General features: G+C 42.5%; 1 protein-coding gene across 2 annotated transcripts; it reads right to left on the bottom strand.

Annotated features, from left to right (window-relative positions):
* Positions 1–31,969: 31,969 nt before the first annotated feature.
* On the bottom strand, positions 31,970–63,414 carry LOC115152301 (ankyrin repeat domain-containing protein SOWAHC-like). 2 transcript variants are annotated; one of them, XM_029697053.1, is made up of 5 exons: positions 63,213–63,414; positions 58,925–58,927; positions 46,761–46,833; positions 32,545–32,640; positions 31,970–32,252 (listed from the first exon to the last, which is right to left on the bottom strand). In XM_029697053.1, the coding sequence occupies exons 1-5, from the start codon at positions 63,360–63,362 to the stop codon at positions 32,047–32,049; spliced, it is 528 nt and encodes a 175-aa protein (XP_029552913.1). In that variant the 5' UTR covers positions 63,363–63,414; the 3' UTR covers positions 31,970–32,046. The 2 variants fall into 2 exon arrangements, with proteins under 2 accessions (XP_029552913.1, XP_029552912.1); XM_029697052.1 differs by lacking the exon at positions 58,925–58,927 and adding an exon at positions 55,796–55,800 and having other exon boundaries at positions 46,761–46,834.
* Positions 63,415–72,089: the final 8,675 nt, after the last annotated feature.

The raw sequence follows: 72,089 nt of genomic DNA, 5'->3' as shown, positions 1-72,089 counted from the left end.
TATAATGATAGTTGTCAAAGTTCTACAGCATAACAGGTCTCCAGGATCACAGCTCCAGCTGTATATCATATATAAACAGGTCTCCAGGATCACAGCTCCAGCTGTATATCATATATAAACAGGTCTCTCCAGGATCACAGCACCAGCTGTATATAATATATAAACATCATACATAAACAGGTCTCTCCAGGATCACAGCTCCAGCTGTATATCATATATAAACAGCAAAAAGGCAGTAACTGCTCATTTGGTCAAAAATGAGTTAAATATAATGTTTTGCTATGTTAAATACATGCTTAATCATGTGGACAAGTATCCTGCCTCTATTGTATTGTGCTTTGGAGAAAATGGGAGTCATGTTAGCAGTAACTGCATAAAGTTACCGTGAAACCAAGGTAAATAAAAGCCATATTTCTCAGTTCCACGCTATGAGCAGTTACTGCCTTTTTGCTTGTCTGTAGACCATCATGTTGAGGAACACAATGCAGCTCTTGTCCTGTCCTTAAGCTTCATCACAGTTGAGACAGGGAATTCACATTGTCCAACAACTCAACAAAAACACTATTGGAGGCGATGTGAACATCAACGTCTCTATACCAGCTCTGAAGAAAGGTGAGTACATTATTGTGGCTGTACTGATCCCAGGAATCAATCAATTCACCTTCAGCACTAAGTGAAACTATCATGTAGACCCTGTAGGCTTACAATATTGTACAGCAAGCATCACTGTCTATCTTTCGCTTTCAAGAGGACACATCCTAGGCCCCAGAAAGCAGTACCATACAAGGCTAAGGTGCCAGACGTTATTCCTATGGCAGGAAAAATCTTAACAGAATCCCAAGATCTTAGACCTTATGAAGAGTAATACATGTTCATGTGTCCTTTAAAGCTGGAATCCTTAGTTGCGACATTCATTTTCGGACTTGTAAATTAATTGTTTAGATATTCTTGAAAAGCATAACTCATAAATGCCTCATGAGCTTAGTTCGACTGTCGTGTCCGTTCATAACCCCAAATATAAGCTTGTTTTACTCCAATGTTTGTAAACAATTGAACAATAAACACTTTAGGCCTATAGCCTCAAAATATGGCTACAGCTATAATTTAGAAATCATTGACCCCAATCAATCCTTGCATCTAAAGCTCTATGAATTTTTAAAGTGGTGACATTTTTCCATGCCCATCCCTCAGCTTTTTACGAAAACAGAGTCGGAGTGACCGCTTTGTTATTATTTCAACTAAGGATTCTAGCTTTAAGCAGTCAGGTTTACATCTCCAGAGATTATAAGTGAAATATCATTCTAAATGATTTGTTTGCTATCTTGTTGTTGTCAAACTTCTAATGTCTGTCTCTCACTCAGTTCAAATTCAATTCAAGGGGCTTTATTGGCATGGGAAACATATGTTTACATTGCCAAAGCAAGTGAAATAGATAATAAACAAAAGTGAAATAAACAATACAAAATTAACAGTTAGCATTACACTCACAAAATTTCCAAAATAATAAAGATATTTCAAATGTCATTATGTACAGTGTTGTAATGATGTGCAAATAGTTAAAGTACAAAAGGGAAAATAAATAAGCATAAATATAGGTTATATTTACCATTGTGTTTGTTCACTGGTTGCCCTTTTCTTGTGGCAACAGGTCACAAATCTTGCTGCTGTGATTGCACACTGTGGTATTTCACCCAATAGAGTCGTTTTCAAATTCTTTGTGGGTCTGTGTAATGTGAGGGAAAAATATCTCTCTAATATGGTCATACATTTGGTCATACATTTGGCAGGAGGTTAGGAAGTCTCTCTCTCTATGCAGTGGGTGGAGGGGTAGGGTGTGCAGCATGCTTGCATGAACCAAGGGACCCTGTCTCTGTCACCTTTGACCACACAGAGTCTGTAGACAATGCCTGCCTATAGTGTCGAGCCAAAAAGCCAGACTCCCTGGGTTATTTGTTCAAATATTTTAGCTGGGCTTGATTGAGTTTGCCTGGTGCAATTAAACAAAAGGAATAATTCCAAATGTTCAAAGTATTTGAAATAAATAATACTTTGAAATACTATGTTGAGGAAAATATATTTCATTTGAACTTACATTTGCTTGATTTACATTTCATCCTGTAATGTAACTAAGTTGTGTTTTGGTTGCACTCTATCCTTTGCAGTGCATGATGTCATACAGAGAGTTAAAGAGGAACATAAATCTCGTCTGAAGGAGTAGTTTGGATATGAAGGCACATCAACAAGAGTTCTACATTACAAAGGGAGAGAGTAATGGGCTTAATAAAGAACATGAGGTGTGACAGATCGAGGATAAATCCAGAAGAAAAACATCACCAGACACCCCAATCAACTGCAATGACATCTTCAAATACGGAGAAGGAAACACATTAGAACTGTAATAACAGTTATGAAGGGCATCACTGGCATTGGGAAAACATTTTCAGTGCAAAAAGTTCATTCTCGACTGAGCCGAAGAAAAAGCCAACAAGGATTTTGTCGATTTCATATTTGTGCTGAATTTGATCGAAGTTAAGTCTTTCTGAACTTCTTTCACCCTGCACCTGAATGGATAGGAGATTTACAGAAATGTAATGTTCTCTTCATCTTATCGAGGAAATCAGATTTCCTCCGTGTAACGTCTGCTTCCAACTCACACCCTCAAACACGTATATGCCCTGAACACAGCTCACTTTCCAGCCCACTTTCCAGCTCACACTCTCAAACACCTAGATCCCCTGAACGCAGCTCACTTTCCAGATCCCAATCACCTGAATTCTAATCACCTGTTCACACACCTGTATGTCATCATCACACACTGTTTAGTTCAGTTCTTTGCACCCCATCACTGTGAGGTATTGTTTGTTTTCTGACACATGCCTTTCAGAGCGCTGTTGCTCCCGTGATTTACGCCTCCCGTGTATGATAGTTTTTGCCTGCCTCAATAACGACGCATTTTTGCCTATTCCCTGCCTGTACTTCAGCCTATTGGATTTCCTGATATCCACCTATTGCCTGATCTCCCAGACTACGTTACTAGCCTTTTTGAACCCCCTGTGTATGACCTTCTGCCCGCCCCTGGACCCATCTACCTGCCTCCTCCTGTGGTCCTTTACAATAAACACCTGCTGTGCCCTGCGCTTGAAACCAGCTCTCCCTCGTGTTCATTACACTCTGCTTATGTCTGGGTAACATCCCTTTCGGCTGCTGCCAATCGTATCCCACGTACATTGTATTTGGAAAGTATTCAGATCGCTTGACCTTTCCCACATTTTGAAGTTACAGCCTTATTCTAAAATAGATTAAGTAAAAAAAATCCTCATCAATCTACACACAATACCCCATAATAACAAAGTGAAAACAGGTTTTTAGATTTTTTTTTTATATGTATAAAAACAGAAATACCTTATTTACATAAGTATTCAGACCCTTCGCTATGAGACTCAAAATTGAGCTCAGGTGCATCCTGTTTCCATTGATCATACCTGAGATGTTTCTACAACTTGATTGTGGTAAATTCAATTGATTGGACATGATTTGGAAAGGCACCTGTCTATATAAGGTCCCACAGTTGACAGTGCATGTCAGAGCAAAAACCAAGCCATGAGGTCTAAGGAATTGTCTGTAGAGCTCCAAGACACTATTGTGTTGGCACAGATCTGGGGAAGGGTACAAAAACATTTCTGCAGCATTGGTCTGATGAAACCAAGATTGAAATCTTTGGCCTGAATGCCAAGTTTCACGTCTGGAGGAAACCTGGCACCATCCATACAGGGAAGCATGGTGGTGGCAGCATCATGCTGTGGGGATGTTTTTCAGTGGCATGGACTGGGAGACTAGTCAGGATTGAGGGAAAGATGAACAGAGCATAGTACAGAGAGATCCTTGATGAAAACCGTCTCCACAGTGCTCAGGACCTCAGACTGGGGCGAAGTTTCCCCTTCCAACAGGACAACGACCCTAAGTACACAGCCAAGACAATGCAGGAGTGGCTTCGGGACAAGTCTCTGAATGTCCTTGAGTGACCCAACCAGAGCCAGGACTTGAACCAGATCGAACATCTCTGGAGAGACCTGAAAATAGCTGTGCAGCAACGCTCCCTATTCAACCTGACAGAGCTTGACCTCTTTTCTGCAGAGAAGAATGGGAGAAACTCCCCAAATACAGGGGTGCCAATCTTGTAGCGTCAGACCAAAGAAGACTCGAGGCTGTAATCGCTGCGAAAGGTGCTTCAACAAAGTACTGAGAAAAGGGTCTGAGTACTTATGTAAATATGATATTTCAGTTGTAGTTAAAACATTTTTAAATAAATTAGCAAACATTTCTAAAAACCTGTTTTTGCTTTATCATTATGGGGTACTGGGTGTAGATTAATGAGAAAAAAAATATTCAGCAGTTTTATATTAAGGCTGTAAAGTAACAAAAATTGAAAAAGTCAAGGGTCTGAATGCGCTGTAAATGCATCAACCAAATCACAGCTCTACTTTTGTTATAGTTATATACAAATATTTCTATTTCATTTTTATATTTTTTTGTTTTAGTATTCGGGGGAGAAAGCATGAGTGGGAGGATAGGAGCAATTTGTGTTGTATAGTTTTTTGGGGTGTTAATTGGAAACTTTCTCACCCATGTTTACACCAGTCTTTTTAAGTTTAGTGCAGGGTTCCAAAGGGGTTCTTTTCGGAAGGATAGATTTGTACCAAGAACTGTTATGATCAGAAGAACCCTTTTTTGAAGACAAGGGTTCTACATAGAACCATATCTAATATTTCCCAGCATGCTCTATTGCAAGGAGATTTTCAGAATTGTTTATTTTACTGTAATTTCTGTGTTTTTGCATGTACACTGCTTGTTTGATTAATTGTATGCTACACAAAGATAAATAAAAACCGTTTTCGAAACGGTTGAATTTATTGCACCAATTACTGCGATGGTTGTTCCAGTTTAGATGATTGAGGTAGTCTCACTATTCAATCTTCCCTACACTGGCAGTAATTCTGAATGCGGGTTGCAGGTGAATAGCAATTCCACTTGTTGGATATCATAACTCTGGCTAGATTCCAATAGGAAATACACATCACCTTGCAAGACAGCATTATGTGACTTACAGGCCTTATGTGGCCTATAAACCATATTAGCAATGACATTTTATGTTGACCAAATTCGACACTTGCCTCCATACAAAATATCCCCACTCCCTTTGCTTCTCGCTGTATTTTCGCTCAGACAGATTTTTATGCGGAGTCAAGCCTCTCGCTTCGCCTCTTCCTCTTGGTAGTAATTCACCAGCTAAAAAAATGCTGGCCGCATTTACCCACCAGCTTTAGTTGCTTGAAAACTCCCCAAAAGCTTGAAAACCTCATTCGGTTGCCCAAAGCTGAGAAAAAAAAAACTAAAACTGAACATAATTCATGATGGTTTTATTTTATTTTAGTTAGTTTTGGAGTCAAATATATTAGTTTCAGTATAGTTTTCCTTTTTCCAAATGGGTTTGTTCATATTTTTTTCACGATTAGTTTTTATTTTACTGCCAGTTTTTGTTTACTATAATAACCTTGGTGCACAGAAATCTTCAAAGCAGAATCTTTGTATAAAAAGGTGCTTTTTGCATCTGACCATTCAAGATTTTTTTTGCTTTCCTTCACGTGATTCACTATCCTTGAAGAAGAGCCTATCGATCTTCCCTTGCATGAGTTGATGGAGATTAATATGTATGACTCTGTGGAGAGAAAGAATGGACAGTTCGACCTGTTCCTCTGGATCCTTGTTGGCATCTCATTGGAGCCTTTTCAGATACTTCTAATAGGCCTACTGCCACAGACAGAGGATAGCTCAGAGACTGTAGAGGAAATCAAAACATACCTTAACGAGATGGATTTAATAGACGTCTCCCCTGAAAGGAGCCTCAATCTTTTCCTCTGCTTGACTGAAGTGAAAGACGATTCCCTACATGAAGACATTCTGAGGTGCCCGAGGTCAGAAAATCGCTGGCCTATGTGCTACTAATGTCAGACAAGGTGCTTGGTGAGTTCTACCTGATAAGATACAAAACATCAAGAAAGGGGATTTTTTGGACATATTCCAGCTGTGAGGAACTGCAGAAAGGCAATGTATTAATGTGAAATTCACAATGCAAAATAACAACTGTTTGAATCGTGTCCAATTTTGCTTCTACCGAATGTTAATGTAGGTGATTTTCTTAGATATGTTTAATGCCCCTCCATGACCTTGAGGGTAGCTGTGTGTCCACACTTTACCCCGCTATCCCCACACTTTACCCCGCTATCCCCACACTTTACCCCGCTATCCCCACACTTTACCCCGCTATCCCCACACTTTACCCCGCTATCCCCACACTTTACCCCGCTATCCCCACACTTTACCCCGCTATCCCCACACTTTACCCCGCTATCCCCACACTTTACCCCGCTATCCCCACACTTTACCCCGCTATCCCCACACTTTACCCCGCTATCCCCACCCTTTACCCCACTATCCCCACACTTTACCCACACTCTGAACCTGTCTGACAAAATCAAATCAAAAAGTGTGTGGGTGTTTACATGTAAACCTAATCCTCGCGTGGATCGTATTTCCAATACTTCTACAGAGTCGCTGGTGTTTGTCATGGCAATTGGATTGGTGAAACTGTGGCCTCAGCTCTCCACTTACGGAACTCTCCCCTGAGAGAGCTTGAGCTTAGAAACAAAGACCTGGTGGATTCCGGATGGAAGCTACACTGATGGACTGTTGAGGCCACACTGTAAACTGGAGGCTCTGAGGTCAGTACATTCACATAACAGATAAAAACAAATGTTATGTCAACAGGAGGGCCTTCAGTGGGTCATCAAATGATGAAGAGCACATTATTGAGATAAAGCTCACCCTTCTGCTGATATACTTTCATTTTTTTACTACCATGGTCGTTACATAACAATTTATATGCTAATTCTGCCTACATAGAATTGGCATACACATGACTTTGCATTTGGATTGATGGTAACCATGTATTTTGTAACCATTGATATTCAAATGATTTTCTCTACCTTTATAGTCATTCTGGTGATGGACTCTCAGCTGATGGACATGCATCTCTGGCCTCTGCTCTCAAATCAGTGAGCCCCCACCTGAGAGAGCTGGACCTGAGTGGCAATGCACTGCAGGATTCTTTGAAAGAAGTACTCTCTGCAAGACTGGGGAGTCCACACTGTAAACTAGAGAAACTGAGGTCGGTGTTTTTGCTCTCACTTTTGTGTGTACAGTAATGACATAAACCATGTATTCACTCTTATAATACTTACATATTAAAACGTGGTCAAAATGACAAATAAATGAAGTGTTTAATGTTTTTAATGGATTATTTGCATATTTGTCCCCCCCACCCCCATTTTTACGCTGCTGTTTATTATCTATGCATAGTCACTTTACCTCTACCTACATGTATAGTACATATTACCTCAATTACCTAGACTAACCTAAATTACCTAGACTAGCCTCGCTACTGTTATTTTGTTGCTCTTTAACTATTTTCTTCTTTTTATTTTTATTTATAATTTTTTTACTTCAGTTTATTTTAGTAAATACTTTAACACTTATTTTTCTTAAAACTGCTTTGTTGGTTAAGGGCTTGTAAATAAGCATTTCACTGTAAGGGCTACACCTGTTGTATTCGGCGCATGTGATGAATACGATTTGATTTGAACTGTGAAGTGCTAGGCTCAACTCTTAACTTGAACTCCAAGAGAGCTGAACCTGAGTTACAGTTACCTGAAGGATTCAGGAGTGGAGTTACTTTGTGCTGGACTGAAAAGCCCACACTGTAAATTGGATACATTTAGGTCAGTAATGGATTTTTGTTCAAAATGTTGAATTTAATAACTAGGTCTGTAAAAATTTTACGCGTTAAAAACACATTAACTCATGACATGTTCATCGCTGTTTCTTCACCCCACGGAACCTTTTAAGCACACGGGTTTCCTCACGGACCCTTTTAAGTGAAGAACACAATAATTAAAACAACTACAGTCAATGCTTACGCCTTTACATCGCTGAAGACCGTGTGCCTTTAGCCAAAATCTTGTAAAGTTATGCTCAATCAGTGGTGGTGGGTGACGTTTAAGGTGAGGGAGGACGATATTTTTTTCTATTACAGCATATTGGATGACTGTCATTCATATTCCATTTACCCAGCTCAATGTAACATCAATAGGTTTAAGCTACTACATGATACTGACATTTTTGCTACACCCATCATGAGGTTACTACAACCTAGCCTACGAATGAAAGTTTACAACGTAGGTGCACAGGTCAAGAGAAAATATTTGAGTAATCAAGGTGACAGACATTGACATATTCAATACTGCCCTGCACACTCTTGCCTGCATTTAGCTAATCTAGGGTGTAATCATTAGTCTAACAGTTGCAAACAAGTATTTCTATTGGACAAATTGAGGTATGTTTTTCCCCGTTCAATTTGCTTCCGTTTAAGAAAAGTTTTTCAACAGAATCGGCAGAATGAATATACTCCTGATCACACGCAAACACAGTTCACTTTCCTAGCAGCCACATACAAACAGCATGATCACTTTGCTCATTGTATAATTCCTTCTCACATCTACCCGCTCTCCTCCTCTCACCATTTCCCTCCGCTTGTGGACTTCAGTGCACAACACATCAGCTGTCTGTGACCAGGCGAAAAAACCTTTCCAAGCCAAACCTTCATATCATAACCGCTAACCACTGCACGGAGCCTACAGCATTGTCACCATTATTAGTTAACGCCATAGTCAACAAAGCTACTAGAACTAACGCGTTAGTAAACCTACTACAATCATGCAGTACAGTGTACAGTCACCAAGCAGTTTAGCAGTTACACTGGTGTGTGTGTGTGTGTGAGTGTGTGTGTGTGTGTGTGTGTGTGTGTGTGCGTGCGTGCGTGCGTGCGTGCGTGCGTGCGTGTGTGCTGTGCTGTGCACAAGTGTTGAACTTCAAGAACATTGATAAGACGGAGTAGGCCTAATTAAACATTGGGAGCATTAATAGCTGTATGTAACAGTGACTGTTGTGCTGTTTATGGTGAAAATGCTATTAAAACATTCTGATGTAGATTATTGTGTTCCCATCCCTTACAATCAAAGCATAGTATGACTTTAACTCAATGCACTGCTTTTTAAATGGACAAATCTTTATTTGGGGCCAGTTTTTTGCAAATTCCAAAATGTTGATAAATTGCGATTAATCGTGATTAACTAATGCCATTAACTCTTCATTATTTTAATTGTTTGACAGCCCTAGTAATGACCTGAATTATCTATATTACCTTATCTATTTTGATATGTTTATTTCTCATTTAGGCTATATCAGAGGTAATTGCTTCAGCTCTCTGGTCAAACTCATCCTGCCTAAAAGAACTGGACCTGAGTAACAATGACTTACAAGATTCTGGAGTGAAGCTGCTCTCTGCTGGACTGAAGAATACACGCTGTACACTTGAGAACCTAAAGTCAGTATTGATACAGATGCTCATGCTGTAAGTGACTGAAGCAAGAGTTTTGCCAAATAATCCCATCCCATGACCTTTCTGCACAGTCTGTCATTCTGTAGGATCACAGAGGAAGGCTGTATTTATCTGGCTTCAGCTTTTATGTTACACTCATCCCATCTGAAAGAGCTAGACCTGAGCTATAATCACCCAGGAGACAAAGGAGTGAAGCTGCTGTCTTCTAAACCTTGAGAAACTGAAGTAGGTGTAGTTGATGGGAAAATATATGCAGTACATTATGACGTTGGGGTTCACGTCTCCCTCTGTCTGGATCATAATGAAGAGTGCTGGGTGAAGTTGGAGCTACTGAGGAAGTGTAAGGATATCTGTCTTTTAAATTTTGAGCTGTCACATCAAGAATAGCCTATGAGTAGCCGTGGAGCTGTGAATTTAATGTTGCTGGTTGTGGCTGTGGATTTGACTTGTTTGATGACTGAAGTTTGCAATGGACCTCTGTCAAATTGGACATTTTGTGTTTTTCCTACCCCGTCCCCTACGGTGGTGTAGTGGAGGATAAACGCAAGTAAACACAATTTACCCACCTTTTGTGGGAAAAATGCATTAAAAGTAAAGGGAGTGTTACTTTTTTCACCGCGACCGGTGATCAGAGTTTAACTATCATTTTGCTCCCCAACCTTTGTTAATGGTCCCAAATAAATACTTGAAGGGAATTTCTTGTGTGATTGATATCACACTTCCAGATGAACTTTACTCACATCCTCGTCTTAACTGGAGATCCCTTGACTCTTGTGTAAATCATGCATTGGGAGAAATGTGCAAAAACTCTGGTAGTCCACAGGCTTTACTCACATGTAAGCCTACAAACCGACAAAGTAGCAATGCATGTAAATCGAATTCTCAACTCTACAGCACGAATGCTGAACACTAGCCTCAAGCCAAGTACACGGAGTGCACAGTAGGACACTGATGACAACTTTATTGAATCTCAGCCTTCCTCAATACAGCTAATTGTCAGTCTAATTCTTCACACAGACCATAAATCCATGTGGTTATTGGGGTTCGTGAGTGGATTAGTATTGAAACCTGCCCCTGTTTTTGTAACTAATTCTTCACTAATGGACACACACACACACTTATATGAACCCCTGTGTTGAACAAGCCAGTGATCCACACTGACTCTACACCAGGATGCCTACGGTATAACCCTGCCAAGTTGCCGACGGCTACAAATAGATTGAGACCCCTGGTGAAGGCATTGTTTTGGGACCTCTGCTGTTCCTGGAGGAGGGGTGAGTGAGGACAGAGAGCAGCTTGGAGGGAGATATCGGTGTCATGCATACTCACTCTATACCCGCTATTGAAACTGCAATCTTTCCACAACTTTCATTTGAACCAAAATGTGACAATATGGATGAAAGTGTGAATATGTATTTGATTGTTATAATAGTATAGATAAGGAGGATAGTGGGAGGCTGCTGCATTGCAGGAGAGAGACCAGACGAGCACAGTGGCTGCTATGTCATTGTGGATTTGCTGTGGTGATCTGCGGGGCCCTATCATTTGCGTGCGATTTGTCACTCTCAACGGTGAAGTGTTATCCATATGAAAATGTCAAAGATTTACATAGCAGCACTGAGGAGCTCACTCACACAGAGATACATTAAGTCACCAGTCTCCATCAGCGTGCATCTAATGCAATAGAACTGCGATGACAAACCATGGGAGGATTTGAATAATAACAAAGAGGAGAAGACTGTCACACGGCCGGGAGTGTCAAACCAATAACAAGGTCACACCACCAAGAGAAGGCTCTCAAGTCTTTCCTGTATCAGTGTTCCAATTCAAATTAACATACAAGTCAAGCCACATCCAATACATATGATAATGGAAGCATACATTTGAGGTCACCAGCAAAATTATTGAGGGGCTTCTACTGTTCAAGTGCAGTATGTTACAGCAAACACATTTAGTGATTTCCTTTGACATTCAGTGGTCTTGTGTATTGTCTTCAGAACATTATGATTTAGAAAAAGAAATACCAAGATCAAAAGTTAGCTATTTAGTAGAAGAAAATATCAAACTACTCAGTCCATTTGTGCTGAATATTAATGTGTCAAAACATGCTCTCCATAAAATCGTTATCTGTTATTTTGGCCCATTGAAAACTGACAGGACCCACACATACATACACACACACCTTGACAATAGATGCATTCATTGCAATGCCCATGCAAAGACTAACACATCAGTGGACTCTTTGATGTGGCTTTTCAGCTCATTAGGCTCCATTTCCCATTGACTGGAAGCCACTGTGACAGCCATTTTGTGCCGAACAAAGGCCAGTGATGAGTTAACGCCTCTGTTTTCATTATCAGGCTTTAAACACTCTGTCCTCAATGGCCCGTAGACAGACCCTTACTGGCTGCCCTGTTAATGGTCATTGTAACTAGTGACAGCTGTGGGAAAACACTAGGGTCAGAGTGCAGCCATGCAGTGAGGGAGTTCAGAGGTCACAGTGGCATTGTTGTAGCGCCACGGAGGAGTGCATTGAAGAGCCCATAAACATTACTCATCTCATTGGCTTCTACAGCTGCCTCCGTCGCCCCTTTGTGCTGCGACATAGACGCTACCAATTCCTATTCGGCTTCTGAATGGGGTCGATTTCTATCTGTTTTTGCACTAAATGGTCCTTGATTGGCTAAGGTCACAGAATTTATGATCAATGAGGACTGTCAATTGTTTTTTAGGACTGGGAAATGGGTTTGTAAATGCAGACAAATGTAAACTGTGTATGACACAGCCATTGAAAGGATATTTGGCTGGGAACCTTGGTACGGAGGTCATGACCAATGGAATTAAGTGTTGTGATGGACATTTACACAAACATGAACTTTTTATATGAGCAGGCATATAAAAGACACATCTGCAGCTGCAATGGTAATGGCTGAAGTCTAACTGACATTTAATTTAGAGGGTTGAAGACACCTTTTGAGGCATCGTGCACTCAGTTACTCTCCATCGCTGGTTTTAGATGGCTTGAGAGACCGAGCACTAGCTAACTTTTTTAACGAGCTAAGTGACAGCTCCTTCAACTGTATAACCAAAGAGCAACCAGGTCTGATAAAGTTCTGACCATAAGAAAAGGGCAACAATTGAGATAAGTCTGCCGAAGTTTAGACCAAATAGCAACAACTGAAATGGGTAGGGTTGACAAAGTTCTGACAAAACTCAAAGACAGCCACTAATCACTCCCTATGATCTAGTGGACCTATGGCCCTCTCCTCTGTGGCACTCTCTCCTCTCTTCAATCTTAATTGAATCAGTCTGATAGAAGACTTGACACTGAGAGATGGCCTTAATCTAGGAGGCCCAGTCTAGCTAGAGAGAGAAAATGAGAGAAACAGTCTTCACGCCTCCATTCACCTGTCTGCTGACTCCCACCCACAGATTCCCTCGTTATTCACTGTCTGTCACAGATAACATCACAGTGACAATCAGATAGCAGAGAACGTGGAAGACCACTCAGATCTCCTATATATGCACTGGAGCATTATGTTGTGCCAATAGGATTTAGCGGCTGTGGAGGACCGATTTAATTGCTTGTTGGCTGCGGAAGGGCCAATTGGATCTCCTGTATATACGGTGTCTTATGTTGTCAAGGGTCAATCAGAATTTACTCGGTCATACAAGATTTTAAGGCCCCGACAGTTTTCGAGCACTCTCACTTTACATAACCGATTTCCTTATGGTGTCTTGAATTCATGAAACAAATCCTTAATAAGATGAAACACTTACAGAACTTACAGAATCATGTAAAAATCCTGTAGGGTCCATACTAGTTGTAGTCTATCGCATGAATGTGATTATGAACAAGGGTCAGGATGTGACCCTAAGCCATTTAGTTACAATTAATCAATAACTGCAAGAAGACGTTTTGCATGAACTGGCTGATGGTTTCGGTCTAGTTTTCTAGCATCTAATCAATCGGGCCATAGATATCTGCTCATCATTAATCTTGGGCTTTCTTATCAGCTGTGTCTACCTGAATGGGTATCTGATCTATTCCACTGATAAAACTCTGCCCCATCAGATAATAGAATGCAGTGGAAATAGACATTATCCTATAGGCCTATGTTTTTATTCCCCTGAATTGCAGATGAAGTACATATTTAATGTGTTGGATGATTTTCTTATTGTCCATCAAGATTGTACATTTAGCCTGCATAGGGATATGTTAAGAAGGTCCTTGGTTGTCTCTGAACCTTGATTGTCATATTAGTCAAAATCCATCTTCTTACCAGACAGTATGACCTGGCTTCTGTTCCACCCCCAGTGACATTACACTATAGAACTATGATCAATGGCGCCGGAGGGAATGGCTGCCGTTTTACAGGCTCCTAACTAACTGCTATTTTGTGTGGTTTTTTTCGCATTGTTTGTAACAAATGTTGTACATAACGTTGCTGCTACTGTCTCTTATGACCGAAAAGAGCTTCTGGATATCAGAACAGTGATTTCTCACCTCGAACTGGACAAAGATTTTTTTTGTTAATGAGTCCGACGTGAAGGAAATACTGCTTCTCTGAGACCGGGCCCTAATCCCTGTCATTCACGTGAAGAAAATATGGAAATACAGGGAGCGGAGATCAGGGTGCCTTGTTAGAAATCGTTGGCAAGTGGGTAACCCGCCTCTACCATCCGTTCTATTGGCCAACGTACAATCACTGGAAAATAAACTGGATGATCTCCATTCGAGACTATCCTACCAACGGGACATTTAAAACTGTAAAATCTTATGTTTCACCGAGTTGTGGCTGAAAGACGACACGGATAATATACATTTGGCTGGGTTTTCCGTGCATCGGCAGGACAGAACAGCTACGTCTGGTAAGACGAGGGTTGGGGGTGTGTGGCTATTTGTCATTAACAGCTGGTGCACGATGTCTAATATTAAGGAAGTCTCAAGGCCTCATGATAAACTGTAGACCACACTATCTACCAAGAAAGTTTTAATCTATATTTTTTTGTAGCCGTCTATTTACTACCACAAACCGATGCTGGCACTAAGACCGTACTCAACGGGCTGAATAAGGCCATAAGTAAACAAAAAAAGACTCATCCAGAAGTGGTGCTCCGAGCGGCCAGGGACTTTAATGCAGGCAAATTTGAATCCGTTTGACCTTATTTCTACCAGCATGTCAAATGTGCAACTAAAGGGGAAAAAAACTCTAGACCACCTTTACTCAACACACACAGACGCGTACAAAGCTCTCCTTCGCCCACCATTTGGCAAATCTAACCATAATTCTAACCTCCTGATTCCTGCTTACAAGCAAAAACTAAAGCAGGAAGTACTAGTGACTCGGAAGTGGTCAGATGAAGTGGATGCTAAACTACAGGACTGTTTTGCTAGCACAGACTGGAATATGTTCCGGGATTCATCCAATGGCATTCAGGAGTATACCACCTCAGTCACCGGCTTCATCAATAAGTGCATCGAAGATGTCGTCCCCACAGTAACCGTACGTACATATCCCAACCAGAAGCCATGGATTACAGGCAACATCCGCACCGAGCTAAAGGCTAGAGCTGCCCCCTTCAAGGAGCGGGACACCAATCCAGACGCTTCTAAGAAATCCCGCTATGCCCTCAGATGAACCATCAAACAGGCAAAGCATCAATACAGGACTAAGATTGAATCCTACCACACCGGCTCTGACACTCGTCGGATGTGGCAGGGCTTGCAAACTAGTAGGGACTACAAAGGGAAACCCAGCCATGAGCTACCCAGTGACGCGAGCCTACCAGACGAGCGAAATGCCCTTTATGCTCACTTTGAGGCAAGCAACACTGAAGCATGCATGAGAGCACCAGCTGTTCCAGACGACTGTGTGATCACGCTCTCCATAGCCGATGTGAGCAAGACCTTTAACCTGTTGAGGACAGACGTTCCGTTAGCGGAACGCCGTTCCGCCTGCGGAACCCCTAGCCAACAGCCAATGGCATCGCATGGCGCGAAATACAAAACCAACTAAAATACCACAATTCAATTTTCTCAAACAATCAATTATTTTACCCCATGTTAAAGACAAGACTCTCGTTAATCTAACCACATTGTCCGATTTCAAAAAGGCTTTACAGCGAAAGCAAAACATTAGATTATGTCAGGAAAGTACCCTGCCAAAAATAATCACACAGCCATTTTCAAAGCAAGCATATATGTCACAAAAACCAAAACCACAGCTAAATGCAGCACTAACCTTTGATGATCTTCATCAGATGACACTCCTAGGACATTATGTTATACAATACATGCATGTTTTATTCAATCAAGTTCATATTTATATCAAAAACCAGCTTTTTACATTAGCATGTGATGTTCAGAACTAGCATACCCACCGCAAACTTCCGGTGAATTTACTAAATTACTCACGATTAACGTTCACAAAATACATAACAATTATTTTAAGAATTATAGATACAGAACTCCTTTATGCAATCGCGGTGTCAGATTTTAAAATAGCTTTTCGGCGAAAGCACATTTTGCAATATTCTGAGTATATAGCCCGGCCATCACGGCTAGCTAATTTGACACCCACCAAGTTTGGCCCTCACCAAACTCAGATTTAATATAAGAAAAATTGGATTACCTTTGCTGTTCTTCGTCAGAATGCACTCCCAGGACTTCTACTTCAACAACAAATGTTGTTTTGGTTCCAAATAATCCATAGTTATATTCAAATACCTCCGTTTTGTTCGTGCGTTCAGGTCACAATCCGAAGGGTGACGCACGAGCGCATTTTGTGACAATAAATTTCAAAATATTCCATTACCGTACTTCGAAGCATGTCAAACGCTGTTTAAAATCAATTTTTATGCTATTTTTCTCGTAAAATAGCGATAATATTCCAACCGGGCGACGTTGTATTCATTCAAAGGCTGAAAGAAAAAAATGGAGTCATCTCGTGAACGCGCATCTCCAGTGTCACTGTTCTCAGCCTGACCACTCACAAAAACTCCTGCTGTTTTTCGCCCAGAGACTGCAGACACCCCATTACACTTTCTGGCGCCTTCTGAGAGCCAATGGAAGCCTTAGAAAATGTCACGTTACAGCACAGATGCTGTATTTTTGATAGAGATGCCACAGAAGGAGAACAAATTGTCAGACAGGGCACTTCCTGTATGGAATCTTCTCAGGTTTTGGCCTGCCATATGAGGTCTGTTATACTCACAGACACCTTTCAAACAGTTTTAGAAACTTTAGAGTGTTTTCTATCCAATGTATTCTACTAATTATATGCATATTCTAGTTTCTGGGCAGGAGTAGTAACCAGATTAAATTGGGTACGTTTTTATCCGGCCGTGAAAATACGGCCCCCTATCCCAAACAGGTTAAACAGGTCAACATTCACATTCTGTAATACCTACATGTTTCAAGGAGACCACCATAGTCCCTGTGCGAAAGAAAGCGAAGGTAACCTGCCTAAATGACTACTGACCCGTAGCACTTATGTCGGTAGCCATGAAGTGTTTTGAAAGGCTGGTCATGGCTCACATCAACACCATCATCTCAGAAACCCTAGACCCACTCCAATTCGCATACCGCCCTAACAAATCCACAGATGACACAATCTCAATCGCATTCCACACTGCTCTTTCCCACCTGGACAAAACAAACACCTATGTGAGAATGTTGTTCATTGACTATAGCTCAGCGTTCAACACCATAGTGCTAAACACCTCCCGCTGCAACTGGATCCCGGACTTCCTGACGGGCAACAACACATTTGCCAATCTGATCCTCAACACGGGGGCCCCTCAGGGGTGCGTACTTAGTCCCCTCCTGTACTCCCTGTTCACCCACGACTGTGTGGCCAAGCATGACTTCAACACCATCATTACGTTTGCTGATGACACAACAGTGGTAGACCTGATCACCGACAATGATGAGACAGCCTATAGGGAGACCTGGCAGTATGGTGCCAGGACAACAACCTCTCCCCTCAATGTGAGCAAGACAAAGGAGCTGATCGTGGACTGCAGGAAAAGGAGGGCCGAACACATTCCCCATTCACACCGTCAGGGCTGTAGTCCACGAGTTCCTTGTTGTCCTCATCACCAACAACCTATCATGGTCCAAACACACCAAGACAGTCTTGGGCACGACAACACCTTTTCCCCCTCAGGAGACTGAAAAGATTTGGCATGCGTGCAAAGACCCTCAAAGAGTTCTATAGCTGCACCATCGAGAGTATTCTGACTGGTTGGATCACCGCCTGGTATGGCAACTGTTATGCATCCTACCGAATGGCGCTACAGAGGGTAGTGCGTACAGTCCAGTATCTCACTGGGGCCAAGCTTCCTGCCATCCAGGACCTATATTCCAGGCAGAGGAAGGCCTAAAATTCATAGACTGTTCTCTCTGCTACTGCACGGCAAGCGTTACCGGAGCGCCATGTCTAGGTCCAAAAGGCTTCTTAACAGCTTCTACCCCCAAGCCATAAGACTCCTGAACAATGAAACAAATGGCCACCCGGACTGTTTACACTGCTACTACTCGCTGTTTATTATCTTTATTATCTAAATTACCTCGACTAACCTGTACCCCCGCACATTGACTCGGTACCGGTACCCCCTCGCTATTGTTATTTTATTGTGTTACTTTTTTATTACATTTTTTTTGTTTATTTAGTAAATATTTTCTCAACTCTATTTCTTGAACTGCATTGTTGGTTAAGGGCTTGAAAGTAAGCATTTCACGGTAAGGTCTGCACCTGTTGTTATCGGCACATGTGACAAATAACATTTGATTTATAAATGTACCTTCTTATGTATCATAACAGGGTTGTCAGTTTGTTGTCAGAGGTTTGTTATAAAATGCCATGACATATGTCAGACATTATGTCATGGTTATAACGGTGTTATGTCATGCAATTTTAAGTGAAGACTTCACAGCATATGCAATTCGTAAATGATGATAACGTTACACTCTGATGGATGTACATTAATGCTTTATGGGAATCTTAACACTACTTCGAGTCAGTCAGTGTTCATTAGCAGTGCTCAGTGTCTCTAGCCACTGGTCGTTTCATTTCCCACTTATCGTTTACGCAAATGGTTTTGGCATACCTTATTAAACCACATAATGACCTTAATGCTATAAGGCAACCAATGAATTGAAACCAAATTGAGACTTTTAAGATATTTTGTGGAGGGGGATACATGAAACGTGCTTCTCTATTTCAAACACAGCATTTTAGTTCTCAGTGGAAAGCTATAACACATCATGTTAATGCTTAATGCGTTTACATGTAAATTGATTATCAGGAACACTGAAACAAGATGTCCAAGTCCAGCTTTGAAATGTAATTTTCCAAATAACAAATCAGGAGAAGTTAGACTCTATATACTAAGGAGTTTTTCAGCAGCGGGTGTGTTCAGTCAAAGACCTAACTGAAGACCTTCAACAAAATACACAGCTTGTTCAACTGGATCACACACACACACACACACACACACACACACACACACACACACACACACACACACACACACACACACACACACACACACACACACACGCACACACACAATCAAACAGTCCGTAATTAGCAGTGCCATTTATGATCATGAGAACAGATGAAAACAAAGCGTGTTTTATTCTATAAATGAAAGCAAAACACATAGCTACATAGGCATCCCAGGAGCATGGTTTCCATTTAAATTTCTACATCACAGAGCAGTTACAGTCACAGAGGAGCCCAACCCAGCAGTGGGGAACCGTGAGGGTAGTTTTCAAATATATATTTAGGTTTAATTTCTATTTAATCTCTTCACTAATATTTCAATGGTATTCTAATTATATAATTATTTTCAATTATATTTTGATTGAATCTCTTCAGTATGTATTGGAAAGGAAAGCGGTAACGCTGAAGAGAAAAAAGATCCAATCAGGATTTTTCTTTGGCGGTCTCTGGGTTAATCTAGCTAGCTAAGTCAGCCATTGGCTAGGCCCTCAAAAGCTAGATAGAAGGCATCTGCCGGTCAACTGCATTAGGGCAGAATTTTGGAGTGACAGTGGAATCAACCAATCATACATTGACTTGAAATGTGTGGGACCGTTTTTACAAAAACTTATGGAAACTTCTGCCTTCTCGAAGGTTGACCGGTGACTGTGCCACAGCCAACAGTAGTTTTGTCATGGTCTAGCTAGCTGTGTGTAACGGACGGAAAGAGGCAAGAAAACTGTCGTAACTGAAAAATACTGTTGGCAGCAACTGTGTTAATCACGGTTAAAACAGTGCACAGTAAGTGGGTATTTAGCATTTGTGAAATTATTCTGATGTGATATAAAATTAAAGGGCTTTATATTTCTATAATCGCAATTGAGTCTCCCTCTAAACATAACATATAAGGTCAATGGACGTTAAGGAGCATCGGTAGGCTCGCCTACACTACTTAACAGCGCATTTGCGGGGTAGGTGTTATTGTGATAGTCATGGTGTTAGGCTACCATACAGGGCAGAGCACAGACCTTTCAGGGGGCAGCTGCTCAAAATAATACATTCACAATATAGCTTAATATTCATAATATTCTAACTCGTGATATACAGTATGGCTGGCTGGCAAGTTGCTTGTGTGGATGGTTTAGCTAGAGTCTGGGCCAGTGTTCCAAAATTGGCGGCCCACGGGTGGTTTTACTTGGCCCCCCAAGTTTTCTGAGGAAAAAAAAAAAAACAAATAATAATATACAGTTGAAGTCGGAAGTTTACATACACCTTAACCAAATACATTTAGACTCAGTTTTTCACAATTCCTGACATTTATTCCTAATACAAATTCCCTATCTTAGGTCAATTAGGATCACCCCTTTATTTTAAGAATGTGAAATGTTAGACTAATAGTAGAGAGAATGATTTATTGCAGCTTTTACTTCTTTCAGCACATTCCCAGTGGGTCAGAAGTTTACATACACTGAATTAGTATTTGGTAGCATTGCCTTTAAATTGTTTAACTTGGGTCAAACATTTTGTGTAGCATTCCACAAGCCTCCCACAATAAGTTGAGTGAATTTTGGCCCATTCCTCCTGACAGAGCTGGTGTAACTGAGTCAGGTTTGTAGGCCTCCTTGCTCGCACACACTTTTTCAGTTCTACCCATACATTTTCTATAGGATTGAGGTCAGGGCTTTGTGATGGCCACTCCAATACCTTGACTTTGTTATACTTAAGCCATTTTGCCACAACTTTGGAAGCATGCTTGGGGTCATTGTCCATTTGGAAGACTCATTTGCGACCAAGCTTTAACTTCTTGACTGATGTCTTGAGATGTTGCTTCAATATATCCACATCATTTTCCTGCCTCATGATGCCATCTATTTTGTGAAGTGCACCAGTCCCTCCTGCAGCAAAGCACCCCCACAACATAATGCTGCCACCCCCGTGCTTCACGGTTGGGATGGTGATCTTCGGCTTGCAAGCATCCCCCTTTTTCCTCCAAACATAACGATGGTCATTATTGCCAAACAGCTCTATTTTTGTTTCATCAGACCCAATTTCATCAGACCAGAGGACATTTCTCCAAAAAGTATGATCTTTGTCCCCATGTGCAGTTGCAAACCGTAGTCTGGCTTTTTTTATGGCCGTTTTGGAGCAGTGGCTTCTTCCTTGCTGAATGGTCTTTCAGGTTATGTCGGTATAGGACTCGTTTTACTGTGGATATAGATACTTTTGTACCTGCTTCCTCCAGCATCTTCACAAGGTCCTTTGCTGTTGTTCTGGGATTGATTTGCAGATGTCCATTGACAGATACATCATTCAGCTTACATTGATTGCATTAAATAGTTTTTGCTATCTTTTAGTTGTCACTGTATTAGACTAAGCATAGGTGATTAGATGATGTTGAAGTTGAAAATGGGGCTGGAATAGTGGAGGCAGCTCCTGTTTTCTTTGCGACTTGCGGTAACTCTCCGTGGTTCTAAATCAATAGGTGTTTAGTAGTCCAAAAATGTCGGATATATTAACTTGCTTGACCATGCTGTTGCTCATGTTACTGTTTGATACATGTAATATGTTTTGCGGATTTCAAATGAAAAATGTTGCTCTCGGTTTTGTGATGAAACAAAGGTGTGGTGTTCATTGCCTTCGGAAAGAATTCAGACCACATTACTTTTCCCACATTTTGTAAGGTTACAGACTTATTCTAAAATTGATCAAATTTAACCCCATAAGCAAAAACATATATTTTTTAAAAACAGAAATGTCACATTTACATAAGTATTCAGAACCTTTACTCAGTACTTTGTTGAAGCACTTTTGGCAGCAATTACAGCATCGAGTCTTCTTGGGTATGACGCCACAAGCTTGGCACACCTGTATTTGGGGAGTTTCTCCCAATCTTCTCTGCAGATCCTTTCAAGCTCTGTCAGGTTGGATAGTTGCTTCACAGCTATTTTCAGGTCTCGCCAGAGATGTTCGATCGAGTTCAAGTCTGGGCTCTAGCTGGGCCACTCAAGGATATTCAGAGCCTTGTCCTGAAGCCACTCTTGCGTTGTCTTGGCTGTGTGCTTCCTGTTGGAAGGTGAACCTTCGCCCCAGTCTGAGTTCCTGAGCGCTCTAGAGCAGGTTTTCATCAAGGATCTCTCTTACTTTGCTCCGTTCATCTTTGCTTCGATACTGACTAGTCTCCCAGTCCCTGTAGGGATGGTGCCAGGTTTCCTCCAGATGTGACACTTGGTGTCAGACCAGAGAATCTTGTTTCTCATGGTCTGAGAGTCTTTAGGTGCCTTTTGGCAAACTCCAAGCGGGCTGTCATGTGCCTTTTACTGAGGAGTTGCTTCTGTCTGGCCACTCTACCATAAAGGTCTGATTGGTGGAGTGCTGCAGAGATGGTTGTCCTTCTGGAATGTTCTCTTATCTCCAGAGGAACTCTAGAGCTCTGTCAGTGTGACCATCGGGTTCCTGGTCACCTCCATCACCAAGGCCCTTCTCCCCCGATTGCTCCGATTGGCCGGGCGGACAGCTCTAGGAAGAGTGTTGGTGGGTTCAAACGTATTCCATTTAAGAATGATGGAGGCCACTGTGTTCTTGGGTACCTTCAATGCTGCAGAAATGTTGGTACCCTTCCCCAGATCTATGCCTCGATACAATCCTGTCTCGGAGCTCTACAGACAATTCCTTCGACCTCGTCGCTTTATTTTTGCTCTGACATGCACTGTCAACTGTGTGATGTTATATAGACAGGTGTGTGCCTTTCCAAATAATTTCCAATCAATTGAATTTACCATAGGTTTACTCCAATCAAGTTGTAGAAACATCTCAAGAATGATCAATGGAAACAGGATGCACTGAGCTCAATTTTGAGTCTCATAGCAAAGGGTCTGAATACTTATGTAAATTAGGTATTGCTGCAAACATTTCTAAAGACCTGTTTTCGCTTTGTTATTATGCGGTGTTGTGTGTAGATTGCTGAGGAATTTTATGTATTTAAACAATTTTAGAATAAGGCTGTAAGGTAATGTGAAAAAAGTCAACGGGTCTGAATACTTTCCGAAGGCACTGTATATATCACAGTGTCAAGGGATATGAACTAACAGGTTATAGAGCAAACAACACAATAATTACAACACATAGGTTGTAATTGGGGCTGTTACGGTGACCATATTACTGCTAAACTGCAGGTCAAGAGTCATGACGGCAGTCAAATTCCACGTGACCGTTTAGTCACGGTAATTAGGCTTCTCCAAGCTCTGATGCTGCTGATGGTCATTAGCAAGGTTGGTAGGCTACTAACTGCCTGGTACTCAGCACTCTATTGTCCCTCTAATCACTCTGACATCAATGCAATCAAACAATTCATGAGAGCCAATGAGCTCATATTGCTCAACATTTCTATAGGCTATGCAATTGTGTGAGAAAACAGAGTGATGGACTCTATGAACTTCTTCGGGATTGGTGTCCTGTCCACGGGACGATTGAGCTAGGCTAATGCGATTAGCATGAGGTTGTCAGTAACAAGACAATTTCCCAGGACATAGACATATCTGATATTGGAAGAAAGCTTAAATTCTTGTTAATCTAACTGGACTGTCCAATTTACAGTAGCTATAACAGTGAAATAATACCATGCTGTTGCTTGAGGAGAGTGCACAACTTTGAACATGAACATTAATTAATAAACAAATTATGCACATTTGGGCAGTTTTGATTCAACATTTTGAACAGAAATGCAATGGTTCATTGGATCAGTCTAAAACTTTGCACATACACCGTTGCCATCTAGTGTCCAAAATCTAAACTGCACCTGGGCTGGAATAATACATGATGGCCTTTCTCTTGCATTCCAAAGATGATGATACAAAAAAATACAAAGGAATGGTTGTTTTTTTCTTTGTATTATCTTTTACCAGATCTATTCTGTTATATTTTCCTACATTCCTTTCACATTTCCACAAACTTCAAAGTGTTTCCTTTTCAAATGGTATGAAGAATATGCATATCCTTGATTCAGGGACTGAGCTACAGGCAGTTAGATTTGGGTATGTCATTTTAGGCGAAAATTGAAAAAAAGAGGCAGATCCTTAATATGTTAAAAAGAGGAGGATCCCATCAGCTTTCTATAGGCTAGACCTACTATATTTATTTATTTCCTAATATTAACCACATTGCTTCTCTTTACAACAGGAGTATAACCTACCTGGCTGGCATGAAAATGAACCACGGGAAAAGTGGTTCATTTTCATTCGCTATTTAATTACATAGATGAGAATTCTTTTTACACTGTCCCTGTTTCGAGATGGTGCATGATAATGTTCCCTTCTAAATAAAAACTAATTTCACACGTATATTATTTTGTATATGTAAAGACAAGATTAAATCAAGACTAGTGTGATGGGTGACATTATTAGCCTATCACTTGTGAATGATGCTCAATGGCAAGAAACACGCATGCATTTCTTTTACTTTTACTTTTCACAGGCATGCATTTCTTTTACTTTTACTTTTCAAATCATAGTTGCACACCTCATGTAGCCTAGCCCATAGGCCTATATGTTATGATAAGGTTTGAATCACAACTAAAGTGGCCAAATAACTTCTTAAAATGAAGTGCATTAATCTGCTTTACACGGGGGTAGAGCCTAATTGGCATACATACACAGCGCGTGAGTTTTATGTTTCGGGCAGATAATTTTCACCATAAAAATACACCTTTATAATAAAAGCATTGCATGCATAATTGCATTTGTGGTCACTTTTGGTGTTTTCCTGCTACTGGAAAGGTGTTTTCCTGCTACTGGAAAGTTCACACAGGAGTAATATAATTTTCTGAATGTATTTACTTTATATATATATATATCTCAGAGGTGCTGCAGCACCCTACCTCCCCTATGCCATGATTGCTTTCCAACCCCAAAGCAGCTCAGTGTAAACAAGCATAACGGTAGGGTCAAAATCTTCTGGCAATGCTGACACATTGGCTGTGAATCATAATCTCGGATTGGCTATGTTCAACCGTGTATTTACTGTTGGCTTCCATGACTGTATGGTGACAAGTGTTGGGGAATAAGGAACTACATGTAGTTCAACTAGTAATTTAACAACATTTTGCAGTAGCTTGGTGGTAGTTCAACTAAATTCAAATCTAGGTAGTGTTTTCAGTAGTTAATTACTATTTTGTCATAGAGCGGTGTAGACAGGAACCTTACAACTAGCCATGATTGGCTGAGATAACGGCTGGGCTGGACATGCCGAGAGATGAGTTCGGATTGGTCTGCCACGTAGCACGCTTCTGTCTATAACATGAGCTGTTCAGTATGTGTAGGTAATCCTTTCTAAAGCGGCTAATTTGAAAGGTACCACAAAGAACTGCATAACTGTTTCTAATGCTCTCATTATTTGAACTGGCTAGCCAGCTAACTTGACATTTGTTAGCTAGCTAACAAGCTAGAAACTAATCAAAATATTGGTTAGAAAGTTGCTTTTAGATGTCTGGTTTGCTAGATTGACATATACTAAATTCATTTTTAAACGGGTGGGTTTATTGGTGTTAAAATACACCAGTTATACTATTTTGGATCACCAGGCTGCTGATGTCATGCATCCTGTCATTTTGTGTTTATACTTTTTCATAACGTCAATGGCAAGTTTAATGTCGGACGACAATAGAATGTTCATGATGTCACTGCGACAAGTGTCTATAGACATATCGATAGAAGTAGTATAAACCAGTCTTTAGTCTTGAAATCTTTGGTTGTTTAGTACACTATCATACTCACTCTGAATAGCACATGGCCTCACATGTAAATCCTTAAGGAGATGGATTGGGATAAGGCTAAAGATGGTGTGAACGATGCTGAATGGGTGTAGACAAAGAAGAGCTCTCCAGTAGGTGTACCAAAACAAGTTACAAGTTTCAAAGCAGAATTACTTTCCCATTGCTCCTCAACTGCAGTGCATGATATACCATTTTCTAGCTCTGTCTATACTTTTATCCAATGTAAAAAACACAATTTTATTTATAAGACCAAATCGAGCCAGTTGGTCACATATTTTTCACTAAATGATTTAGATGTAGTGAACTACTTGTTAGAAGTAACTTTTAACTCGTCTATCTTTTTCGTTGGGGTAGTTTATTGTAGCTTAACTTCTTTCCTTGTGAAGTAATTGGTAGCCTGGTAAAATATATATTTTCGGAGTAGCTTCCCCAACACTGATGGTGAGTCTCTCTCTCTCTCTCGCGCTCTCTCTCTCTCATAGGAGATGGATTGGATCTGTAAGTCAGGATCTTTCATGAGCAGTATCTGTGACGAGGGGTCTGGAGCTGATCTACTGGCACTGGAAAACACCTCAGAAGGGACAAAAAGTGATTACTAAGACAGGACATCACAAGTGTTTAGTAATATCAGAATCACCTTTATTCGCCAAATACTTTTGCATGTCCATTAAAATAACATCAAATTGATCAGAAATACAGTGTAGACATTGTTAATGTTGTAAATGACTATTGTAGCTGGAAATGTCCGATTCTTTTAATGGAATATCTATATAGGCGTACAGAGGCCCATTATCAGCAACCATCACTCCTGTGTTCCAATGGCATGTTGTGTTAGCTAATCCAAGTTTATCAGTTTAAAAGGCTTATTGATCATTAGAAAACCCTTTTGCAGTTATGTTAGCAGTGAAGAGGCAACTCTGGGATGCTGGCCTTCTAGGCAGACTTGCAAAGATAAAGCCATATGTCAGACTGGCCAATAAAAATAAAAGATTAATGGGCAAAAGAACACAGACACTGGACAGAGGAACTCTGCCTAGAAGGCCAGCATCCCGGAGTCGCCTCTTCACTGTTGACATTGAGACTGGTGTTTTGTGGGTACTATTTAATGAAGCTGCCAGTTGAGGACTTGTGAGGTGTCTGTTTCTCAAACTAGACACTCTAATGTACTTGGCCTCTTGCTCAGTTGTGCACCAGGGCCACCCACTCCTCTTTCTATTCTGGTTAGAGCCAGTTTGCGCTGTTCTGATTTTGATTTGTTAAGTACAATGTAGGCATACTGACATTTACAGCAGAAAATTGTAACACAAACAAATCCATCGATTTTTTTTGTGGTTGATGTATCAACACTCAAGCTGGGCGATGTTTGTGCAATGTCCACATGTAGCCTACACCTGTAAGGTGATCTAACAGCGCACACAAGGAGAGATGAGACAAAACTAGCCAGTTATAGAATATTTTGCTGTAGGACAGCTGAGCTGACTGAATACCACAACATTCAACTTGCAGTAGTTGATATCATTTCCACAGTAATATGTATTTACATGTCATAATGAAACGTTGAAACTAAGTTGGAAGCTACTTTCGTAGCAAGGTGTTGTAGAACAAGTTTCTTCTGAAAAACATTCCAGACACTGGCTCTTGCTATCTTGCCATAACTGATTTGACAGAGAAATATCAGCTAGATAGGATCGTCAGCTGCAGCTATCACCAAGCTTTGCTATCTAGCTGCCGTCAGTTTGGCTAAACACAAGGTCAGCGCACGCTTTAGCCTACACAAAGAACTGAGAACTGAATCAGGAAGGGAGAAGTCCTCAACTTAAAACTTTGTTCTCTCCATAGCAAAGATAACTTAGTTTGCCTCGCCGTACTCACAACTGCACTTGTTTGTTGTGATTGAATGGCAAAGACACACCCAAGAAACACCCACATCAAACCACACCCCCAAGACAACTCTTGTTTGCCTCCAGTCATGGGCCAAATCTGGAAGTGTAGTTCTCCTTTAAAGGAGGCTATCCCCCATTTTGACGTGTAACTATTTTAGCAGTACACTGTTTTTTGATATCCCAAGACATATCCCACATATTTAGATCCTTTATAGGAAAATCATGTAATGCCATTTGCCCATAGGATCCCATTCAATTAAAAAAATACATCTGAAATAACTTATAACCCCACATATCCAAGTCCTAATATACCAATATTACCGAAAGACCTTTGAGAAATAACTTTATTTATTTATTTATTTGTGTATTATTATTTTTTAAATTCATACACGTAATAACAGTACTTATACCTATGCTAAAATTAGGGGTATTTTTGTAAATTGCATTAAGATCAGTGACTATTATTATGCAAGTCATTTGGGATCAGTGTTGGGATTAGTTACTTGAAAAAGTAAAATATTACATATTACTTGTTACATTTAACGAAGTAACATGTTACTTTACAATATTACTTTGTCTGGAAAGTAATGCGTTTTATTGAAGCAATAAGGCCCAAGGAGGTGTCGTGTACCGCCAATATACCACAGCTAAGGGCTGTTCCTTCCTGGATACAACCATTAGCCGTGGTATATTGGCCATATACCACAAACCCCTGGGGTGCCTTATTGCTATTATAAACTGGTTACCACCGTATTTTTTTTTCATATCCGTGGTCCACCGCAGATTTCAGACGATCAGCGTTCAGGTCTCAACCACCCAGTTTATTATACCCGTTATATTACTTTGCATTACTTTCATGAAAAAAATCTAAAAATCGCCGTTTGTTTGTCAGTCGGAGGGAGCAACGCGAGCCGCATGCGCTCTACCAACGATAGGCTACATACTAACGCAGGTTTGATCATTAGTTCCTCCTTTCATCTGTGACGCTGCTTTCCTGTGCTAGTCTACAAGTGCTGCGCTATCATATGGGCTGCTTAAGTAGCCATAGAATTAAATGAGAAAACAGTTGGATGGGAGACCAAAGGGTAGCTGTAGATAGATACATTCTCCAGTAAGAGGTGCTGCCCAGCCGATCGTTTTTTGCCTGATAGTGGATTTAACATTGAAGAACTGACGTTGTTTGAATGGTAGAAATTCAACATATTTTATTCAAGGTTTGTCTATGTTGAAATTTAGTTACCACGAAGACATAATCCTGTGGTTCCAATTTCATTCTCAAAACCGCATTTGATTACTTTTTTCAAATCCAACGTAGTTTCCACGTAGATTTCATGTCACAATATGTTGACAAATTGCGTTGAAACAATGTTGATTCAACGAGTTGGTGCCCAGTGGAATCCAATCATGAATGCAAGGAGAGCGTTCATAAATGTAATACACTTCTGAAAATATATATCAACAAAGGTAAAAGCGAGAGTAGCTAGCTATACTGAACATGCAACATGCAACAATTTCATTGATATTACTGAGTTAGTTGATATGAGGAAATCAGTCAATTGAAATAAATTCATTGGGCCCTAATCTATGTATTTCACATGACTGGGAATACAGATATGCATCTGTTGGTCACAGATGCAGGCCTCCAATGGGCATCAGGATCTCATCGCGGTATTTTTGTGCATTTAAATTGACATCGATAAAATGCAATTGTGTTCGTTCTCTGTAGCTTATGCCTGACCATACCATAACTCGACCGCCACCATGGGGCACTCACTGACATTAGCAAACTGCTCACCCACATGACGCCATTCACGTGGTCTCCGGTTGTGAGACCGGTTGGACGTACTGTTAAATTCTCTAAAACAACATTATGGTAGAGAAATGAACATTATATTCTCTGGCAACAGCTCTGGTGGACATTCCTGCAGTCAGCACGCCAATTGCACGCCTCCTCAAAACTTGAGACACCTGTGGCATTGTGTTGTGTGATAAAAATCCGCATTTTAGAGTGGCCTTTTATTGTCTCCAGCACAAGGTGTACCTGTGTAATTTATTATAAATGTTAACTATTATTTAACTAGGCAAGTCAGTTAAGAACAAATTCTTATTTACAATGACGCCCTACCCCGACGACGCTGGGCCAATTGTGCGCCGCTCAATGGGACTCCCAATCACGGCCGGATGTGATACAGCCTGGATTCGAACCAGGGACTGTAGTGACGCCTCTTGCACTGAGATGCAGTGCCTAAGACCGCTGCGCCACTTGGGAGCCCTAATGATCATACTGTTTAACCAGATTCTTGATATGCTACACCTGTCAGGTGGATGGATTATCTTGGCAAAGGAGACAGGGATGTAAACAAATTTGTGCACCAAATCTTAGAGATATTATTTTTGTGCGTATGGAATATTTCTGGGATTTTTTATTTCAGCTCATTAAAAAAATGGGACCAACACTTTACATGTTGCGTTTATATGTATGTTCAGTGTACATGCTAAAATGCCATAGTAAGGAGAGAGACCTGTGCCAGACAGTTCAACAACTTTCTTTAACTTTCAATCAAATCCTTTTGTGCTTGACCAATCATACTTTATCGCCATGATCATAATAGAAAAATAAGATTACGTCCCAAATGGCACCCTATTCCCTACATGGTTAAGTCGCTCTGGATAAGAGCGTCTGCTAAATGACTTAAATGTAAATGTAAAATGGTTTACTCCTTTTAACCAGAGCCCTATGGGACTAATATATACTGCTCAAAAAAATAAAGGGAACACTTAAACAACACATCCTAGATCTGAATGAAAGAAATAATCTTATTAAATACTTGTTTCTTTACATAGTTGAATGTGCTGACAACAAAATCACACAAAAATAATCAATGGAAATCCAATTTATCAACCCATGGAGGTCTGGATTTGGAGTCACACTCAAAATTAAAGTGGAAAACCACACTACAGGCTGATCCAACTTTGATGTAATGTCCTTAAAACAAGTCAAAATGAGGCTCAGTAGTGTGTGTGGCCTCCACGTGCCTGTATGACCTCCCTACAACGCCTGGGCATGCTCCTGATGAGGTGGCGGATGGTCTCCTGAGGGATCTCCTCCCAGACCTGGACTAAAGCATCCGCCAACTCCTGGACAGTCTGTGGTGCAACGTGGCGTTGGTGGATGGAGCGAGACATGATGTCCCAGATGTGCTCAATTGGATTCAGGTCTGGGGAACGGGCGGGCCAGTCCATAGCATCAATGCCTTCCTCTTGCAGGAACTGCTGACACACTCCAGCCACATGAGGTCTAGCATTGTCTTGCATTAGGAGGTACCCAGGGCCAACCGCACCAGCATATGGTCTCACAAGGGGTCTGAGGATCTCATCTCGGTACCTAATGGCAGTCAGGCTACCTCTGGCGAGCACATGGAGGGCTGTGCGGCCCCCCAAAGAAATGCCACCCTACACCATGACTGACCCACCGCCAAACCGGTCATGCTGGAGGATGTTGCAGGCAGCAGAACGTTCTCCACGGCGTCTCCAGACTCTGTCACGTCTGTCACGTGCTCAGTGTGAACCTGCTTTCATCTGTGAAGAGCACAGGGCGCCAGTGGCGAATTTGCCAATCTTGGTGTTCTCTGGCAAATGCCAAACGTTCTGCACGGTGTTGGGCTGTAAGCACAACCCCCACCTGTGGACGTCGGGCCCTCATACCACCCTCATGGAGTCTGTTTCTGACCGTTTGAGCAGACACATGCACATTTGTGGCCTGCTGGAGGTCATTTTGCAGGGCTCTGGCAGTGCTTCTCCTGCTCCTCCTTGCACAAAGGCGGAGGTAGCGGTTCTGCTGCTGGGTTATTGCCCTCCTACGGCCTCCTCCACGTCTCCTGATGTACTGGCCTGTCTCCTGGTAGCGCCTCCATGCTCTGGACACTACACTGACAGACACAGCAAACCTTCTTGCCACAGCTCGCATTGATGTGCCATCCTGGATGAGCTGCACTACCTGAGCCACTTGTGTGGGCTGTAGACTCCGTCTCATGCTACCACTAGAGTGAAAGCACCGCCAGCATTCAAAAGTGACCAAAACATCAGCCAGGAAGCATAGGAACTGAGAAGTGGTCTGTGGTCCCCACCTGCAGAATCACTCCTTTATTGGGGGTGTCTTGCTAATTGCCTATAATTTCCACCTGTTGTCTATTCCATTTGCACAACAGCATGTGAAATTTATTGTCAATCAGTGTTGCTTCCTAAGTGGACAGTTTGATTTCACAGAAGTGTGATTGACTTGGAGTTACATTGTGTTGTTTCAGTGTTCCCTTTATTTTTTTGAGCAGTATATATATATATATAGGGAGCCATTTGGGATGCAGTATAAAACAATCTATTATCTATCTTTAATCAGAAATGATCTCCATAGAGCTGTGGGGATTGGAAGCTGTGGAAGTCTATACTGGATGGGGAGCGGGGGGGCCGTGGGGTCTGAGGCGCAGTCCCAAACTCCAGGTTGTTGAGGTTCCCCTGGCTCCGTGAGCGAGAGAGGAGCAGAGAGGGTAGGTTGGTGTAGCGCTGGGCCTTTCTTCCTCCTTTTGATGACCATTTCCCACCTGAGAGGGGGAGGACCAACAAGGCATGTTTCATCAGTATTGGCATGCCATGGTCTACAGAAAGCGTCAGTGCTAACTTTTAATGAGAGGACACATGCAACCCATTAATTACAACAGCTCTACTCGAACTATACCAAACTACACCATTAGTGGAAGAGACGGCTCAAACAACACCACCTACTATGTCTACTACATGCTCAAGAAATGGATTGACTAACTGTTGTGGTGGATGTGGTTATCCTTTTAGCTGCAAGTGGAAACCACAGGAAGGCCACACAGTAAAAGCACTTACATGACTGCGAGCCTGGTTTGTTGAACACATCAGCATTGCCACTCCAGTAATGGGCTGCAAGCTTCCCATGGTAGTCCCTGATGTTAGTTCTGGCATCTGATCAAATGGGGAAAAATATATTTTCTGTATATTGATACTTAGACATACAGTGAGCCCCAAAAGTATTGGGACAGTGACAATTTTTTGTTGTTGTTTTGGCTCTGTACTCCAAAACTTTGAAATGATACAATGACTATGAGGTTAAAGTGCAGACTGTCAGCTTTAATTTGAGGGTATTTTCACCTGATATGGATGAACATCATAGTTATTGTAGAATTTCAAATTCAAAGTGTTGGAGTACAGAGCCAAAACGACACAAAAATGTGTCACTGCCCCAATACTTTTGAAGCTCACTGTGCAAGACACTAGACTTTGAACTTATTTATCTGACTTGCAAAGTCAGGAGATAATTTGATATGATCCCAAGAATTCATTTATTTAGATATAAATCCATTCATAACATGCAAAATAGCAAATAGTATGATAGTGTATCTCCTAAATCCCTCTCACACACACACACACAGTAGCCTAGATACTAGGCTAGAGGCAGTTCAGCTGGGCTCATACTGTAGGCCAGCAGCACTAATGTTTTTGAGTCGTATCTCAAACTGTCAGTGAGAGAACGGGAGTCAAGGACACATGAGCGACTTGCTCCTCAGCTCCTGTATCTGACATTTTTTTTTAAAGAAGTACCTGTGGGGTGTCATTAAAACTAATCTCCACAGTGTGATGGGCGGGAGGTGGTGCGGTCTCTGGCTATTGGCCCCGTGTTTTCCCACAATGCTCATCACTGTTACACTCTTGTGTACGGAGGCTCTCAACTGGGAGGGGAGCCTCCACCACCACCACCAATACCTGAGAGCCTCATTAAGAAATAGCTTGTTGGCTAGCAGGAAGATGGGTTGAAAACTCCCCCTCCACTGTTCTTTTTACTTTCCTCTTTTCCTCCTCCATTCCCTTCCACAATGGAGCGGCTGAGTGAGAGGGAGGGAGAGAGAGGCCCCCAGGGACTCTGGAGAAAGGCGGCAGGTAATTATCTGAGATAACATGCAGTGGAGGAGAGGGAATTGTGCTTTTGAGAGGAGGGCGGGCAGAGAGAGAGTGACTGAGAGAAAGGTCAGCAGCTCCTCTATTCTTTCTGAAGGCAAATCAACAGCCTGTAATGCCTCTTCAGAATGAATGACACAGGATCCACTGATTTTAAAACGTCTCATTCTGTATTCAGGTTCTCTCCTTCTCTCTGCAGACGCATAGTTACCATCTGCCAGCCCTGCCAATCCAATCTGTATGAATAAGAGTGTGCTGTGTCTGCTTTGATTGCCATTTTGGGGCTGCTTGATGCAAAACAGCATTTAAACCTCTCATGACCATATGCAGACGAGGGGCAAGTCCCCCCCTGTCCATGTAATCTTATTAATTGTGATCTAAAAGGAAAAACTGATCCTAAATCAGCTCTCTTACTCCGAGATGCTTAATACATACAGTCCAAGGGTAAGCAATATGTCCATTGGTATAGTTTCAGAACGGAATGCCAAAAAGTCAATCTATTGGATAATATTATATAAACATGAGTATTATGAAGATCATCCTGTCTGTGTAATTGATGCAAATTGCTGTTATTTGTTGATTGGACTGTGAATATGATACATTTACAATAGTTGGGTAAAAAAACTGTAAATTCAGTCAGAGTACTTATTTCCCCCCCACAAATGTACATGATACTGTAGATGTACACATCTGTGTAAACCAAGCAATTATAAAGCAGTTTAAATGAGGTAGAGGGCCCACAGAGGTTGTTTTCTCGCTCACACAGAGACAGTAATGGATGTGTAACTGACTCTGTTCATTACCGACAGTTTCCTCCTACTGACACTCCCTTGCAGCTCTGGTAAACAAGAGTTAGATGACTACTGCTGCGTGTCTGTCTGCAGAGACTCAACTATCAGTGCCTTCAGAAAGTATTCACACCCCTTGACTTTTACCACATTTTGTTGTGTTACAAAGTGGGTTTAAAATGGATTTAATTGTAGTTTTTTTTTATTTGTCAAAGACCTACACAAAATACAAACATTTGTAAAAACAATTATGAAAAATAAAATGCTAATATATCTTGATTAGATAAGTATTCAACCCCCTGAGTTAATATACACTATATATACAAAAGTATGTGGATACCCCTTCAAATTAGTGGATTCAGCTATTTCAGCCACACCCGTTGCTGACAGGTGTATAAAACAGAGCGCACAGTCATGCAATCTACATTGACAAACACTGGCAGTAGAATGGCCTTACTGAAGAGCTCAGTGACTTTCAACGTGGCACTTTCATAGGATGCCACCTTTCCAACAACTTAGTTAGTCAAATTTCTGCCCTGCTAGACTGCCCTGGTCAATTGAAAGTGCTGTTATTGTGAAGTGGAAATGTCTAGGAGCAACAACGTCTCAGCCGCGAAATGGTAGGCCACACAAGCTCACCAAATGGGACTGGCGAGCGCTGAAGCGCATAAAAATCGTCTGTCCTCGGTTTCAACACTCACTACCGAGTTCCAAACTGCCTCTGGAAGCAACGTCAGCACAAGAACTGTTCATCGAGAGCTTCAGACGCACACAAGCCTAAGATCACCATGCGCAATGCCAAGAGTTGGCTGGAGTGGTGTAAAGCTCGCCGCCATTGGACTCTGGAGTAATGGAAACGAGTTCTCTGGAGTGATCTGGCAGTCCGACGGACCAATTTGGATTTGACGGATGACAGGAGAACGCTACCTGCCCCAATGCATAGTGACAACTGTAAAGTTTGATGGAGGCGGAATAGTGGTCTGGGGCTGTTTTTCATGGTTCGGGCTAGGCCCCTAAGTTCCAGTGAAAAGAAATCTTAACGCTACAGCATACAATTACATTCTGTGCTTCCAACTTTGTGGCAACAGTTTGGGGAAGGCCCTTTCCTGTTTCAGCTTGACAATGCCCCCGTACACAAAGCGAGGTCTGTACAGAAATGCTGTGTCGGGAAGAGTGTGGAAGAACTTAACTGGCCTGCAAAGAGCTCTAACCTCAATCCCATCGAACACCTTTGGGATGAATTGGAATGCCGACTGCGAGCCAGGCCTAACCGCCCTACATCAGTGCCCAACCTCACTAATGCTCTTGTTGCTGAATGGAAACAAGTCCCCGCAGAAATGTTCCAACATCTGGTGGAAAGCTTTCCCAGAAGAGTGGAGGCTGTTATAGCAGCAAAGGGGGGACCAAATCCATATTAATGCCCATGATCTTGGAATGAGATGTTCAACTAGCAGGTGTCCACATACTTTTGGTAATGTAGTGTATGTTAGAATCCCCTTTAGCAGCGATTACAGCTGTAAATCTTTATGTCTCTAAGAGCTTTCCACACCTGGATTGTGCAACATTTGCCCATTATTATTTTCAGAGTTCTTCAACTCTGTCAAATTAGTTGTTGATCACTGTTGGATAACCATTTACAGGTCTTTACTTAGATTTTCAAGCAGAAAAAACTAACTCGGCAACTCAGGAACGTTCACTTTGTTCTTGGTAAGCAACTCCAGTGTAGATTTGGCCTTGTGTTTTAGGTTATTGTCCTGCTGAAAGGTGAATTCATCTTCCAGTGTCTGGTGGATAGCAGACTGAACCTCCTCTAGTATTTTGCCTGTACTTAACTCCATTCCGTTTATTTTTTATCCTGAAAAACTCCCCAGTCCTTAATGATTACAAGCATACCCATTACATGATGCAGCCACCACTATGCTTGAAAATATGGAGAGTGGTACTCAGTAATGTGTTATATTGGATTTGCCCCAAACATAACAAGCTAAAAACGCTGCTGCTTCTTTATGGGACCAAACTTTTTCAAAACGTTTTAAAGAGATCGGCCCGTAAATGGAGGCAGCTGAAGTCTGAATAGCATGAGGGTGACAGACAGTCAATTGACAGTCATGTCGGGGAATGTTTGGCGAGTAATCTGGCTAGCCTAGCTATACATTTAGCTGGCTATCTACCTTGAAAGGCAATAGCAGAAAAACTTAACCGCTTAAAGATATGGACTCTGGTAGAAATCTTCGCAGTGGTGAGAAAAGCATGGAGCCGAATTTATCAAAGAAAGAAAGTGCCAATAGCATGGCTAATCTCATGACGGAGATAAGGTGTCTAGGTACAAAAATAAAAAAGAAGATGGATGAAATGAAGCTTAGTATTGAAAAAGGAATGAAAAGTAAAGTTGATAATCATACAGTTTTGCTGACTCAACTAGAGAATAATAACAAGCAGCTACAATACCACAGCTCTTAAAGTTGGACGTCTGGAGTCCCGTGTAGAATTCCTAGAATCTGGGAGAATAGGTGCTGCCAAAACAACAAAGTTCTTTCATGGTTGCAGGACTTCCAGCTCATGAAAACGAGGACCTAATCTCCAAAGTGAACCCAGTTGACGTCTGTAGGCCTTAGGCTGCAAAACAGAGGGGATTGCAGTTGAGAGGATGAGGGACAGAGGTAAAGGTCCCGGGGTTGTGAAGGTGGAGTGACGGTCCGTGAAGGAAAAAGTGACTCTGTTATGAAAAAAAACGAAGCTGCGAGGCCATCCTGATTATGACAAAGTCTTCCTTTGATCAGCCAAGTCCCACACTGATCGCCTTCTAGAACTGAACTTCAAGAAGCTGCTGAGGGAAATACCAGGAGGAAAGGACTATTTCGTCATGGGAAGCGGATGGGTCATGAAACGAGATCAACCAGAGGGACAATGCGGACAAGGATATGGGGTGGACAGACCTACTACATACTGAGGGGCTTCCCATCCCCTACGAGATTCGATTTCAATTGCGCATTGGAATGTTAACGGATGGACTACCTTGAACAATAAATTACTAATAACGATACTAAAATCCTTAAACCCAGATAATATCTCAATAAATGAAAAGCATTTGCAAGAAACTATTGATATTGAAGGGTATGTATGGCATGGACTCAACATAAAAACGAATGTGAAAGTCCCCAGGGGCTCTGTGGGAATGGGAATATGTGTTAGGTTTGATATAATGAATGCATATAAAATTGAAATGATCAATAAAGCCATAGAAGGAATTATTGGTTTGTGCTTTGAACATAGGGAGTCAGATTATTGTTTTGTTGTGTTTTCATGCTATTTGCCACCTGAACAGTCCACATGGGGTAGAGATGCATCCTCCCCCTATAGTAATTTGTTAAGTCAAGTATACCTATATACAGAAGCAGATGCTATTTACATATACTACCGGTCAAAAGTTTTAGAACACCTATTCTCATTTGTTGTTCTTTATTTTGACTATTTTCTACATTGTAAAATAATAGTGAAGACATCAAACCTATGAAATAACACATATGGAATCATGTAGTAGCCCAAAAAAAGTGTTAAACAAATCAAAATATATTTTATATTTGAGATTCTTCAAATAGCAACCCTTTGCCTTGATGACAGCTTTGCACACGCTTTGCACAACCAGGTACTATGTCCATAACAGAGCAGTACGTTACTTTTTAGGTGTCCACAAGTTTGCACCTATACCTGCAATAACTGGGGACATGTGCTGGGAACCCTGTGAGATGAGATGGAAGGCATGTATGGTGAGACTTTGGAATAGACTGTTGGACATGCCAACTGCCAGAATAGATAGTCAAGTTTTTCAATGGGATCTATCCATAGGTGGAGCCTGGGCAATTGAAATGTCTGACCTTTCAACAGTCTGACTGTGAACATCTGTACGAAAACTAAATAAAGGAGACATAGATATGATTAAAAAAAACTGTTGATGCAATATGAAAAAAGTGGGTGGAGGAGATTAATCATAAATCCAAATTGAGAACCCTTTGTTTGATTAAGGGTGAATTTGTGTGTGAGAGATATGTTATATATAACCTACCTAAAAGCAAGAGATCGCTATGTGCACGGGTAAGATCAGGGATATTGCCTCTGCGTATTGAAACAGGTCGGTATTGTGGTGAAATGGAAGAGGAAAGCCTATGTAACTATTGTGACCTCGAAGAAATAGAGAATGAAACTCATTTTATCCTCTATTGCCCTTTCTACCACAATATACGCTTGCTCTTATTCCAGAAAGCACACCAGATATACCCTGGCATTCTGTGGCTGAGCGATGAGGAGAAACTGAAATGGTTTTTTGTCCATTGTGTATTTCCGTTTGCGGAATATTTAGATAAAGCCTGGAATAAAAGAAAAAGGGCTACCTATAATACAATTTTTAGCTTCTATGTGGTAAATGGCACATGTGTATATAGATTGTCTCCCATAAGAATCTTCTCTTTGTGCCAGACTGGGTTTAAATGCAATCTGTTTCTTTTTTCTGTATTTATTTATCTGTATATGGTATGTATGTATGTATGTATGTATGTATGTATGTATGTATGTATGTATGTATGTATGTATGTATATTATTTTACTGCTCTAGGGATATAATACTTTTTTGGATAAACTTATTTACTATTATGTATTGATTTTTACATTACATTTTTTCACTATTTATGTGATGTGCAATGCAGAGAACACCGGAAGAAGAATTATAATTTAATATCCACAGTGAATTATTGTAATGTTTGTTTATTTGTCAATTAATCCCATAAGGGATTGTGTGCCAATTGGTGATTTGACACAAAAATAAAATGTAATTCATTCATTCAAAATTTAATTCATGCTTTGCCACATTTTTGGCAGTATTATTTTAGTGCCTTGTTGCAAACAGGATACATGTTTTGGAATAGTTTTATTCTAGAAAGGCTTCCATCATTTCACTCTGTCAATTAGGTTAGTATTGTGGATAAACTACTGTGTGATTGATCCATCCTCAGTTTTCTCCTATTACAGCCATTAAACTCTAAATGTTTTAAAGTCACCATTGGCCTCATGGTGAAATCCATGAGCAGTTGCTTTCCACTCCGGCAACTTAGTTAGGAAGGACGCTTGTATCTTTGTAGTGACTGGGTGTATTGATACACCATCCAAAGTGTAAGTAATAACTTCACCATGCTCAAAGGGATATTCAATGTCTGCTTTTTACATTTCTTACCAATCTACCAATAGGTGCCCTTCCTTAGAAGGCATTGGAAAACCTCCCTGGTCTTTGTGGTTGAATCTGGGTTTGGAATTCACTGCTCAACTGAGGGACCTTACAGATAATTGTATTTGTGGGGTACAGAGATGAGCACTATTATTGCACACAGAGTGTTATAAACTTATTATGTGACTTGATAAGCACATTTTTACTCCTGAACTTATTTAGGCAAGCCATAACAAAGGGGTTTAATACTTATTGACCCAAGACATTTCAGCTTTTCATTTTGTATTGATTAAAATATATATATATACATATACTGACATTATGGGGTATTGTGTGTAGGCCAGTGACAAAAAAACTAAATGTAATCTATTTTAAATTCAGGCTGTAACAAAACAAAATGTGGAAAACGTCAAGGGGTGTGAATACTTCCTGAAGGCACTGTGTGTATGGTGAGGTCGAGAGCTCAGGTTTAAACAAACAAATGAAGTTGGACTAACTGTTCCTTCACTTTGAATCAAATCATCCTTTGCTACGGTTACGCAGTATCTTTGCTTAAAGTTTTCAAAATAAAAGCCTATTGTTAAAGGTTGGAGTGTTGAGTCTTGTCCAACAGGGGTGGAATAGGGACAGAGGATTTAGAGGCCGATGTTAAAATTACATTAATTCAAACAGTTCTCCCAGGAGACTGTGTGTGTCACTTCTTTGGTCCTTTCGAAGACAGAATCAAGGGAAAAAAATCACCAATTTGCATAGAGGCATAGGGTTCAGACAAATTGGGTGCATGTTTGCAACACACCATTGCTAAACCAGGAGTAGGCAATCCTGTTCCTGGAGTGCTGCAAGCAGTGCAGGATTTTGTCCCAACTAGGCGCCACACTGAGCTACTTAGCTAATTGATCAGTTCAGTGATTGTCTAAATTCAACATATAATATTGATACAGTGGGGGGAAAAAGTATTTGATCCCCTGCTGCTTTTGTATGTTTGCCCACTGACAAAGAAATGATCAGTCTATCATTTTAATGTTAGGTTTATTTGAACAGTGAGAGACAGAATAACAACAAAAATAGAGAAAAACGCATGTCAAAAATGTTATAAATTGATTTGCATTTTAATGAGGGAAATAAGTATTTGACCCCCTCTCAATCAGAAAGATTTCTGGCTCCCAGGTGTCTTTTATACAGGTAACGAGCTGAGATTAGGAGCACACTCTTAAAGGGAGTGCTCCTAATCTCAGCTTGTTACCTGTAAAAAAGACACCTGTCCACAGAAGCAATCAATCAATCAGATTTTAAACTCTCCACCATGGCCAAGACCAAAGAGCTCTCCAAGGATGTCAGGGACAAGACTGTAGACTTACACAAGGCTGGAATGGGCTACAAGACCATCGCCAAGCAGCTTGGTGGGAAGGTGACAACATTTGGTACGATTATTCGCAAATGGAAGAAACACAAAAGAACTGTCAATATCCCTCGGCCTGGGGCTCCATGCAAGATCTCACCTCGTGGAGTTGCAATGATCATGAGAACGGTGAGGAATCAGCCCAGAACTACACGGGAGGATCTTGTCAGTGATCTCAAGGCAGCTGGGACCATAGTCACCAAGAAAACAATTGGTAACACACTACGCAGTGAAGGACTGAAATCCTGCAGCGCCCGCAAGGTCCCGCTGCTGAAGAATACATATACATGCCCGTCTGAAGTTTGCCAATGAACATCTGAATGATTCAGAGGACAACTGGTGAAAGTGTTGTGGTCAGATGAGACCAAAATGGAGCTCTTTGGCATCAACTCAACTCGCCGTGTTTGGAGGAGGAGGAATGCTGCCTATGACCCCAAGAACACCATCTCCACCGTCAAACATGGAGGTGGAAACATTATGCTTTGGGGGTGTTTTTCTGCTAAGGGGACAGGACAACTTCACCGCATCATTTGACGGGGCCATGTACTGTCAAATCTTGGGTGAGATCCTCCTTCCCTCAGCCAGGGCATTGAAAATGGGTCGTGGATGGGTATTCCAGCATGACAATGACCCAAAACACACGGCCAAGGCAACAAAGGAGTGGCTCAAGAAGAAGCACATTAAGGTCCTGGAGTGGCCTAGCCAGTCTCCAGACCTTAATCCCATAGAAAATCTGTGGAGGGAGCTGAAGGTTCGAGTTGCCAAACGTCAGCCTCGAAACCTTAATGACTTGGAGAAGATCTGCAAAGATGAGTGGGACAAAATCCCTCCTGAGATGTGTGCAAACCTGGTGGCCAACTACAAGAAACGTCTGACCTCTGTGATTGCCAACAAGGGTTTTGCCACCAAGTACTAAGTCATGTTTTGCAGAGGGGTCAAATACTTATTTCCCTCATTAAAATGCAAATCAATTTATAACATTTTTGACATGCGTTTTTCTGGATTTTTTTGTTGTTATTCTGTCTCTCACTGTTCATATAAACCTACCATTACAACTATAGACTGATCATTTCTTTGTAAGTGGGCAAACGTACAAAATCAGCATGGGATCAAATACTTTTTCCCCCCACTGTATGTGTCAACATTCTGAATTTTAATTGGTTGCATTCTACCGTCTGATCATACTGCGATATGATTGGTTAAGACCACCCAGGTTGTGAGGTCATTTTTTCTAGTTGATCATGGCCGGAGACACATGAACATGCCAGTTATAGCTAGCTAATAAAGAGCTACGTTTAGAAAGATCCTGTCGTACTGCATTTTATTATTTTGTACAAAGAGTGCAAAACACAAAACACCTGGTCTTCCAGGTTGGTTAAATCAAAAACATGAATTGTAAGTGCCTGCGTGCAAAACAAGGCACGGTGTCAGAGAAAAAGGACTAAAAGATGGATTTTGCTGGAGTTCCTTCACCTCGAATGGACTAAGGGCCTACAAACTTACCCGATGCATGGCGTAAGTTCAAAACAGTATTTGGAACTAATGTTTACGGGTCCTCTGAAGGAAAGAGGAGAGGAGGAAAAGTGCAGCTACCTTCTCCTGTGGATCGGTGAAAAAGGGAGAGACATTTACGCCACATGGTTATTTACTGAAAACATACTACGATCGTTTTGAAGCATATGTTTGTGCCAAAGACCAATACGATGTCCGTTAGGTACAAATTCCATGAGAAAGTACAGGGAGCTAGCGAATCATTTGAACAGTTTGTGACTGAGCTGCGTCTGCTTGTGAAAGACTGTGATTATGCAAACAAGGAAGAGATTGGTCAGGGACCGTATTGTATTTGGAATACACTCACCGCGAGTGAGAGAAACATTTGAATGTTGGATCTGCGCTAACGCTGGACAATGCTGATGTTTTTACAGGAATAGAACTATTCCCAGGAGAATGTACCATTCACCTTGACCCAGACGCAACCCCAGTGGTCTACCCACTGAGAAAGATTCCCCTTGTTCTCCGAGCCCATCTGAAGAAAGAGACGTAGAGCAATCTGACATCGTCACCAAGGTTACAGAACCGACAGATTGGGTAAACGCGTTAGTGGTGGTGGAGAAACCATGCACAGACAAGCTCAGAGTATGTCTCGACCCAAGGGACTTGAACAAGGCTATCAAACGCCCCCATTACCCCTTACCGACGCTAGATGGCATCACACACAAGCTAGCGGGAGCACGCTACTTCAGTGTCATGGACGCCAGATCAGGCTACTGGGCTATCAAGCTCACAGAAGAGTCATCTAAGGTCACAACATTCAACACACTGTTTGGAGGATACAGGAAACTGTGCTTGGCATGGTCAACTACTTAGCTAAGTTTGCACCCAGCCTCTCCAATTCTAATGCAACCCTGCGTCAGCTGCTAAAGCAGTCCAGTGAGTTCCTCTGGGACAAGCAACACGACATTGCTTTCCAGAATGTGAAAGACTTGATCACGAGAGACCAGGACCAATCCTTGCCTACTACGACCCCAACAAAGAGCTCAGACTCCAAGTGGATGCGTCGAAGTATGGACTAGGTGCAGTGCTACTGCAAGAAAAAAAGCCCATCGACTACGCTTCCAAATCTTTCACAGACTGAAATCAGCTACGCTCAAATCAAAAAGGAGCAGTTCGCCATTCTGTTCGGATGTAAGCGTTTCCATTTATTATGTCTATGGATGACAAGTCATTGTGGAATCCGGCCACAAGCCCCTCGAGTCAATTATGAGGAAACCGCTAGCCACAGCCCCGCCAAGGCTACAGAGAATGATCCTTCAACTACAAAAATACGACTTCACAATCACTCACCGTCCCGGCAAAGACATCCCTGTCGCAGACACACTCTCCAGGAAGTTTCTTACCTACAAGGACAGCAGCCTCAGTGAAGGCATGGACATGCAGGTGCACACTGTGTACAACAACTTACCAGTTAGTGACACAAAACTGAAGGAGATCAGAGCAGAAACAGAAAATGACATAACTCACACAGCTGAGGAAAGTCATTCAGGATGGATGGCTTAAGGAGGAGAAAATGCCCTCCGATCGTGATGAACGATCACAGATCAACGGAATCATTTTCAAAGGAGAGAAAATCATCATTCCTGCCAGTCTCAGAGAAGAGGTTTTGACAAAGATCCATGCTGGACACATGGGCATGGAAAAGTGCAGACAGAGAGCACTGGGCATTTTGTTTTGGCCCATGTGTGTGCAAACAAATAGAGGACATTGTTGGTAAATGCCCCACCTGTCTTGAACAACGCCCTCAAACACCAAAGAGCCAATGTTACCTCACTGTATCCCAGACTGACCCTGGCAGGTCATGGCAACCGATCGGTTCACTTGGAACAACGAGGACTACAACGTAACAGTGGACTACTACAGCAGATACTTTGAACTTGACAAGCCTCACAGCAGAACATTTACAGCTGTGATCCACAAGTTGAAAGCAGCCTTTGCCAGGCATGGCATTGTAGAGACTGTAATATCTGACAATTGCCCCTGTTACAAATCAAATGAGTTTGAATCCTTCACAAAAGCATGTGAGTTCACACACATCACCACAAGCCCACATTACCCTCAAAGTAATGGCCTTGTTGAAAAATCTATGCAGATTGCATGGACAAAGCAAATTCAGACAAGAGAGACCCCTACTTCCGTCTCCTTGAATATAGCAACACTCCAGTTGACAACTTCAAATCACCAGCCCAGCTGTTGATGAGCCGCAGACTTTCCTCAATCCTTCCCAGCACCAACCAGCAGCTGCAACCTGAAGTCATCAGCTACAGGGAAGTCCATGCAAAACGTGCACAGAAACAATAACACCAAAAACGATCCTACAAAAGGTCAGCTAGACCACTGCCACCACTGATTGACGGAGAGTCAGTTAGAATCCAGGAGCATGGCCTCTGGAAGCCAGCAGTTGTCATCCAGCCAGCTGACACTGAACGTTCATATCACGTCCGCACAGCAGAAGGAGCGGTGTACCGCCGCAATTTTTGTCACCTACTGAACACAAAAGAACGACACACTGACGAGATTAACTGTTCCCCTGAAAGAGAACGTGATGGACTAAGTATACACACAACATACACCATACTTACCTGCAACACAACAAAAACTGTTGACTGACACAGAAGCATGCTCAGCTTCATATCACACAAGGTCAGGAAGAGAGGTCAAGCCTAGAGCTGTCCTAAACCTGTGAAATGTCAAAGGGTGTAGGTTGATCGCTGCCCTAAAAGAGTTCCAGACTATAAACTTGTTATTAAAAAGTCCACTTGAAATGCTTTGGTATTGAATTAGTTTTAAATGTTTTGATGTCATTGCTACAGTGAAAAGCTGAGTTGCTGAGAAATCTTTGTTTTAAAAGTAACAGTATGTTGAGTCATTGTTTCAGCGTCTGTTATGTTGATGCAGTTGGTGCAGTATGCAGAATAAATAGTTACTTACCTTGAGTTCAAACTACAGAGCATGTATTGGTTGCATTCAACTGTCGTATCATACTGTGATATGATTGGTTAAGACCACCCAGGTCGTGAGGTCATTTTTTCCAGTTGATCATGGCCAGAGACACATGAACGTGCCAGTTATAGCTAGCTAATAAAGAGCTACGTTTAGAAAGGTCCTGTCAAACTGCATTTTATTATTTTGTACAAAGAGTGCAAAACACAAAACACCTGGTCTTCCAGGTTGGTTAAATCAAAAACATGAATTGCCTGCGGCACTCCAGGACCAGGGTTGCCTATCCCTGAGCTAAACTGTCACATAGCAACAGGAGCACTTGACTGACAGGCCAAACGCACATCCTCCGTCCCTCCCTACCTAGCCTCAATCTCATTGACTCTGAAAGACACAAAAAAGGGATTTGTAGAGGGGGGTCCTTGGCAGAGAGAGACCAGACTCATTATTCTCATTGGCCATATGGAAACATGCTTTTGTGTACAGAGAGAGTGTCTGAAGACAGCGACGCTGAGGGCCTGTGTGTCTGGGTGAATGGTACAGGCTGACTCTAAGCATATGGCTGTCTATACTGGCAGGAGGGTTCCACAAACAAGGCCTCTGACCTGGCACACCACCACAGGGATCCTGCAGATTTGGTCCCGAGTCCCAAATGCCACCCTATTCCCTATATACTTCTGGCCAGGGCCTAGAGGAAGGGCCCATATGGCTCTGGTCAAAAGTAGTGCACTATATAGGGAATAGGGTACCATTTGCGACGCAAGCCTTGATCATGAATTGCTCCACTGGGCTTCATAGCTTGGTTAGATGCATTAGAGCCAATATGTACTTATTGGCCTCTCCTTTTGCGAGTTGGCTCGGCAGCGTCTAGCTGTGTCATCTGATGGAGGAGTTTGGTGCTTTGTTTCAGATCTAACCAAGGTCATTTGGGATGCGGTATTCTTTAGATTGGCTTTCAGACAAGCCTTGAATGCATGATCTGCATCCAGCCTTCTCTCGCAGAGTCCGAGTCTGAACCCATATGTCATATCCTGTGTGCAATACGCATTTTAAACACTTTACAGCAGCTACAATGTAACATATGCGCAAGAACAGTAGTTGTAGGCAAACAGTTGTAGGAACGCGTTTCTGGTGTGTGTTTATAGTCTGATATGGTAAAGATATCAGAAAGATGTGCTGCATTATGATTAGAACAAAAGTAGAGTAAGAGAGTCAGGTTGGTATAATCACTTACTGTAGATGTTGATCAGGAGCTGGATGATGTGGTGGTGTCCGTGTATAGAGGCCAGGTGAAGCGCTGTGTAGCCCTACAGTCCCAAACAAAACAATCAGTGGTATGAACTCAAATCCCATTTTGCTCATGCTGTGTCATAAAATCCAAACATGTGTTACTATGAGTGGGGATCTTAGAGCACAAGGTCTGTGGGAAGTGCTTTGGAATATGGATTGTGAACGGCAGAGTAAAGTATTTGTAACCGGTATGTCTCTCATTCTGTCTAGCTGTACATTCTGATATCATCACTAACCAAATGACATTTCCTGCTTTGACGTGTGAGGAATCTTTGTATTTACTCTGTCTAATGTGGGCTACTACACTTGACTCACATTGAGTCATTCTCTGGCACCATTATCATACAAACACAGTGCTCAGAAACTTGAACGTTGTTTTCTTTGTCAGTGAGAAGTTAAGTGACAACAGGGTGAGAATTTGATGTCAGTATTGATAGAGTAATGGGTCTTTATGAGGCGCTGGAACACAGTCATGCTAAACTCTTATCACAACAGAGACTTATACTGGGCCCGGGAGACTCTTTGATCCAGAGTACATCTAGGGAGCTATCAGACAAGCTGAAACACTGTACTGTCACTTTATTTCCTCTGTTTCTTTCTTGTCACTTTCCTTCCAAATGGGTCTTAAATACATTTATCCAATTGTCCACTGAAAATAAGTGTGGATGGATGACTGCAAAGTGATAGGATCGATTTTGAGCAGATTAATATGCTGTACATAAACTTAATGCACTTAACATACTGTACTGTATGAGTATGTATTGTGAGGTCTACATTTGTATGGGTATTAAAGACATGCTCCGGTACTTTGGCGACTAAGTATGTTTTACACCTCTGCTTTGGGCTGGATGTGTCAGTGTGTAGTTCATACATGCAGAATTACTGTCTTAACTCAATTAGCCACAAAATCCCTAGTTTGAAAGCAACTGTTTTCATGAAGTTGTGTGGCGCCATTTTCCCTACATTTCCCCCCACATGGGCCAGCCCCCTAGCAATTCAAGTTCAAGCCAATGAGCTCCAGCCCCTCCCATTTGAGTGACAACTAGTTAGAGGCCTGCCCAGCTTTATCCAATGAGGTTGCAAGGCGGGCCCAACGGCTCAGTAGACCCAGCAGAGAGAGAAAGAGCAATGACGTGATGCACATATCTGCACATATGTGACATGGTTAGAGCTGTTGCGGTGACTGTAGTCATGACCGCAGTAAAATTCTACGTGACCGTTGAGTCAAGGTAATCTCCTCTTATGCACTCTGGACATCATCAGGTTGCTAATGGCCTGGTACTCAGGGCTCTATTGTCCCTCTAAATGACTCTATCATCAATGCAAATGCGATTGAAAATCACATCAAACACTTATCAAAAAAGTATGTACTTTTAAAAACTCACCTTACTGTGATTGATCAATTTGAGAAAGATGTTCAATAACAGGTTAAAACTGAGTGGAAAACATGGTTGTTGTGGATGTTGTTGTAAAGTCTAACACAAGGAAATTGACAGCGCTTTCTAAGGTGATGATTCATTCAATACATCCATATTAGAGCTTATGGATAAAGCATAGGCCTATATACAGTGCATTTGGAAAGTATTCAGACCCCTTTACTTTTTCCACATTTTGTTACGGTACAGCTTAATTCTAATATGGATTAAATGTATTATTTTGTATTATAATGACAAAGCAAAAACTGTTTTTTTAAGAATTGTTGCTAATTAATTTAAAATAAAAATAGAAATACCTTATTTACATAAGTACTCAGAACCTTTGCTATGAGACTCGAAACTGAGCACAGGTGGAACCTGTTTCCATTGATCATCCTTGAGATGTTTCTACAACTTGATTGGAGTCCACCTGTGGTCAATTAGATTGATTGGACATGATTTGGAAAGGCACACACCTCGTCTATATAAGGTCTCACAGTTGACAGTTCATCTGTGGAGATGGGAGAACATTCCAGAAGGAAAACCATCTCTGCAGCACGCCACCAATCAGGCCTTTATGGTAGAGTGGAAGTTGGAAAAGTTATATTTGAGTGTTTCAGTGAATGGTTAGAGAGGGAGGTCCTGCTCTCTCGCTTCCCCAGTTGTTTAGTTAATTTTCATTCCAATCTCCGTTGCATTAGCGTAGCCTCTCCTGTAGCCTGTCAACAATGTGTCTGTCTATCCCTGTTCTCTCCTCTCTGCACAGGCCACACAAACGCTTGACACCGCATGGCCGCTGCCACTCTAACCTGGTGGTCCCAGCGCGCACGACCCATGTGGAGTTCCAGGTCTCCGGCAGCCTCTCAACAAGGCAGAGTTCATCTCAGCCTGTGCTACCCTCCAGTCCCTCGACTTCTTGCCGCTGACGGAAACATGGATTACCACAGAAAACACTGCTACTCCTACTGCTCTCTCCTCGTCTGACCACGTGTTCTCGCATACCCCGAGTGCATCTGGTCAGCGGGGTGGTGGCACTGGAATCCTCATCTCTCCCAAGTGGACATTCTCTCTTTCTCCCCTGACCCACCTGTCTATCTCCTCCTTTGAATTCCATGCTGTCACAGTCACTAGCCCATTCAAGCTTAACATCCTTATCATTTATCACCCTCCAGGATCCCTTGGAGAGTTCATCAATGAGCTTGACGCCTTGATAAGTTCCTTTCCTGAGGATGGCTCACCCCTCACAATTCTGGGTGACTTTAACCTCCCTACATCTACCTTTGACTCATTTCTCTCTGCTTCCTTCTTTCCACTCCTCTCCTCTTTTGATCTCACCCTCTCACCGTCCCCCCCCCTACTCACAAGGCAGGCAATACGCTTGACCTCATCTTTACTAGATGCTGTTCTTCTACTAATCTCACTGCAACTCCCCTCCAAGTCTCTGACCACTACCTTGTATCCTTTTCCCTCTCGCTGTCCTCCAACACTACTCACTCTGCCCCTACTCAGATGGTATTGCGCCGTCGCAACCTTCGCTCTCTCTCTCCTGCTACTCTCTCCTCTTCCATCCCATCATCTCTTCCCTCTGCTCAATCCTTCTCCAACCAACCTCCTGATTCTGCCTCCTCAACCCTCCTCTCCTCCCTTTCTGCATCCTTTGACTCTCTATGTTCCCTATCCTCCCGGCCGGCTCGGTCCTCCCCTCCTGCTCTGTGGCTTGACGACTCATTGCGAGCTCACAGAACAGGGCTCCGGGCAGCCGAGCGGAAATGGAGGAAAACTAGCCTCCCTGCGGACCTTGCATCTTTTCACTCCCTCCTCTCCACATTTTCTTCCTCTGTTTCTGCTGCTAAAGCCACTTTCTACCACTCTAAATTCCAAGCATCTGCCTCTAACCCTAGGAAGCTCTTTGCCACCTTCTCCTCCCTCCTGAATCCTCCTCCCTCTCTGTGGATGACTTCGTCAACTATTTTGAAAAGAAGGTTGACGACATCCGATCCTCGTTTGTTAAGTCAGATGACACCGCTGGTCCTGCTCACATTGCCCTACCGTATGCGTTGACCTCTTTCTCCCCTCTCTCTCCAGATGAAATCTTGCGACTTGTGACGGCCAGCCGCCCAACAACCTGCCCGCTTGACCCTATCCCCTCCTCTCTTCTCCAGACCATTTCCGGAGACCTTCTCCCTTACCTCACCTCGCTCATCAACTCATCCTTGACCACTGGCTACGTCCCTTCCGTCTTCAAGAGAGCGAGAGTTGCACCCCTTCTCAAAAAACCTACACTCGATCCCTCCGATGTCAACAACTACAGACCAGTATCCCTTCTTTCTTTTCTCTCAAACTCTTGAGCGTGCCGTCTTTGGCCAACTCTCTTGCTATCTCTCTCAGAATTACCTTCTTGATCCAAATCAGTCAGGTTTCAAGACTGGTCATTCAACTGAGACTGCTCTTCTCTGTGTCACGGAGGCTCTCCGCACTGCTAAAGCTAACTCTCTCTCCTCTGCTCTCATCCTTCCAGACCTATCTGCTGCCTTTGATACTGTGAACCATCAGATCCTCCACCCTCTCCGAGTTGGGCATCTCCGGCGCGGCTCACTCTTGGATTGCGTCCTACCTGACAGGTCGCTCCTACCAGGTGGCGTGGCAAAAATCCGTCTCCGCACCACGTGCTCTCACCACTGGTGTCCCCCAGGGCTCAGTTCTAGGCCCTCTCCTATTCTCGCTATACACCAAGTCACTTGGCTCTGTCATATCCTCACATGGTCTCTCCTATCATTGCTATGCAGACGACACACAATCTTCTCCTTTCCCCCTTCTGATAACCAGGTGGCGAATCGCATCTCTGCATGTCTGGCAGACATATCAGTGTGGATGACGGATCACCACCTCAAGCTGAACCTCGGCAAGACGGGGCTACTCTTCCTCCCGGGGAAGGACTGCCCGTTCCATGATCTCGCCATTATGGTTGACAACTCCATTGTGTCCTCCTCCCAGAGTGCTAAGAGCCTTGGCGTGACCCTGGACAACACCCTGTCGTTCTCCGCTAACATCAAGGCGGTGACCTGATCCTGTAGGTTCATGCTCTACAACATTCGTAGAGTACGACCCTGCCTTACACAGGAAGCGGCGCAGGTCCTAATCCAGGCACTTGTCATCTCCCGTCTGGATTACTGCAACTCGCTGTTGGCGGGGCTCCCTGCCTGTGCCATTAAACCCCTACAACTCATCCAGAACGCCGCAGCCCGTCTGCTGTTCAACCTTCCCAAGTTCTCTCATGTCACCCCGCTCCTCCGCACACTCCACTGGCTTCCAGTTGAAGCTCGCATCTGCTACAAGACCATGGTGCTTGCCTACGGAGCTGTGAAGGGAATGGCACCTCCGTACCTTCAGGCTCTGACCAGTCCCTATACCCAAAAAAGGTCACTACGTTCATCCACCTCTGGCCTGCTCGCCTTCCCTACCTCTGCGGAAGCACAGTTCCCACTCAGCCCAGTCAAAACTGTTCGCTGCTCTGGCACCCCAATGGTGGAACAAGCTCCCTCACGAAGCCAGGACAGCAGAGTCAATCACCACCTTCCAGAGACACCTGAAACCCCACCTCTTTAAGGAATACCTGGGATAGGATAAAGTAATCCTTCTAACCCCCCCCCCCCCAAAAAAAATGAAAAATATATAGATGTACTATTGTAAAGTGGTTGTTCCACTGGATATCATAAGGTGAATGCACCAATTTGTAAGTCGCTCTGGATAAGAGCTGCGGGGATGTTTTTCAGCGGCAGGGACTGGGAGACTAGTCAGGATCGAGGGAAAGATGAACGGAGCAAAGTACAGAGAGATCCTTGATGAAAACCTGCTCCAGAGCGCTCAGAATCTAAGACTGGAGCGGAGGTTCACCTTCCAACAGGACAACTACCCTAAGCACACAGCCAAGACAACATAGGAGTAGCTTTGGGTCAAGTCTCTGAATGTCCTTGAGTGGCCCAGCCAGAGCCCGGACTTGAACCCAATCTAACATCTCTGGAGAGACCTGAATAGCTGTGCTATTTTCGAAATGTGGAAAACGTCAAGGGGTCTGAATACTTTCCGAATGCACTATATATTCAATTGATTTATACAACTTTTTTAAATGCAGATGTTCCAAAGGCGCTCATCAGCGGCTTGTATTCGTTGAGGCCTGGCGATGCTAAACGTGTTTATGTTAATTAACGGTCAATTTAACATGAGACCGGCATTCTTTTGCATGACAATAATCGTCTGACAAAATGTCATGACCACCACAGCCCTAGACATAGTACGCAGTTTTCAGGGACCACTTTTGGTTCGTGAGTGCTACTTTCAGAACTGCTGGCTAAAATGTATCCAAAAGTACTGGAGAATCTCTTTAAGGTGGGTAAAAGAAAAACAGTAAATATATGTGTTGTGGGAGCTATAGTATGCAGAAGGCATGTACTGTAGATACTGTATGCTGCTTTTTCAAGGTAAAGGAGACCACCCTTCACTTATACAATTTCCTGAAAGGTCAAAGCCCCTTTAATGTATACTTTGAGCTTTAGATTGGAGGTAAAGGGCATTTAACTAGAGGGTCGAGGGAGCAGGGTGAGATCAAGGCACAGTATATGAATTCAGCGGGAATCCAACTCTGTCTTTGGTTGGCTAGCTTGTTTTGTTACTTGTCCAAGACAACCCATAAGCTACTGATGTAAGTCCACTGACAAACAGGGAGACGATCTAAACAGACACAGAATACCCTCTCCTTTCACTGATACACGCTGACTTTGCCATGTCAGAGAGTACAAGTTTCAGTTCATTCTGATTGAGAACACGAACCCTCCATGTATGATAACAGTTAATTCAACAACCCAATGTAACTTCACCCCTCTCCTACTCCTGTCTGTTGGATGCCTATGGTGGGCAGACTGGTATTGACTTCCTTCTGTATGCCTGTTCGTATGAGTCCTCCAGTCCACACATCCTGTCTCCAAACACATGTGAGGAGGGGATATCGCTATAAGGCGTGACAGCTCTCCTTCACCATATTCATGACCACCATAGTATGGACTCATTTCAAATGTGTATTAGAATATTACAATATAACTTACCCCCTTCAGAGTAGAACACGTCGACAGTCAAATCGCCAGGCATGGAGAAGGCCAGAGGAATACGGGAAGAATTAGCAAACATCAAGAGACAGAGGCACAACCTCATTTTACACTACCAACACAGGTCATTTGACTTAGTAAATTGTTTGTCAATGCTCAATTCATATTTTGGTATTTTTGGTATTTTATTAAGATCCCCATTAGCTGTTGCAAAAGCAGCAAATAATCTTCCTGGGATCCGCACAAAACATGAAACATGATATAATACGGAACATAATACAGAACTACATAGATTTAAAAAAAGGCAAATGTAGCCTACATATCAATGCATACACACAAACTATCTACGTCGAATAGGGGAGAGGCGTTGTGCCGTGAGCTGCTGCTTTATCTGTTTTATAAAACCAGGTTTGCTGATTATTTGGGCAATATCTGATGGAACGGAGGTCGATTGCAATAAACGCTCTACATAAAACTGTACACTTTCTTGAATTTGTTCTGGATTTGGGAACTGTGAATAGACCACTGGTGGCATGTCTGGTGGGGTAAGTGTGTGTGTCAGAGCAATGTATAAGTAGACTATGCAAACAATTTGTGATTTTCAACACATATAAAAATAAGAAGTGATGCATATGAAGTGCATATACAGTTGAAGTTGGAAGTTTACATACACCTTAGCCAAATACATTTAAACTCGGTTTTGACAATTCCTGTCATTTAATCCTCGTAAAAAATCCCTGTCTTAGGTCAGTTAGGATCACCACTTTATTTTAAGAATGTGAAATGTCAGAATAATTCCCAGTGGATCAACACATTCCCAGTGGGTCAGAAGTTTACATACACTCAATTAGTATTTGGTAGCATTGCCTTTAAATTGTTTAACATGGGTCAAACGTTTCGGGTAGCCTTCCATAAGCTTCCCACAATAAGTTGGGTGAATTTTGGCTAATTCCTAATGACAGAGCTGGTGTAAACGAGTCAGGTTTGTAGGCCTCCTTGCTCACACGCTTTTTCAGTTCTACCCACAAATTTTCTATAGGATTGAGGTCAGGGCTTTGTGATGGCCACTCCAATACCTTGACTTTGCTGTCCTTAAGCCATTTTGCCACAACTTTGGAAGTATGCTTGGGGTCATTGTCCATTTGGAAGACCCATTTGCGACCAAGCTTTAACTTCCTGACTGATGTCTTGAGATGTTGCTTCAATATATCCACATAATCTTCCTACCTCATGATGCCATCTATTTTGTGAAGTGCACCAGTCCCTCCTCCAGCAAAGCACTCCACAACATGATGCTGCCACCCCCGTGCTTCACGGTTGGGATGGTGTTCTTCGGCTTGCAAGCCTCCCCCTTTTTCCTCCAAACATGGGTCATTATGGCCAAACAGTTCTATTGATGTTTCATCAGACCAGAGGACATTTCTCCAAAAAGTACGATCTTTGTCCTCATGTGCAGTTGCAAACCGTAGTCTGGCATTTTTATAGAGGTTTTGGAGCAGTGGCTTCTTCCTTGCTGAGCGGCCTTTCAAGTTATGTCAATATAGGACTTGTTTTACTGTGGATATAGATACTTTTGTACCTGTTTCCTCCAGCATCTTCACAAGGTCCTTTGCTGTTATTCTGGGATTGATTTGCAGATGTCCTAACCGACTTGCCAAAACTATAGCTGGTTAACAAGAAATTTGTGGAGTGGTTGAAAAACGGGTTTTAATGACTCCAACCTAAGTGTATGTAAACAAACGACTTCAACTGTAGCAGCCCTAGGGCTATTCATATTTCTAGCATTTGCATATACGTTTTGCGGTACTGGCCACAGTGAGGTAAGGGACTACTTACATGCTTTGTAGAGATGGTGAGGATTGTGTGTCATAGGAAGGGGCAGGAGGTAAGAGGAGAGCAAATTCGTTTTTAATCTTGTTCACAATGTCATTTTTCAAATAAATATATATACAGTACCAGTCAAAAGTTTGGACACACCTACTCATTGAAGAGTTTTTTGTTTTGTTACCATTTTCTACATTGCAGAATAATAGTGAAGACATCAGAACTATGAAATAACACTTATGGAACCATTTAGTAACCAAAATAGTCACCTGGAATGCTTTTCCAACAGTCTTGAAGAAGTTCCCACATATGCTGAGCACTTGTTGGCTGCTTTTCCTTCACTCTGTGGTCCAACTCATCCCAAACCATCTCAATTGGGTTGAGGTCGGGTGATTGTGGAGGCCAGGTCATCTGATGCAGCACTCCATCACTCTCCTTGGTCAAATAGCCCATACACAGCCTGGTGGTGTATTTTGGGTCATTGTCCTGTTAAAAAACAAATTATAGTCCTACTAAGCACCGACCAGATGGGATGGCGTATCACTGAAGAATTCTGTGGAAGCCATGCTGGTTAAGTGTGCCTTGAATTCTAAAGAAATCACAGACAGTGTCACCAGCAAAGCACCATCACACCACCTCCTCCATGCTTCACAGTGGGAACCACACTTGCGGAGATCATCAGTTCAACCTACTCTGTGTCTCACAAAGACACGGCGGTTGGAACCAAAAATCTCAAATTTGAACTCATCAGACCAAAGAACAGATTTCCACCAGTCTATTGTCCATTGCTCGTGTTTCTTGGCCCAAACAAGTCCCTTCTTATTATTAGTGTCCTTCAGTGGTGGTTTATTTGCAGCTATTCAACCACGAAGGCCTGATTCACGCAGTCTCCTGTGAACAGTTGATGTTGAGATGTGTCTGTTACTTGAACTCTGTGAAGCATTTATTTGGGCTGCAATCTGAGGTGCAGATATTCTAATGAACGTATCCTCTTCAGCAGAGGTAACTCTGGGTCTTCCTTTCCTGTAGCGGTCCTCATGATAGCCAGGTTCATCATAGCGCTTGATGGTTTTTGCGACTGCACTTGAAGAAACTTTCAAAATTCTTGAAATGTTGACTGACCTTAATGTCTTTAAGTAATGATGGACTGTTGTTTCTCTTTGCTTATTTGAGCTGTTCTTGCCATAATATGGACTTGGTATTTTACCAAATAGGGCTAACTTCTGTATACCACCCCTACCTTGTCACAACACAACTGATTGGCTCAAACGCATTAAGAAGTGAAGAAATTCCACGAATTAACACACCTATTAATTTAAATGCATTCCAGGTTAGGGTTAGGTCATGAAGCTGGTTGAGAGAATGCCAACAGTGTGCAAAGCTGTCATCAAGGCAAAGGGTGGCTACTTTGAAGAATTTCACATTTGATTATGTTAAACACTTTTTTGGTTACTACATGATTCCGTATGTGTTATTTCATAGTTTTGATGTCTTCACTATTATTCTACAATGTTTGAAAATAGTAAAAATAAAGCAAACCCCTTGAATAAGTAGGTGTGTGCAAACGTTTGACTTGTACTGTATATATATATATATATATAATATAAAAAATACATATATAATGGACTAAGGTGAACTGGGCAATACCATATCTATGTGATACATTGTGTGTCCTCCCTTTCTAGTTCAGCTGACAGTGATGGCTCTTTAATGTCAGATGAAAGCTGACTTGGGGGATAACACACACACATAGATACCCCCACACGAAATTCATCGGCAGCCAAAGAAAAAGCTACAAAACCCTCTAAACTGCCTCCGGTGACTGGAGTATGTTAAGTGAATCCAACGGTTTCACAGCTCTTAATGCCATTCTATGGATTATAGATTTTTTATTTGCTTTCTGCTTCGGCTGAAAAGCCGTTTTATCAGTGCCATTACCCCTGTAACGATTAGAGACAAAAAGTTAATTATGTAATTATAGAGCCAATAACTGATTTGTCTGGTGTACTTTGCTCTGGTAAGGATTAAACATTATCTCTCCTGTTTATTTTTATTTTTTTATTTCACCTTTATTTAACCAGGTAGGCTAGTTGAGAACAAGTTCTCGTTTGCAACTGCGACCTGGCCAAGATAAAGCATAGCAATTTGACACATACAACAACACAGAGTTACGCATGGAATAAACAAAACATACAGTCAATAATACAGTAGAACAAAAGAAAACAAAAAGTCTTTACACAGTGAGTGCAAATGAGGTAAGATAAAGGAGTTAAGGCAATAAATAGGCCATGGTGGCGAAGTAACTACAATATAGCAATTAAACACTGGAATGGTAGAAGATGAATGTGCAAGTAGAGATACTGGGGTGCAAAGGAGCAAGATAAATAAATAAATACAGTATGGGGATGAGGTAGGTAGATAGATGGGCTGTTTACAGATGGGCTATGTACAGGTGCAGTGATCTGTGAGCTGCTCTGACAGATGGTGCTTAAAGCTAGTGAGGGAGATATGAGCCTCCAGCTTCAGAGATTTTTGCAGTTCGTTCCAGTCATTGGCAGCAGAGAACTGGAAGGAAAGACGACCAAAGGAGGAATTGGCTTTGGGGGTGACCAGTGAGATATACCTGCTGGAGCGCGTGCTACGAGTGGGTGCTGCTATGGTGACGAGTGAGCTGAGATAAGGCAGGGCTTTACCTAGCAGAGACTTGTAGATAACCTGTAGCCAGTGGGTTTGGCGACGAGTATGAAGCGAGGGCCAACCAACGAGAGCATACAGGTCTCAATGGTGGGTAGTGTATGGGGCTTTGGTGACAAAACGGATGGCACTGTGATAGACTGCATCCAGTTTGTTGAGTAGAGTGTTGGAGGCTATTTTATAGATGACATCACCGAAGTCGAGGATCGGTAGGATGGTCAGTTTTACGAGGGTATGTTTGGCAGCATGAGTGAAGGATGCTTTGTTGCGATATAGGAAGCCAATTCTAGATTTAATTTTGGATTGGAGATGCTTAATGTGAGTCTGGAAGGAGAGTTTACAGTCTAACCAGGCACCTAGGTATTTGTAGTTGTCCACGTATTCTAAGTCAGAGCCGTCCAGAGTAGTGATGCTGGACGGGCGAGCAGGTGCGGGCAGTGATCGATTGAATAGCATGCATTTAGTTTTACTTGCATTTAAAAGCAGTTGGAGGCCACGGAAGGAGAGTTGTATGGCATTGAAGCTGGTCTGGAGGTGTCCAAAGATGGGCCAGAAGTATACAGAATGGTGTCGTCTGTGTAGAGGTGGATCAGAGAATCACCAGCAGCAAGAGCAACATCATTGATGTATACAGAGAAGAGTCGGCCCGAGAATTGAACCCTTTGGCACACCCATAGAGACTGCCAGAGGTCCAGACAAAAGGCCCTCCGATTTGACACACTGAACTCTATCAGAGAAGTAGTTGGTAAACCAAGCGAGGAAATCATTTCAGAAACCAAGGCTGTCGAGTCTGCCAATAAGAATGTGGTGATTGACAGAGTCGAAAGCCTTGGCCAAGTAGATGAATACGGCTGCACAGTAATGTCTCTTATCGATGGCGGTTATGATGTCGTTTAGGACCTTGGGCGTGGCTGAGTTGCACCCATGACCACCTCTGAAACCAGATTGCATAGCGGAGAAATTACGGTGGGATTCGAAACGGTCGGTAATCTGTTTGTTAACTTGGCTTTCGAAGACCTTAGAAAGACAGGGTAGAATAGATATAGGTCTGTAGTAGTTTGGGTCTATAGTCTCACCCCCTTTGAAGAGGGGGATGACCGCGGCAGCTTTCCAATCTTTGGGAATCTCAGACAATACGAAAGAGAGGTTGAACAGGCTAGTAATAGGGGTTGCAACAATTTCTGCAAATAATTTTAGAAAAAGAGGGTCCAGATTGTCTAGCCCGGCTGATTTGTATGGGTCCAGATTTTGCAGCTCTTTCAGAACATCAGCTATCTGGATATGGATGAAGGAGAAATGGTGGGGGCTTTGGCGGGTTGCTGTGGAGGGTGCCGGGCAGTTGACCGGGGTAGGGGTAGCCAGGTGGAAAGCATGGCCAGCCGTAGAGAAATGCTTCTTGGAATTTTCAATTATAGTGGATTTATCGGTGGTAACAGTGTTTCCTAGCCTCAGAGCAATGGGCAGCTGGGAGGTGCTGCTCTTATTCTCCATGGACTTTACAGTGTCCCAGAACTTTTTTGAGTTAGTACTACATGATGCAAATTTCTGTTTGAAAAAGCTAGCCTTAGCTTTTCTAACTATTTGTTCCTAACTTCCCTGAAAAGTTGCATATCACGGGGGCTATTCGATGCTAATGCTGAACGCCAAAGGATGTTTTTGTGCTGGTCAAGGGCAGACAGGTCTGGAGTGAACCAAGGACTATATCTATTCCTAGTTCTACATTTTTTTGTGGGGCATGCTTATTTAAGATGGTGAGGAAGGCACTTTTAAAGAATAGCCAGGCATCATCTACTGACGGGATGAGGTCAATGTCATTCCAGGATACCCCGGCCAGGTCGATTAGAAAGCCTGCTCGCAGAAGTGTTTTAGGGAGCATTTGACAGTGATGAGGGGTGGTCGTTTGGTCGCAGCCCCATTACAGATGCAGGCAATGAGGCAGTGATCGCTGAGATCTTGATTGAAAACAGCAGAGGTGTATTTGGAGGGTGAGTTAGTTAGGATGACATCTATGAGGGTGCCCGTGTTTACGGATTTGGGGTTGTACCTGGTAGATTCATTGATCATTTGTGTGAGATTGAGGGCATCAAGCTTCGATTGTAGGATGGCCGGGGTGTTAAGCATGTCCCAGTTTAGGTCACCTAGTAGCACGAGCTCAGAAGATAGATGGGGGGCAATCAATTCACATATGGTATCGAGGGCACAGGTGGGGGCAGAGGGAGGTCTATAGCAAGCGGCAACAGTGAGAGACTTGTTTCTGGAAAGGTGAATTTTTAGAAGTAGAAGCTCGAATTGTTTGGGTACAGACTTGGATAGTAATACAGAACTCTGCAGGCTACCTTCGCAGTAGATTGTAACACCGCCCCCTTTGGCAGTTCTATCTTGGCGGAAAATGTTATAGTTAGCGATGGAGATTTCAGGGTTTTTGGTGGTTTTCCTAAGCCAGGATTCAGACACGGCTAAGACATCCGGGTTGGCAGAGTGTGCTAAAGCAGTGAGTACAACAAACTTAGGGAGTAGACTTCTAATGTTAACGTCCATGAAACCAAGGCTTTTACGGTTACAGAAGTCAACAAATGAGAGCACCTGGGGAGTGGGAGTGGAGCTAGGCACTACAGGACCTGGATTAACCTTCACATCACCAGAGGAACAGAGGAGAAGTAGGATAAGGGTACGGTTAAAGGCTATATGAACTGGCCGTCTAGCACGTTCGGAATAGAGAATAAAAGGAGCAGGTTTCTGGGCACGATAGCGTAGATTCAAGGCATTGTGTACATACAAAAGTAAGGTAGGATGTGAGTACATTGGAGGTAAACCTAGGCATTGAGTAATGATGAGAGAGATATAGTCTCTAGAGACGTTTAAACCAGGTGATGTCATCGCATATGTAGGAGGTGGAACAACATGGTTGGTTAAGGCATATTGAGCAGGGCTAGAGGCTCTACAGTGAAATAAGACAGTAATCACTAACCAGGACAGTAATGGACGAGGCATATTGATATTAGAGAGAGGCATGCGTAGCCAAGTGAACATATGGGTCCAGTGAGTGGTTGGGCTGACTGGGGACACGGCGATTCAGACAGTTAGCAGGCCGATGCTAACAAGCTAACAGTTAGTAGGCCGGGGCTAAACAAGCTAGCAGCAGTTAGCAGACCGGTGCTGGCAAGCTAGCAGTTAGCAGACCGTGTTAGCAAGCAAGCTGTTGGCAGACCGGGGCTAGCAGTTAGCAGACCTGGGCAGGCAAATTTAGCAGTTAGCAGACCGGGGCTAGCAAGCTAGCAGTTAACAGACCAGGGCTAGCAAGTTAGCCTTTGTGGGACGTCGCGATGGGGGTAAGTCTGTTTTTGCCTCTTCGTGCGGTGACGTCGATAGACCAGTCGTGGAATTAGTAGAGTTCCAAATAGCTCTTGGTAGCTAGTAGGCCGCGGTTAGCAGAATGGGCCTTCAGCGGACGTCGCGCCTGAGGGGCCTGTTGGAATCCTCGGGCAGGTTCCGTGCCCCGTACCGGCAGTAGAAGGGGTCCGGATATTGCAGCCCAGGAGTGGGCTTTGGTAGTAGCACAGGAGCCCTGGCCGGGCTAGCTTCAGGCTAATTGGTGCTTGCTCCGGGATGGAAACGCTAGCCAGGAGTAGTCACCCGGGATTGCGGTTAGCTAGTTGCGAAGATCCAGATGAAAATGTTCAGAGTTTGCGGTAGGAATCCGGGGATATGGGGGAAAAAAAGAATAATAGGTCCGTTATGCTCTGGTTTGAGTCACGTTGTTCGAACTGGCGAGAGTTTTCCGAGCTAAAGGTTAGCTGATGACCGCTAGCAATGGTTTGCTGACTGATAGCTGGTAGGTAGTTAACTGGCTAGCTTCAGTTGAGGGATTCCAGATCCGAAGTAAATAGAAATACTTTTGAAAAAAAACTGAGGCGGGTTGCAGGAGAGCATTTAGAAGTTGAGGTTTAGGAAAATATTTTAAAAAGATATGCGAAGAAAAAGATGTAAATAGATATATACAAGGGACACAACAGGACAAAGACAAAGACGTCTGACTGCTACGCCATCTTGGATTATCACATCACATCATAACCAGGCAGTGGGCTGCGAGGACAGGAGATTAACACTTAGAGAGGCAGACGCTAAATTGAATTCTACAGGCCCATGGCTGTCTGAGAAGCCATTAAGTAATCACAACATTGCCCCTTCGAATAAATCCACCACCCACCTGCCTCTGCTGCCTCTCTACATACAAGACAGCAGGGTTTGTGTGTGTTTGTGTGTGGTATGGTTTTCATTTTTATTGACTGTGAAGGCAAACTTAGCCCCGGGCTGAGAAAATAACAAAGCTCTCAAATGTCTATATCTGCCCCAAAATGAATGACAAAAAGAGTATGATGTGACAGATAAAAGAGAAATTAGCATTTTTTAAATAACGAAATGACAGAAAACAAACAATGAATATTTTCACACTACTTAACCAGATAGGGAGGGATATGACATTGAGTGAAAATCCTCATGAGGTAATGCTTAACTGATATTTATTCAGTGCTGCACATTAGACAATGTCAACTGTCTTGGGGTGGAATGGGTTAAAGCGTAGCTAGAGATTGTACACCAGATAATGTAATATAACCAAAGATTTTTGGTGTAAAGCCCCATACAAACCACTGCCATAGATTTTTCAACTAACCTGTACTCGGCAATACCTTTTTAGTTGTCGATTCGGGCAAAGAAGTATATTATAAATGTCTGTGTCCAGTTGCAGGTGGTTCATTTGAATTTAGAAAATACTCTGTTAGCAACCCTTTCCACTCACAACCCCTGTCACCCCGTATACGGATTGTGTTATTGATAAGTGCCTAAATTGGAATGCAGAGGCTGTACATTAACGTCAGAGTTCCTGTTCTCCGTTTCACAGCGCTGTATTGGTTTTGACTGACAGCCGTTATAAACTTGAGCACCGCGCGCGACAAGAAGATGCCCCCCCATCTCTACCGCTAATTGGGCTACTTTTGCATATTTGTTGTTGTCTGAGTGAACCAAAAATCTTTAGTTATATCAAATTATCTGGTGTACAATCTGTAGCTAGTTTAAGTGGTGCGGTCCTTTATCAAACCAGCAGCCCAGAGTTGAGGAGAAGTTCCTTTGGAAGACTTTGGACTAAAACACCACAGGGAAACTGAAGTATAACCTCAGCAGGAATCTTAAAGAGTAGCCACACCTGTACATCTCTGTGTGTGTGTGCGTCTGCATCTGTGGTGGACAATTGACGGACATAGCAAATGATATCTGCGTGAGGAGATGCGAGTAAAGAGTCAGTGTGAACTTAAGTCATTGACCCTTCACAGCCCGACACCACCTGTCACCGCGGCGTTCGCTCACCGATTTGATGTTGACGTCCACGCCGGTGCGAGCCATCATGTCCACAGCCTCCACGCTGCCTTGCTTGGCTGCCCAGTGAAGCGCCGTCTGAGAACACACACAGACAGAGGGGAGGGGCCAGTCATTCAGCACTGAGACTGCTCCTACCATACGCACGCACTGACTGGGTGGAATCCTGACTAGGAACTAGGCTACGTAACATGTAAATAAAGCACTGATGTCAATGGGAATTTTTGTGCAGAGCTTTGAGGTGAAGTTTTTTTTGTACATAACCAATAAGTAATTGTATGGTCACAGATACTATTCAATATCTTTAATGAAGGCATATTTATTGAGTCAAATTTCAGTTAGGACTTACTACGTTTCAATGTTACAATAGAAGGGATAACCGCTCCTCACTCAGGCCAACTGTCAATTAATATAAGAAGAATTGTACATCTACACAGCCTCCACAACAGCAGTGACACAAAAAGAAAAAACATGAATGGCTCATTTAAATAAAATGTCCCTTTGAGTTTAATTGATGCCTAATTTGCCTAAACAGATTTGGCTGTGAAGAATGGCCAGGCATTGTGTCTGCTCTGTAATAAGCTGGCTTAATTCGGCCCAATGTTGAGTTTATTGATGCCTCACAAAGGGCCAGATTCAAGGACAGTTATCCAATTTCTATTGTGTAGAACTGAATGAGTCCAAATCAGATCATTTCATGTATTATAATGAATCGACTGGTAACTAGCTACACAATTAGGGAACACAACAGTCTTATGGGAGAGAAAGAGGAACACGTAGTACACACACACACACACAAACAGAGTCATTGAAGCCCATCTATAAAATTGATGTTTATTCTATATACTTACAAACTTGATGTCCAATTTACGGGGATAGAAGAAAAACAAGACGAAAGGAAGGAAGGAGTGAAAGTTTATCGTATGAGCACTGCTCTAACCATTATAATCAATCACAATGTGATACATGGTGGGTATCATAACCTGTGCATCCCCTTTGTATTATGTCCGGATTCCATCCCTGTTTTGCCTTTCTCCAGAGCAGCTATTCTTATTGTGCGCATGGACGTATTGATGTAGAGCCGGGACTTTAGCCATTCCCCTCCATCCACATTCCCAGTCGAAGCACATCAAAGTAGAGAGAGGTGAGAGGAGAGGCATGCTTTGATGGGTTCACTCTCTGACATGTCCATTCATTGACACCTTTGGTCCTATTCTGTTCAGATTTGGCATGGGTTCAAACTAAACCCTTCAATCAACAAGAGTTCCCCGTAATCTTCCTTTTAAGATTAAGATAGTCCCCATAGAGAACGCAGGGAACTATAGTAACAGTAATCTTATTGTCCTTCTGAACCGATTCTTTGTATCTTTTAACACAGAGACTGTTAAAACTCTGCACGTTTGTGCTTCCACCCCATCCCTTTCATAAGGACACACAGTGTCAACCCTGGCCTTTCCTACCCCGGCCCGCTCCCTACCAACCTCACACTGTCACTACCATGTTGCGGTACAGTAGATTAGATGAAACAAATAGAACAGTGTTTCCCACTGCTTTCCAAGCGTTTAATTATCTCTCGCCAATATATTTCATTCAGCCAACAACCGAGAGCGCGGAAATCTAGCAAAAACCAATGGCTGGGAGGAGGGAAAAAATGGTGTTTTGTCTGTCTGCGGGATAGCTAATGGGAGTTATTTTGGGTTCGGGAGCGCATGCATGCGTGCGTGTGTTAATGTAGACTGACCACTGTGCCCGTCGAGGCGGGATGCTGCCAAGCTGCTTTAACCGGCCTGGTTTCATTACAAGGTGCTAACCGAGCTCTGTGATGCCTGTCGGGGTTCTTCCGTCACTCAGTCAGACTGTTTGGCCTCCCTAACGCTCCAGACACAAACTGATTAAAAACGCTTCTCCATCCAGGTCTGCAGCTACTGTCACTCACCATGTTATGATGAGCAACTGTGACCAGTATCTGACTGTCCACTTTACATCAGCTATTTAAAAAATGTAAATATGTTTTGCTGTTAAACTTATAGGATTAGTAATGATGCACATAGTTGCTGAATACAATACAATCGAACAGTATCATATTGTGCTTCAACCAGTACCTACTGTTTACAAAATGTCCCATGTTAGTTAGCATTATAGCACACTATAATTGCATTAGATTTACTGTGGCCATAAGGTACAACCTTTCTTTTCAACAGGGTGTTTTAAATCCGGGCCCATGAATAGAGAGAAAAGCCTTCTGGGAGGTATCTGCCATGCATCATGGGACAGTTTGACAACAGTGACCCTGTTCAAACTGGTAACTGCCATCCGACCGTCTGCTACCATCAGATTGGCATCTGTGGCCCTTTAGTGGGTGGTATTCTGGTACAGGGACGAACAACAAAACCAGTTCCCAATGCCCATCTGAAAGCAGCAGGAAAAAGAACATCAAAAAGGCGTAAATTCCACTTCTTCCATTTTGATCAAGTGAAGCATAAAAAGAAATGTAATAATCTCAAGTGGCAAGGGTTTACACCATTGATATTGTTACTTCTGCATGGTGGGGCCCATGGAGCTGATATCGGGGGGCTATACAAACCGACTGAAGGAGGGAGAGTTTTAGGAGAGGCCATATGGACGAGGTCTTTTGCTTTGGAGCCTTTCAATAGACAGCTTAGCGCTTGTTTATGCAGTCTCGCTCAATGCTGTGTGAAATTCCTGCTCTGGCTTCAGCAGTTGCCTTTCAAAGCCGGACTGTGGCAATAGGCTACCATATGCGCTGCTGGTTGAAACATTCTCAACAGACATACCTCAACAACGTTTTCATAGCGCGTGAAATAATGCCTTTGTGTTGTAGCATACTGGTGTAGAGCCAGTTATAGAGAAAGTATTGGTTGGGGTTCAACTAAACCAAAGTAATGCTGAATTTCTGTACAATGACAGTGGCAGTGAAATTCTGTGTTTAAAACACACAAAATGTTCAAACAAAAAACCTGTGTAAAAATACAAAAAAAACACCACAAAATTCATGGAATTGTTTCATTCTACGAAAAAACGATCAGTAGCTGTCATCTGGTGAGGACGGTATAGTGGTATAAATCTGCCTTCAGGCAGTGAAAGCTGTGTTTTTTCAACTATTAATTACCATTCAATTACAATATCATTACACACCATGATCATCTGGGCTCCGGCGTCATGTCTGCATCCCAAACGGCACCCTAGTCTCTAAATAGCTCTATGGGCCCTGATGAAAAGTAATGCATTATATAGGGAATAAGGTGTCATTCGGGACCTAGCCCATGACTACAGAGTGAGCTAAACTCAGTGGATACAGTCATTTGGATTCTCTGGCCCATCACACTGACTGACCGCTAATACGAAACAAAAACTCAGACGCCTGAAGAAAGGCTTGATAAAAAATAACATTGTGTATGTAGGACAGTACAGTATGTTTTTATTCAGCTGTGTGTGTGTGTGTGTGTGTGTGTGTGTCTGTGTGTGTGTGTGTGTGTGTGTGTGTGACTGTAGGGTGATAGGGAGAACCAAGGCATGTCAGAATGTATGGAGGGTGTTTGTGTGCCTTGCAAAACAATTCCAGCTTTTTGTTTGTTTTGTAGATAAACATGTTGTCACGCCCTGAGTTGTTTCACCTGTCTTTGTGCTTGTCTCCACCCCCCTCCAGGTGTCGCCCATCTTCCCCATTATCCCCTGTGTATTTATACCTGTGTTCCCTGTTTGTCTGTTGCCAGTTCGTTTTGTTCGTAGAACCTACCAGCGTTTTGTTTCCCTGCTCCTGCCTGTTCCTTACTCCTGTTTTCTAGTTTCCCGATTCTGACTGTTCTGCCTGCCTTGACCCCTGCCTGCCTTGACCTGTCGTTTGCCTGCCCCTGTTTAAAGAATAAACTTTAGTTTCTTCAACACTGTCTGCACCTGGGTCCTACCTTAAAACTTGATACATGTCAGAAATTGGATGTTGGTGTGAGTCCCATTTAGTAGACTTCTGAATAAATGTTCCTCCTGTTTTAAAGAACAGCGAGACACCCAACCTTTGACACTGCCGGAGCACTATGAAAGAGCACTATGAATTATCAATGATTAGCTAATTGAAATAAAAGTATTGGGGATGTTTTGTTTTAGCTGTAAGCCAACAGCAACATTTTTGATTAGTACAGAAAGGAGGCACATGGACATCGTAAAAATGGCACTACTCACCCCCTTGGTTTCCAGCAGCAGGTTAACACAAAAGAGTTGTAGAACGGCCATCGGGCAGTACAATTCATAGGAGAAAGAGAATATTGAATTTTATGGTCCTTGTTATAGTATAAGATGTCATCAAGTTACATCCTGGACACTCCCTGAGGTTGTGGTCAGAAATATTAACTCCTTGTTTGTGTTCAGTTTTGTCTGCAGAATTTGTCAATGATGTATTATTTGATCGTTTTAATCATTTACAAAATTCATCCTATCATGGTTCACAAGAGCTGGTTGTTGAGATTTTTTAACACCTTCCACCTTTAATCTTGGATAGAATCATACGTTTTGGAAAGGGGGATAACCCGTCCTTTTTGTCACATGTTCTTCTCTAATCTGGCTCTCCTGTCCCTCTGATAAAGGTGGGGAGTCTCTTTCCCTCTATCTCCCTCCATCTCTCTGTCCCTACATCTCTCCATCCTCCCTCATTTTAATTCGCTATGCTAAGAAGTTTACTAACTGCTTATTTGTTGTAGCTGAAGTGTCTGATTTCCTTAAGACCATTGTTTTGTAAGTGCTCAACTCTAACGCCAGAGTTTCAGTGGGAAGGGAGGGATTGATTTAACCAGCCAGCGGACCGGTCAGATAGAAATGAATACAGACGTGTTAGCCAATAGGTGGAGGAGAGGGGCTGTCGATGCACACTGGAGAGAGTGCAGTATATTTAGTGGGGGTCTGAAGAATTTAAACCTGTGTCTTTAGAGTCCACCGCCTGTTTCCCCATTACTCACTGGGTAAATCAAGGAGGCCATTTGAAGAGTAGAGGGTATACACTTAATATGTTGATGTCACACTAAGTTTCCTCTTCATCTGTACAGTTTGGCAAAGTACTGACTATTCAAGAAGGTACTATGTATTTGTTTTTGGTAAAACATCAAAGTGCAGAAATCAAACAAAAAAACGAAGCTACTGTATCTGGACTACTTTTCTGTGTGAATTAGCAACGTAACAGATAGGTTAGGGCCAGTGAAAGAGGAAGGGAGGACGGTAGGAGAAATACTGGAGGCTACTTACACTGATGAAGTCCTGGTGAGAGCGTCAAACACATGGGAATAGAGTGCAAATGTTAGGCATCTGGGAAAAGAAATGGGTCTAATTTATTACCACAATATTTATGGTATATATCATAACCTTTTCATGTGCTCCGCATTAACTGTATTATAAGAACATCCTTCAATATAAGTACCAGATGGCTTTCAGAGGATCCTTATCTGAAGATCTCATCTTTAAACAAGGTCAATGACATCAACATTGCGATCTGACAGCTTTTGTGGAGGTGAAATGGTCCATGAAAACCTGATGTCTCAAGAGAGGGCGACAAGACAGCTACTATGTGCTGGTTCAATTCTGTGTGACAAAGCTTGATGGGATTGACTGATAAGGGATCAAGCTACCTTTCCTGATGTTTGTTTTTTGTCTTTCAATCTCAGTAGCCTCAGTAGCTAGATGCCCATCAACCCCATCAACAGAGGCTCCCTTATCTGATCCTAGATGAAGAGAGGAAGCTCCCGGGTGCCATCATGCTGAATCCTATAGGAGGCCAGAGTGTGTGTGTTTAGTGTCAATCCTATGGGAGATGGGCTTGAAAATGTGCCAATCAAATGCATGGCTTTGGATAGACCAGATCAAAACAGGTTTACCCTAGTCCAGAGCCTTATATTTGGTATCTTCTTGGAGGCCGGGATGGGGCTGATGGTGAGGTAGTGGGTGAGGGTTAGGGGGAGGTAGTACCTTCTTTGAGGCCAGGCTGGGTTCCTGTGTGAGGAGCTGTCGGAGAGCAGCTGTGTTCCCCAGGGCACAGGATCGTAGCCAGTCCTTCTCCAGAGGATCCAACTGAATCCTGGGGAACACAGACTGAGTAGAGAGAGACAGAGAGAGAGAGAAAGATAATCAGTAGAAATGAAACAATGAAAATATTTTACACTTGTCTACAGTTGCTGGTAGAGTCTGACTAAAACTACACCATGCTAATATTCCCGAAAAGCTACACAAACATGATGTTTGTTGGTAATTTCACACCAAGAAGAGCATCTCTGAACAACTCTTGTCATTCTTCTTGAGAAACAAAACAATCTCTTTCACTCAGCCTACAACTATTTCACATCATTTTCACTACAATCCTCAGCTTTCTTCCAAAGCACACATTTTTTCATCCAGTCTGAAGACTCTCCCGGGCTGTGTCCCAAAGTACCTTATTGCCTACATAGTGCAGTACTTCGTTGATCAAAAGTAGTGCACTATATAGGGAATAGGGTGCCATTTCTGAATCTTTCATGAGCCTCTGCTTACAAGGTGATGAGTAGGGAGGACAATCCATTTATCTTCACCGAGTGGAAAGGCTATTATCAGTGGGAAGTGAGGGAATTATTCCCGATAGTAAACAAACAAAGCCAACTAATAAAGTAGATAAGGATCTATATGCAGGCAGGGAATCTGTGGTAGAAACGGCAGGTACTCGCTCCAGGGCTAAAGAGAGGCAACCAACCCAAATCTGGCTTAAGCTGGCAAATCAAGGTCAATGATTAACTTGAGGGGATTTTCAGCATTCGAGGCTGAGGCAAAGACGAATTGTCAACACTGCTACTCTGAATAGTAGAGCATCAATCTAACGAACAGAGCAACATGAGTACCTTTGAGTGCACTCGCTTGTGCAAACCAATCTAAAAATGTTGATGTCTTTTTTTAGGTTGTAGAATCATATTAAACTTTTCTGAAAGTCCCAGCCCCACCACCCCCCTGTTATGTTTGACCTTTATCCGTGCCCGTGGGCTGGGTGGGTGGTCTGATACCATTAGTGGTGTTTATTGACCAGCAGGACAGCGTGAATGAGAGAGAAGCAGAGAGCCAGGCTTTAATCAGTGGCCTGCCAGGGAGGGCCTCTTCTTCACAGTTCACCTGTTTACACTGGCCATGCAGGTGTCAGCTCCACATTAATTATAAAATCCTGCCTCTCTACCTTTCACCCTGGGAGGCTGTCCCTCAGCCTGACAACAGCACCACAGTGGGGGGAATGGTGGGAGCAGAGAGGCAGAGTTAGCTAGAGGATAGAGGGCGGGAGGGACACTTTGAAAGAAAGTGAGAGGACATACAGTATAACAAGTGAGCATAATGCGGTATGGCAACGCCAGGGTCGTGGGTTCGATTTCAGCGGCGGCTACCCATACAGAGCGGGAATGAGGGAAGAAAAATGTATTCAAATTTAAAATGATGGTTTTCATACTATTTGTGTAACTGGAGAAGTCTCCACGTTTTTCCAAAGCCAATATACAGTAAGAGACTGTAGTAAAGTAGGTCTAATTATGGACACGAACCCCTAGTGTTATGATGAGCATCACTGTAGGGACCCATCTCACTCTCCTACCTTCTTATGGGTACCGTTCTCTAATTACCCCACTTCCTCTCTCCCGCACCCTCTTTCTCCCTCCCTCCATCCTTCCCCTCTCGTTCAGTTATAGGAGATACCCTGCTATTTCCACCGATGGCTCCTCTCAGGCCCCTGCTGCTTCCAGTCAGTGAGAGGTAGGAGGCTGTCACAGCCAATGAGCAAATGAGTCTGTGTCCCACCACGGAGGAAGACAGGAGTGATTATGGGATATCACCATGGGAACGGCGTGGGGGAAAAGAGGCTCCATTTCATCCTGATGGCAGCTCAGAATACTGACGGCCCCCCAATGCCCCAAGAACACACTGCCTGTTAGAATGCTGTTCGCTGTTCTCTCTCTCATATATGTAAACACACACTCACACAACGTTTTTGGGTAATGCATAGACAGGAAGATACTCTCTTATATTGGAATAGAATACATGGCACCAGAATGCTGAGCATACCATGACAGACGATGCAGCCACACTTCTGGTATCTTCTTCCTGGACATATCCCTCGCTCTAAAACAGAAGAAGAATCAGGAGTTAGCATGAGCATCAGAGATTGAGATTTTTTTTTTTTGCAACATTTGTGGCAAATAACAGTACTATTTCCATATTGTCAATTATAAAATATTTGGACAAAAACGCCTCTGTGCTTACATTTTTGGGTATGAACCTCCCTTAGGGAAAAGGAAAAGCGGGAATATATAATGAATCTATTAAAATCCTAAAATGATTCTCTAAATTCTCAAAGGCTTCCCAAAACACAGAGACGAAACTGCTTTCATCTTCAAACTGACATCTTTATTTCCAGTCTACAGTCAGATGAGGTCTCTAGTGATTAATGAGGAAGCTTGATTTTTGGTTTAATTCTTTCATTTTCTAAAATCCTTTGTTTTGTTTCGACTGATCAACGCTCCCTCTCTCTCTCATTACTATGCTGTGTGATTACCTTCAGAAACATAAACAAACTAGAGCACATCTTGCATTGTTGGGGTAAGCTGTCAATGAGGAGTTTAATCATTGTATTTCAAGACGGAGGACTTTAGTAATATACTTCTTGTAGCTTACGTGAGCACACAGGGAAGGAAGAAAAAAACCTACGGAGGACGTTGTGGGTTGTTATTAATATTAAAGGGAGACTACACTCAAAAACTATCTTTCATATGATGCAAAACGCATCATCAAGGCAAGTTTTGCTCCGTAATGAAAGTGCTCCATTGTGAATACTGCTGACATGCATACTTTTTGGGGATTGTATTAATA

The sequence above is a fragment of the Salmo trutta genome, chromosome 17 (genome assembly GCF_901001165.1).
Source record: "Salmo trutta chromosome 17, fSalTru1.1, whole genome shotgun sequence".
Taxonomy (NCBI): domain Eukaryota; kingdom Metazoa; phylum Chordata; class Actinopteri; order Salmoniformes; family Salmonidae; genus Salmo; species Salmo trutta.
Note: the sequence above shows the minus strand (reverse complement) of the source record. Positions and strands in the feature narration are given on the sequence as shown.

Coding starts and splice junctions, on each gene's coding strand:
- LOC115152301 (XM_029697052.1), bottom strand. CDS start 63,362: ATGGTAGGAGCAGTCTCAGTGCTGAATGACTGGCCCCTCCCCTCTGTC. Junction 32,641..46,760: donor GCTCCTGATCAACATCTACA/GTAAGTGATTAT, acceptor CCATTTGATCAG/ATGCCAGAACTAACATCAGG. Junction 32,253..32,544: donor CAAACCAGGCTCGCAGTCAT/GTAAGTGCTTTT, acceptor TCCCCCTCTCAG/GTGGGAAATGGTCATCAAAA.